General features: G+C 37.0%; 1 protein-coding gene across 1 annotated transcript; it reads right to left on the minus strand.

Moving 5' to 3' along the window:
* Positions 1-18133: 18133 nt before the first annotated feature.
* Positions 18134-55868, minus strand: KCNMB2 (potassium calcium-activated channel subfamily M regulatory beta subunit 2; the record flags this gene model as incomplete). The annotated part of the gene is made up of 4 exons (XM_084231738.1): positions 18134-18418; positions 35234-35429; positions 40032-40202; positions 55813-55868. The coding sequence occupies 4 exons, from the start codon at positions 55866-55868 to the stop codon at positions 18134-18136; spliced, it is 708 nt and encodes a 235-aa protein (XP_084087864.1).
* Between the last annotated feature and the right edge of the window lie 16221 nt (positions 55869-72089).

Here is a 72089-nt window from a genome sequence, read left to right on the forward strand (position 1 = left end):
GTGGCATTGCTGATATGCCCTTCTTTCTGGGGTTCCAGATTTGAGACTTAGCAGTTTATACTTGCTTGCTACAAACTTGCTTTACAAGCTCAGTACCAGCCCTTAGGATTTGGAGAGACAGTGCATTCTAGAGCATCTTCTCTGTTCTTTTCCTTATCAGGGACTTGGCCTGTGTAGAGTATCCCAGCTCCTCCACAGGGATTTCCTCTTATTCAAGGTGTATGCTTCTAGACCTTTCTCATTCTGCCTCCTGAGGCTCCTGGCTCAGCCAGTGGCCCTGCCATCTCTGTCCCCCATCCCAGATCACAGTCTCCAGATGTTTTTTTCCCACCCACCTCCTGTTAAATGAAGCATGATTCTCCTCTGCTGCAGTCTGTGCCTATCTCTGGTGTGCAAGGGGTATTTTAGCCTCATCTTAAGTTGGAGGACTCTTGTGGAGTAGTGTCCCTCTGGTTAATTGGTAACCCAGGGTGGGGACACATGCCTCTGATACTACCTGATATGAGGCGAGCACAGTGACTATGGAGGGTGGGATTTGACCTTAGACTCCAAGGCTGGCCCACCCCAAACCAGCACAACTCTTTTTTTTTTAAAGGGTTATTTATTTATGTGTACAAGAGCTGGGGTACAGGCCAAAGGTGAGATGGGTGGTGGTGGTGGTGAGAAGATTCACCAGAGACAGAGTGGGGAGCAGAACAGGCAAATCTACTGAAATACACTGCGGAGGGGAGCAGTAGGCGACACAGGAGAGGTCTGCTGGGTCATGTGGGTAGCTCCCTGGCTGCCCAGGGATCGAACTCCTGCTGCAGATGCTGGGGATTGCTTCACAGTGCTGTGCTTAACCCTTTGTGCCACCAGGGAGGCCCACCGGCTCAACTTTTGACTTCAGATTTTTCCCTTGTTTTATTTGGTCTCACTAACTTGACTAAAAATTCATTCTTTCTCTTTTTTCTCCCATTTTCTTAACTGTTACTTTTTCCTTTCCTTCTGTTATTAATAAGAAGTCACTATCTTGGGTCCTCTCCACTCTTGCTCTACTCACCACTACTTTGTTATAGTTTACAAACTCCTGGAGTTTCCTGAAGTTTTGGAATGACACTAGAAGCCATGTAAATTGATGGTGATGATGCACTGACCAGGACAAACATGTACCTCAATTTTTAAAACCACTGCATAGATGTTTAAAGTATGGATCTACCATAACATAGCATATGTATTACTTTCCTTAATGATTAATTTTTTAAAACTATTAATGACACGAGAACAGTGTCAGTCCTGAATAATATCTTTTTATATCTCTAAGAAATATCCTTAGAAGTGAAACTGCTGTGTCAAATGAAATTCACAATTTAAAAATGCATAGGTCCTAATTGGCCTCAGTAAAAACTATATTAATTTATACTCACACACAAAATTGAGTAACTGTTTTTATATAGTCATTATTCTGAGAATCATAGTTTTAATCATTTACAACCTGATTAAGAGAAAGTGACATATCATTGTTGATCTATTAATTTACTTTGAATTGATTATGAGTTTGATTAAACATCTTTTCAAACATGGTCATTTTTCTTTTCCTGTCAATGAATAATCTATGCTATGTTTTATTTTATCATATGTTGCCAAGTCTTTTTTTTGATTTTTAGACGTACTTATGAGATGTATAGTTAATTTGTTGATTACATTAATTACAAATATTTTACCTATGCCTTTCACTTACTTCTGAACTTTGTTTTTGTTTTATATTGTGGGTATTTTTTATATGTCAATATTTTCATATAGTTGAAGTTGTCTGTATTTTCCTCTAGAACTGCTTGGTTTTATACTTTGTTCAGGAAAGCCTTACCTACTTTCTATTAGACAGTGAGTAGAAAATGTCCTGATTTTGTATTTTTTGCAGAGTTTATATGTGATTGCCACAGTGCTAGTAAACCCGGCTAATTGTACAGTGGCTGATAGTTGGCTACAGTTACAATAATTTTCCAGGGACTATAATTCCAAGGACATTGACAGAGGAGCTCTCAATAGCTTTGTTTTGGAATAAATTTTCCTGTAATTATTAGTTCTGCTGTTATTTTAATATTTTGTTTTCCTGGAAGAAACAGAGGCTAGTTTATTCAATTCCTGTTTCCTGCTATGTAATTAAAAGATAAAACATTTTTTGCTTACAACAAAATCCATGACAAAGAAAGCAAGAGGCAGGTGGATAAACTCACAGTATGACATTCAGGATCATATTAGCATGAGCCTGTTTCTTAATCTCTCTCTGTAACATTTGTATGTTGGCCTTTTATTCCCTGTCATTTTACTGATGAAGAGTTATTCCCTATAGTTATATCTGTCATAGTAAGGATCCAAATTGGAGATGGTGTCTGATGGAAATTGTGTGTTTTTTATATAACAACATCTGCACTACAAAAAGCTATTCCTGATCAATGCGTCATCATCAAGTTTTACGGCTTCAAATGTCATTTCAAAGTCCCAGGAAACTCTAAATATGAATGACTATCCTGTAACATAGTGTAATGGGGCTTCCTATTGGGCTGCAATTGAGAGCTCACCTGCTTCACTGATGTTTTCTACATTTCAAAGTGAATTTCAGCAATAGTTTTATACACTACACTAAAACAACTAGCAAATTCTCCCTATAGATTTTTTTTTTTAATGAATTCCCTCATACTGCTTGTAGCCTCAAAGTTTGGTGAGTATAGACTTTCTTGAGCAATTTCAAAGTCTTTTAAAGTTATGTTTTCTGTTAAACATTTCAAGATATGGGTAGTTTCTAAGGGGTCATATTTTTAAAGTTGTACATTTAAAAGTATGTCTTAGGTCAATCTATCTAGATGGACATAGATAAAAACTGGATATATGCATTAGGGGAGAGAAAAATCCTGACAATTATATTATTCTTTTTTTTTTTAAAGATTTATTTATTTATACAAGAGCTGGGGTACAGGCCAGAGATGTGGGAGGGTGAGAGGATTCACCAAAGACAGAGTGGGGAGTAGAACAGGTGGATTGACTGAAATACACTGCTGAGGGGAGCAGAGGGCGAGACAGGAGAGGTCTGCTGAGCCATGTGTGTATCTCCTTGGCAGGCCAGGAATTGAACCCGCACTGCAGAGGCTGCGGATAGCTTCCTAGCACTTTGCTCAACCCAGTGCACCACAGGGGAGGCCCAGATTATTCTATCAAGGAGTTATATCTCTTTAAAAAAATCTTTAAAAATAGATATAATATTCAAATAGTTCAAAGTTATTTGTGAGTATACAGTGAAAATCTCTCTCTTCTATCTTCCGGCCACCAAGCTCCCTCAGTCCCCAGAAGAATAACAATACCAGGTTCTTGTTCATTTTGCAAAGATAGCCATTTGTATTAAGATTGTTCTATCTAAATATAAAAATAAAAAAATTAAAAAAATAAAAATTCTTAAAAAAAACTTAAAAAAAAAGATTGTTCTATCTATCTATCTATCTATCTATCTATCGATCAATCAATCATCTATCTGCCTACCTATCTACCTATCTATTTGCCTACCTAATCTATTGGTCAGGTTGTCAGTAAGGGTTAGCTTGACCTTTTGGGCATGAACTGAGGTTGTAGGCTAAAGGCAGAATTTTTTTCATTTTTAGGGATACCTCAGGTCAGTTCTTAAGGTCATTCAACTGATAGAATCAGGGCCACCTACTCCCTTACTTAGAGTCAACAAATTAGAATTTAATCACCTCCATTGCAATATCTAGTTTAGTGTTTGATTGAATAACCGGAACGACATCTTAGCTGAGTTGACTATCATCATGCGAACTTGTCAACAGCCCACGTCTTGTCAACTTGGCACCAATACACATCTCCTTAAGTCATACTTAATTATAAATAAAGATAATAACAAAATCATACATCCACATTACAGGATTTAGCTATCCTCTATACTGTGAAAACATGCTGACACTTTCCCAGAAGAAGATGCAAGATCCTTGGTAGATATCATTCTTATCTCATATTTTATAACTTAATTACTGTGATAGAAAGTCAGCTATTATTAATACATCTCATATTAAATGGTAAAGGGTTGAGAGGGAAGAAAACACATTTGCTTAAAACATATGAGCACATGTTCATAACAAAATAAGAAAGAAGTACTCATAACTGTTATGAGTCCAGCCTCTGTGGAAAAGAATATGGAGTCCCTCAAAATACTAAAATATAGAATTACCATATGATCCAGCACTCCTAATTTTGATTATATATATCCAAAGAATATGTGTGTGTGAATATGTATACACATGCACATAGACACATTACCAAGACAGTTATGTGTTTGTGTGTGTGTGTGTGTGTGAGAAAGAGAGAGAGAGAGAGTGTATGTGTAATTTAGCCATGAGAAAGAAGGAAATCCTGTCATTTATGACTGTATGCATGGAGCTCGAGGGCATAAAGCTAAGTGAAAACAGAGACAGAGAAAGATCAACACAGTATTACATCGCTTGCATGTGGAATATAAAAAAGTTGAACTTGTAGAAGTGAAGTTGAATGGTGGCTGCCAGGAGGTAGATGTGGGGTAAATGGGGAGATTTAGTGAAAGGGCATAAGCTTTCAGGTATAAAATATATCAGTTCTGGAGATCTAATGTATAGCATGATGACTATACTGTTTTATATATTTGAAAGTTGCTAAGACATACATCTTAAATGTCCTCACTATTAACACATACATGAATAATTATATGAGGTGATGAGAATGTGGTAATCATTCTATAATATGTCAGTATCAAGTCATCACATTGTATACTTTAAACTTAACACCATGTTATATATGTCAATAAACCTGGAAAAAAGAACTGTGTATTAATAACCCAGGAACCTTATCTCTTAGTTGGATGTCTGAGAGTTATTTACTAGTTCTCAGAATTTCTCTTTGGGTAAAAAGCCAGTCATCCACAGAGGTAGCTAGCTTGATATCATTCTCTTTATTGGGCAGGTTTTTCTTCCCTTACTTTTCCAACCTTCCCTCTGGCATTTTCTGAACCTCCAAATAAACTGCTGGCACTTGAATCTGTCTCAAGGTCTGCTTGTGGTGAACCCCAATAAAGAAAAGTAACATGCCTGAGTAGGGTGATGACTTGAACCCAGGCGTTCTGCCTCTAGTCTGAGCTTTAACCAATCCTTCTACTGACACTAGGGGGCAGGATAGGAAGGGAACAGGATGAATAGTGAGAGGCTTGAGAAAACCTTGTGGGTTTGAAGAAATAGTTTAGTATGGCTAGAAGTGAATGGCGACGTGGATGGGGGGAGATGAGACCTCTCTACCTGAGGTGAATTAATGAAATACTTGTAAGTCAAGTTGAGACATTTGAGATTTATCATAAAGGCAATAGGATGTTATTATACATAATCAGATATCCATTTGTAAAATTTTATTCTGGTGTAAAGTATGAATTAGGGTGGGGGTGATGGAGAAATTGGAGATAGGAAGACAGGTTCAGAGGTTACAGCTACTAGGAGAGGGACAGTATGGATAGAGAAGAAGGGACTGGCCTGACAGAGGCTTAGGGCATAGGGTCAATGCAACGTGGTGATGGATATGCTGGGTGCATGTGTAGAGGAGCACAAGAGGTGGGGTGCGAGTGTCAGGGAGGAGTGGTTCATGTGTGATTGTGAGTGTGTAGGTTTAGAAAGAGGACCATGTCAACTGGACACATTGAGTTGTAGGTTCCTAAAGACAGCCCAGGTATCCAGAGGCAGATAAAGATAGTTCTGAGCTTTATGAAAGCCCACAACTAGGTAACAAATTTTGAAATCAAATGATATTTGAAGATCTTAAAGCCCTGACTATGGATGGAATTCCTTGGGAAAAGGAAAAAAGACTATGAAAATGAAATAAAATATGTCACACTCATTGCCTCATTCGATTTTTGTAATAATTATCTAAAGCAGGGAGGAAAGATACTATTTGTACAATCATCTTATCAGGGCACCATCAGGGCACAGGGAAAGGTTAGATGGTTTCTCCCTTAGCTGGAAAGAGAAAGATTTGAGGTAACGGAATATGTCTAGTCGCTACATATCTGTCACACATGTCTACAGGGAGTGATGGCGAGCTCTTCTGGGAAAAAAATATTTAGAGGGGGGTATCATATCTTTCCCTGATAATACTTGTCTCTGTTATATCATAGAGACTTGGCATATGTCAAATCATGATGTATAATGTTCTTTTCAGTAATTTTACTTGTTTACTGATAATTGGATAGTCTTTTAACATGATTGGATATTGGCACAGGTGACACCCGGTCCTATTTTTTTTTTAACACAGTGCATCTTTGCAGATGAATTCTCAGAAGCTCAGTCAACTGCTGGTCATTTTTCTTGGTCCATTCATTTCTGCACCACTTGTCACCATGTGCTAAACATCCAACTTTATAGAATTAGGTTTTAGATGGTAATAATTCATATTTATTCAGAATATATCCTAAATGACTACAGCAAATCTTCCTGAGGTTTTTCTCTTCCTCCTTTTATTCTCAGGGAAAAACACTCCCCAAACTACTATAAATCATGTGAGGAGAGAACTCTGACATTGAGCCATCTCTGAATACAGAGAATGTAATCAGTTTTGGTCCAGTTAAAAAAAAAAAACCCTATTTCCCTCACTTATTTGCCAGCGAGATGACATGGGCATCTGGAAAATGCTGCAGAAGAGGTCTTACATATGACAAAATGTGACATCTTTTATTTCATGATTTGTGGCACATTTTATCTGTTTGGGGAGAATCCCAACAATGTCAACACATATAAGCAAGTCAAAACTTCATAACACCCCCGGGGCAGTCACAGTCAGAGCTCTGTCGAACAGACTGAAGAGGCAGCTCATGTATTCAGAAAGCAGGGAGGGGGAGCCTGTCATCATCTGCTGTGATTGGAAATTTGCTTTTCCACCTCTTTTAACATATGGTAAGTGATGGTGGGAAAAAAATGATCCCCGATTATGGCAGGGCACCCCCTGTGTTGTACTTTTCAGCTTTCTGCTGTTTTCACTAATTTCCAGTCAATTACATGGATGCCTGGGTATATTAGTGATTTTGTTTTAGGCAGACAAACATCACCATCCTGATCCTTTCCTTTGGTCACCAGAGTTTGCTTGTTCTGCTTTATTTGTGATACAAATTGGGTTCTGACTCATTGGTGTGAAGGGACAGTTTCTGGAATTTCTTGCTTTCTCCCTTTAATATGTCTAGAACAGAGCCCCTACATGTGTCCTACCTGATGAAAAACTTGTATAAGCTATTTCCCCCAGAAGAGCTGTGTGTGTGTGTGTGTGTGTGTGTGTGTGCAGCTTAATCACTGTGCCCTTTTCCCATGACACAATTCATCTTGAGTATCCAAATTATTTTTGAGAAGGCTGGAAGTATTCCACCTCTAGTTATCCTTTCCTTTTTGTGAAAATAAAAATGTGATATTTGATGAAATGGTAGGTCTTTTTCTTACCCTTTCCAGTTTTCTAGAAGTTGGAAACAGAAAATAGAGGATCAACAACATTTTTACTTGTTGATTTGCTAGTTCATGTTTGCGTCCTTAGTCTCAAGGTTAAAGTAAGTCTTGGGTAATCCTTTTAAAAAGCAAATACACCTGGATAAGTTGTGTGTCCAGTCAGAGATCAGTTTCTTGGGTTCTTTTCTAGATATTTTTCAGTTTCTTGACTCTTTTCTAGGAAGAACCAGGAACTTGGATCCTGTCTCTGAAACACTGGATGTTCATGGCTCTGGTTTAAGTGTATAGTTTTACTTTCTCATGTGTGTGTGTCTCTCGACCCCTCATTTCCTTTATAAGTGGTTCTCTGGAGACTTTAAATTCAGGTGTTTATTCATTCAGCCTATACACTTCTTTTTTAAAAAAGATTTATTAATTTATGCATACAAGAACTGGGGTATAGGCCAGAGGTGCAGTGGGGTGAGAGGATTCACCAGAGACAGAGAAGGGAGCAGAACAGGCAGACTGACTGAAATACACTGCTGAGAGGAGCAGCAGGTGAGGCAGGAGAGGTATGCTGTGCCTGGCAGGCCAGGATATAACTTGTGCTGCAGAGGCTGCGGATAGCTTCATAATGCTGTACTTTTAACTCCTTGCACCACCAGGGAGGCCCTCTATACTTCTATTTTTAAAGGGGTTTCTGGGATTTCAGGCAGTGGCTAGATGAGTTTCAACAGAAGGACTGAATCTCTTCTCTCACCACTTGGAGGTGAATGGAAAGCCTGTTCAGAGGATTTTCCTTCCAAGAAACTCGGGAACATGTGATATGGAATATCTCAACCCAGTCTCTTGATTCTCTATGCACATTATTTGGTTGACAGGGGTGTTATGATGTTATTAATCTCCTTGGAAATGACCTTAGTCATGGGATTTCATTTTTCAGTGCTAAAGCTGGGGCTAGTGTCAGAAAAAATTATAGGAGAGATGAAGCTTAAGAATTTTTTATTGACCATGCCATATTCACCTTTCTACCGTTTTTCTAAACCCTTAGTGTTCAATGCTAACAAATTAGTTTGTGCCTTTTTTATTACTTATAAGATAAAATATTTGCTGTCACTTCATGAATGGTTATTACATGCCACACATTTTGCTAAGCATTTTCTATATCATCCCATTTAAATTTATGATTTGGATATTAGTGCTGCACCTCCCCCTGCAGTGACCTTTAGGGCTAACCAGCCCTAGGTCCGGCTGGGCAACCAGAGTGCAGGGGAAGAACAGCAAAACCCTACCTGCTGCACCTCCCCCTGCAGTGATCTTTAGGAATGGCTTTTGCCATGGTCCCTAGATCAGGCTGGGCAACCAGCGTGGGGGGGGGGGGGAAACAGACTGAAGCAGAGGAAGTGCAGCGAAGTTCCCTGAAAAGGCAGAAGCTTATCAAAAGAACCACTACAAGAATGCTAAAAATCTTATCCCCTCTTTCTAGAACTACAAACTTTAATCCCTTATCTGTCTTTCTAAACTTCCTCCTTTCTTCTATAATGGTCATTGTTTGTTATGTAGATCACCTCCCTGATGGTGATAGACTGAGCCCATGAGCAAGCTAATTTCTTTGATATTCATTCCTGTGCTTTTGGAAAACATATATATACTGGTCACAGACTCAAAGAAAATTACACTCAGATTTTCACTCTTGAAGTGTGTCTGTTTGTCATTTCTTTCACGACGCCCTGACCACCCTGCACGCTTCTCTCAACCCTGAGGTGGCCTCATCGTCTACTGCTGTGCTGGTCCGCGGCATATTAGTATCCCCATTTTCCAGATGAAGAAACTGGTGCACAACAACGTATTTCCTTAAATCTTACAGTTAATGAGTGTAGAACCCAGATTCAAACTCAAAGCCAAATAAGTCCAAAGTCTGTGTGCTTATCGCTGAGTTAGACTACCTTCCTCTTCTTGGGCATTGTCCTATAAGTTTAAGACTCCCGTGAGAACTTATGTTGTATGTTCCCCTGAAGTCCTGCTCTTAAGTTTCTAGACTGATGGATGGCTCTAGGATGCATCAGCATGCTGAGGTACTGTTGTTTGAGAAAGACAGCATTGGTCATCTGCGGCTTTAATGTCAGGCCACGAGAATTTATAGTAGAAATGAACAGATTGCTAATGATGTCTTTTAAGATATTTTTGTCATTTAGGAAGATCTTTAGGTCACAATACAGGGAAAGTTACTTCATTTGTCATTTTTATTACTAATTCAATAATTCATTTGTTCATTTAGGTAACATTTATTGAGCCTCTCCCTTGTGCCAGGAATTGTATTAAACTAGGGATGAGAATATACAAACAAAATAGATGAAGAGGAATAAAAAACCCCCATGTTTTCAAGAATATTATAGGAATGCCAGAGAAATAACCCAAGACAATAATAAGGAATGAGAAATGTTTTCTTGGCAGGATGAAGTGGGGTTTTATTGAAGCATAAAAGATAGGCATCTAGCTTGAACATGTAGTGCTCAGGAATGACCTGGTGCAGACAAAGTTTCTCTAAAAGGATGGATGTGAGCTATCAGGTGTATAGAGGGGAGCTCAAAGAAGCGAGTTGAAGGCAAAAGACAATATGCAAATTCCCAAAGTTGTGAAAGAATTTGAAATGTTGGGATTGGCTGGTTGGATGGCTGAAGTGGAAGAGGTGTGAAGATAATGGTAGAAAGAATCTTGAGGGGCCATTTCATTCATGACCCCAGTCACTGGTAGCAGCAAGATGTTACTAGTTATTGGGGTATAATCCTTCCTAAACAAAGGCAGACTGTCATACTGTCATACTATAGTCCATTATTGAATGAAAGCCTCATCTTTTTTGCAGGTGTTGATTCCTCAATGGACCAGCTTGGGCTGGGCTTCACAGTTTTGTACAAAACAGAAGTGCAAATGGGGGCAAAGCCACATGAAGTTAGAAGACTTGCTATTATCTCAGGGGCTGCTGTTCAGGGATCACAGACTACATTGATATCAGAGGTAAAACAAACTTCTAGCTCTACCTTGTCTTCCAAGAGCTCCTTTGTGCATCCATAGGTTTTTTTTCTTAAATTAAGTTTAGTGGTAAATGCTGGCATTCTCTGAGGACACTCAACCATTAAAATATTACATTTTTTTTTTGTATTTTCAGACTTTTTAAAAAAGATTTATTTTTATTTATTGATGTAGACAAGAACCAGGGTGTAGGCCAGAGGAGCAGGGGGTGAGAGGATTCACCAGAGACAGTGGGGAGCAGAACAGGTGCATCTACTGAAATATACTGCTGTGGGGAGCAGTGGGCTAGACAGGAGAGTCTGCTGCACCATGTGGGTTGCTCCCTGGCTGGGGATAGAACTCATACCATAGTGGCTGTCAATAGTTTGATAGCACTGAGACTTTGACCCCTGCACCACCAGGGAGGCCCTATTTTCAGACTCTTTAATTCAAAGACTCATTCAATTTTTTCCCTTATTTACTTCTTCTTTTTTTTTTAAATTGAAGTGCCATTGTTTTACATCTTTGTTAGTGTTTTGACAGTATAGGGTTTCCCCCTAAGGGGTAGTCACTGTAGGGCACCCACCACTGTAGCACCTATAGTTTTTCCACCTTCCTTTCTCCCTGGTGTTTTCTCCCTACCATGTTCTCACTTTTCCTCTCCTCCCCCTCTGCATGGTGCTTCAGTGTGGAATATAGAGAAACCAAACAAAGGGGCAGATGAAGACAATCTCCAAAATGTTCCATTCTGAAAACGTGACAGTTGCTATTTCCACTCTTTCGTGATTTGGACTTGTATCTTCTCAAACATTCAGAGTGGAATCTTCCAATAAGCTTTGGATGTTTTCCAGGATAACTTGAGTGTTCTTGGTATTCAAAAGGTTATTTATTTAGCCAGATAGTGTGACATTTTCAAAGAAGCTTAGAGTTGAAAATCCAGCTTGCTGCGAATGGCCTTGACTGGCTGAATTGAACCTGCTTCTGGGATTTCCACTACAGATGCCTGCACTGTACTTAGGCACTTTCATTTTCTAGGAAAGCTGATATTTCCTGATACTTCAATAAAGCTGATTATGACTTTCTAGAAATGGACATAACTGTAGCATTGGCACAAAATTCTGTAATTGTTATACTTCTTGGATAAAAAGAGATGTAGTTTACATGCAGTGTGAGTCCCCAGTATGACCTCTGTGCTTACTTCTCAGTATTTGTAGATGTTAGTGCCAGCAGCTGAGTGCTTTTGATTAGAGACAGACACTGTTAATTGTTCCAAAATGATACTTCTGTCATGTTCAAGGACAGTGCAGGGATGACCTGCCGTGTTTGCTCACCACAGGAAGAAGCTAAGTGTCAGGGTTTGTAGCTGCTGGAATTTTAATGCAGCAAATGAAAGGGCTGAACTTGATGACTCTCCAACTAGAGGAGGCTGATGAGTTTGGGCAGACCTTAGTGGAGGGTATTATATAGAAGCTGAAATGTTGAAATCACGATATTGTTGCAGATGGTGGGTGAGATTGCAGAGGGTGAGGTTGCTCCTCTTGACTTCCTTGTGACAAGATCTCTCACTGCATGGCATGAGAAGATGTCATTTCCTTAAATGTTATTTTATGTGAGAAACCTAAGGAGTAGGGAGAGCCCACCCCTTCATCTCTTCACATGCTCCTTAAATGAATTTACTCCAAAATAAGTGGTAAATGAGGCAGTTGATTCTGTGCAAGGCCAAATCCGTATTCATCAATCCCAAAAGAGAAGGCTTTTAAGAAAAACACAAATTCTTTAATATCTGATGGGTAGTCATAGTTGCTTAAATAAGATTTTCTAATTCCTATTCTTTTCCCCTATATTATCATTCCTCTCTTTCCTTTTGAAGTAGGTCTGTTTGCTATCAACTCTCTTATTGCATTATCTTCTACCTCTAAGGGAACTTTTCTCCTGTTGAAACTAAAATATTTCTGCATCTCTCTCATTAAGTGAAACATCAATTTTTTTTCATTTACATTTGATGAGATAACTAGGGGAGTCAGAAAAATTGCGAAGTAAATTCTGAGTGCTGTTTCTTATTCTGTTACCCTCTCAGTAACACATACTTTTTCTCCTTCAATCAAAAATGTGCTGAAGGAATTTGATATGAGTTTGTCTCAGTTGTCTGTGGCAGGCATCAGTTGATCTTATTTGTCTAGCAGCACTTCCTCTCTTTTTTATCATATACCAGTTTCCTTTGGGAATTTTTGACCGCCTGCCTAATGTGGCTGCAAATAACATGCCTTGACCCTATCGTTACAGGGGTGGGCCTGGTGGTGGACAAGAGACACAAAGAAAATGGCATTTGTGAGGACTAATAAATGCTGGGTTTTCTCCTTTTGTGATTAATCATAGATACAAGGCATGAGAAGAAGGCATTTCCTTAAATGTTATTTTATATGAGAAACCTAAAGAGTAGGGAGAGCCTACCCCTTCATCTCTTCACATGCTCCTTAAATGAATTTAATTCATTTAATGTTCCTTAAATGTGAATTTGTTGATTTGGGGGACCATCTTTGCTGTTGTATGAAGATTAAGAATATAACCAAGAGAAGAAAGAGAACTAAGAGAGATCGAGAGTGAGCGAGAGAGATTTATGAAAGGAAGTTGTGTCTTCTAGCTAAAGAAATTTCTGGTACTGCTAATGGTACTAGTAGATGGTGAGATTGTATAGGGGACAATGAAGGCTTCTCCATGACCCAATATCATACTGTGTTGGTAATGAATCACATTACAAGTTACAAGTACTTGGGGAATGGATTTGTTTTAGAAAACTAGGCTAAAGAACAGTTCTGGAATTCCTAATTAAATGGTTATATTGTTTGCGAGAACAACTCCTATTTATACTTATATGAAATACTTGTTCAAAAGTGACTACTAGAATTCACAGATGGACATTTCCTTCTACTCCTTTGGCATTGCACAGGTGAATGGCACCTAAACCATGATAAAATTATGGCCTAATTATAGCAACATTTTGTTAGGAACGTATCTTGCTTCTAAGTATTCTGGTTACTTAGTCATATGACTTAGTCTGGTTTTCATACATTTGAATATGAAAATTATGTAGAATTTCAGACAGTGTTAGCTTTCAAAAAGCCAAATCATGGGCAAGAGTGTGCAGGACTAAAATTCAAAAGGACAACAGAAGGGTCAGCTAGCTCATTAATTTTGTTCATCCACGAATGTTTAGTCTCTAATGGGTATTTACTTAACCCTTTAAATTGGTGTCATGTTTGCTACACTAATAAATTTCCCTCTCTGTTATAATTCTGGCTGAATGAGTTCTTTTCTTTCCACGGTCTTATGTGAAAAAATGGAAGTTTACTCTACTCTCATTCCTTTCTCTATTTTATTTTTTAAAAAATTTCAAAAGATTTATTTATGCATACAGAGCTGGGGCCAGAAGTGTGTGTGGGGGTGTGTGAGAGGATTCACCAGAGACAGAGTGGGGAGCAGAACAGGTGGATTGACTGAAATACACTGCTGAGGGGAGCAGCGGGCGAGACAGGAGAGTTCTGCTGCATCTTGTGTGTTGCTCCCTGGCTGGGGATGGAACTCGTGCCGCCATAGTTGCAGATTGCTTTATAGTGTTGATGCTTAACCCCTTGCACCACCAGGGAGGCCCCACTTTCTCCATTTTTGCATAAAACTACAGTAATAGATTAAGTCAATGACAGGAATATTGCTCTGATTTTGTGTGAGTTCAATGAGTAAATATTACAGGGAGGCAGATTTCATGTTATTATTAGGAAAACTGCCTAGAATTGTGGAAGGGTTCAAATAGTAAATATCCCCAACACTAGAGGATTCCTGTCAAGGATGCTGTAGAAGGATATATGCACTGGTGTGAGTTTTGAGTGAAACAGCTATCCCCGAGAGACTATATTCTACTAGAGGTTATAGCAATACTCTTACTATTTTACTATTAATAATAATAGTTACCATTTGATAAACATCTATTATATGTTATACACACTCTTAGGCGTTTTGCAGATGCATCCTGGGAAGTCAAGGAACAACATTCTGTAGATATTATCCCCACTCTAGGGCATTAGAGACCTAACTGTTCTTGATTTTTTTTTGTGTGTGCTATCTCAAACATTCTAGTAGATTACAAACTCATTCTTAAAAGAATAGGCAATGTTGGATACTTGTATTATTCCTTACAGTTCCTGCAAAAGTGGGAGGGTGGTGCAAATTCAACTTAAAATTTGTCTGGCCAGTCTGCTGTGTATCCTGTTGACACCTTTTCAAGAGTCCCAAAACTGTTCTTTGAATCACGTGGTACAAACATTGGAGTTGTTGCTGCATAAGTGCTAGATTGTCCTTACATGAGGAAAAGAGAGAAAAATAGAAACTGAGAAAAGGAAAAATGTCCTATCTTTAATCGTCTCCTCTACCCCACTAGGACAATAAGAACTACCTTACTTGCTAAAACATTGTTCATGTCCACATCATGCTGGTGGTGGTGATGCAGAAATTTAATTATGCAAGTGATATAGCAAATGCCTTCTTAAAATTGTTGTATTAACTCACTTTAATTTATTGCTCATATTATTTTGGTGTCCAACTGTTGCCTCTGGTAATGTCAGAGAAATTATTACAGTGTCGAGATGTTTTACTCACAGGAATGTGTAAAATGTTTCTGGCTAGACATACTGAAAATAATATCTGTTATATAAATATTTGTATAATAACTTTTTGGGTCATTCATAGAAATGAGAAAAGAGTAATTTTCTGGTTCCCTAAGTGTCATGTGGTCTACATAAGAGGTATTTTGTTTTGCCTGCACCATCTTTACTATCAGCCAGTGTTTCACCAATTTTTTATTATAGCTATTTGGAAGCAGTCATTGATGTGTCTACTGTTTTCTGGGTTTTAATATAATTCCAACTCAGGGAATCTGAAATCACTAAAGTTTTAGATGGGATGTGCCAATTTGATAATGAAAGTGATTTTGAAGCACAGAAAACCAGTGGGGGAACTTATCCTTGTTGAATAATATGGAAACTCAGAGCTCTGCTTCAGGCAGGTGTAAAGAAAACTCGGGGCCCTAATGAAGAGGCAATGGCTTATGGGAATATCAGTAGGGGTGCTGTTTTTAATCCATGGACTGATACGTGTAGATTCTACCTGAAAACCTATATGCAGAAAGTTGGAGATAGTTGTCATTCCTCTTTCTATATTCCTAGCATATAATGTTAGTGTTAAGAGGGACCTTACTGGTTAGCTGGCCTCACATCCTAATTTGGAAGTTAACATATTCAAGAGACTAATTGGGAAACCTAAAGTCACCCAGTTACCATGTCTTGAATAAATTTTTTGACTTTAATGCTCTTTCTTCTTCATCCTTATAATCCCTTCCAAACCTCAGCATCCCTCTGTGTTGACCCCCACCCACCAGCAGTATAACTGATTATTTTAACAGGAAGCTGGAATCGGAGCATTTTCTCAGCTCTCTACCATCTTAAGATCTGTGTAACCAGGGGAAGTAACAGCTCTGAACCTCAACTTTCTTATCTGTAAAATAGAATGATGATAGTATTTTCTCCAATAGGGTTATATAAAGAGTAAATTAAATAACACATGCAAAGAATTTAAAGCATTATTATTAATCTCAGTTCTTTTCCCTTTAATGATGAGCATTTACTTGTATATACATTGATCTTGCTTAAAAGAGGTGCTGCTTTTTTGGGATTCGAAGAGGCACTAATTTTTTTTTTTGGTGTCATTTTGAGATTTCTATATTTTTATCTGCAACATCAGTTGGGAATTTAAAATTATAAATCCAGAGGGGATGGGAAACTCATCTAATAATTTCACTTGAATATATTTTACCTTGATTCATTTAAAGCAAAATCCAGGAATATTAGAGATTATGCAATTTCAGCTCCATAACCACAAGAGTTTCTATTTTTAAAGATTTTAAGTTAGTGCAGGCATAGAGTTTTCCATATTTCTCAAATATTCTTAATGTGTATGTATATTCTTAACATGTATTTATTCCTAACAGGTAGTGAAAAAGGAACTTTATAGTATCTTTTAATACCAATGTACTGAATCATATTTATGGACTACATGGCTTTGTCAGGTTAGAATATAAGAGGCATTCAAACCTTGTTGATTTAATGGATTTTTAAAAATTTTAATTACACATTTGAAGTCCTAATTACACCCTAGGGATTTATTTGCTTATGAAAAGTCAAACTATGAATTACAATATCACAGAATACTTTCCACTTCATCAGATTAGTTTCACCATTCATTCTACAAGTATGATTTGTAAAATTTTGCAATACTTAGAAAACTTTGATACTACATTACAAAAGATACTGAAATATAGATGAGAAAGATACATGTTTGTCTTCTCCTTTTGCTACTGATATTAAATAAAAGATGGAATGTTTTTGTTTAAAACAAGTCCCTCATCCCCCACCCCTCCCAACACAATAAATAAATGGCCATGTGACCTTAGGCTTCCTTTAAATCTGATATTCAGTGTCAGTGTGTGTTAGGAAAAAAAGATCTATTCTGTGTATAAAATGTAGCAACAAAAACAAAGGGAATTGTAAATAGAAAAATAAAACATGTAGAGGAGTTACATACTCTGTGCACAAAGCTTTAAAACCCTGATAGGGAACACTTATCAGAAAGAGACTACACACGTAGGAAAAAACATAAATTCCCAAAGAGCAATATTATAACACGTTCATTTATCACAATAGATTTACTCATTGAAATCATTCAACTAGTCTCGACCAGCAAGTAGGATCTTAATTTTACCATCCTAATAGTTCAGTTGAAATGGAATAAAGACTTTCACACACTATTTTAGCGACAAACTTTCCTGCAATTATTAAGGAATATCTAGTCAACATTCAGTCAGTTCATTGGAAATGAAACTCCTTGTAAATGTCATCTCCTCACACAGTAGCAGGGTCTTGAATGGAAAAGGGCTCTATTCATTCTGTATTTAAATCACAGGAAGAGATTATAGAATTAGTTAACAAAACAGCTTTTTTTTTTTTGAAATCAGTTAGAAAAGTTTAAATTATAAATTAACTGTAACGAAAGAAAAATAGCTGGCTGGATTTTCCCTCTTCTTTACAGTGATATGGTAGAAATATAAGGAAAATGCATAATTTCCTCTAGTTAGGAAACCTAAATAAATCCCTTCACCTGCTACAGGGCTCAGCTTTGAATAAGAAAAGAAAAAAAAATATTTTTGGCTGCAGCTTTAGTGAACAATGAATGATGAAAAATATTGCAGGAATATCTTGTAGAGATCTGACAACTCAGAACCTGGACCCGATCATAATGATACTGTCTACATCCTTCCACAAAGCGTGGCAAATGAATAACTGAGCCCTATTTTGGCAGAAGGAGGGAAGGAAGTACTAGTTCCAGCATCAAAACAAGAATATGGAAACAACCAACTAACACAAAAGAGTTATTTCTTCTCCTGAATAACAGAGACATATTTGCATATAAGACAGCTTTTGCATTATTGCTCTACATATAAGAATATATTACGGAACTCATAACAGACTGCACATTACAAACTTAAGGTTCTTTGGTGAAGAATGAAAGAAAACAGTATTTGAGATTTAAAGAAAATATTCTCATCCACTTTTGCTTTATCTATTGATCCTCTGGATCCTCTCACAGAGCAGGGAGAGGTACTGTGTCAGTTTCACCATGGCAACAATCACCACACCCCCAGCCATCATACATGTTGGCCAGAAGAGTGAATGGAACAGCACGTTGGAACTGTAGAGTTTGGTCAGGATGACACTCCTCTGGTTTCCTTCTGGATCAGAATAGCAGGAAAAGTGTTGGTACTTCCTGAAGTTTTCCATGACAACATTCACCAGAGACATGGATTCTTCAAAGTTTTTCCCACACTTTGGGATATAGGAGCACTGTGGAAAATGAGATAAATTGTCACCAGAGATAATCTGTGTGTGTGTGTGTGTGTGTGTGTGTGTGTGGTACTAGGTGGGGGTATTGAGGCAACCTAGTGATCCATGAAATAACCATGATGATTATTCATTTCATATTCAGAGCAGTGCCTCCAGAAACCCTAACACTCACACATTGATTATAGCAATGTATTCCAGCATCTAGACAAGAGGTGCCTTAATAGTACACCACATATTATTTAATTATTGATTAAAATCTAATAACTAATGGATTATTTTTGCCACAATTAAGCATGGTAGCTTTCACTTATTCCTCATTGAATGTGTTTTTTCATATTGTGATACCGACACAATCAGTGTCAACCTTTTTGCACAATCAGTGTCAACCTTTTTGTCTTTTGTCTGTCCACAATTGCTCATATAATCGGCACTGAAAGCTACCAGTTCTGTCAGGAAAACTAGTTTACTCTTTTCTTGTTGCCTTGGTTTAACTTATTGAACCAAGTCACCTGGATCTCTCCGCTTCTATGGTCAAGAAAATAGCTATACCTCTGCAAGTTGCTGAAAAAAGAATCTGGGAAAGTATCAAGATACTGGATAGAGAGATCTGATAAATGGTTCATGCTCAGCTAGCATGCTAAAATAACTTTCTATAAGTGGAGAGTAAGTAACAGAATTAAATCAGTTTACTCTTCAACAAGCAGGTATCTGATGACTTACAATATCTTTCCTTTGATCTTTTCAACTGTTATTATTTTTTCGTTATCTCTCCTCAACACATCTCTCCTTCATTTTTATGCATACACTTATATCATTTGGTTTCTTTGTGTCTTTCTTTTCCTTCCCAGTCTCCATCCCCACACCTCAGGCTTGCTTTGTATTTTTCCCTCTACTTCATGCTCTGTTCTTCCTTTTCCATCTTTTCTGTCTTCTCTGTATACAGATGGAATGAAAGGACTTCTTTGCAGCTTTTATTTTTGCTACTTATTGGATTTACTTTTTATTTTTAAAGATTTATTTATTTATACAAGCACTGGGTACAGTTAGACACGCAGGAGGGTGAGAGAATCACCAGAGCCAGAATGGGGAGCAAAGCAGGCAGAAGGACCAAAGTACACTGCTGAGGGGAGCAGCGGGTGGCAGGAGAGGTCTGCGTGCCATGTGGGACCCTCCTCTGGTGGCCAGGGAGCAGCTGGGGATCGAACTGGCGCTGCAGAGGCTGCGGGCAGCTTCGCAACCCAGCGCTCAACCGCTGCGCCACCGGGGAGGCCCAACTTATTGGATATACTTTTGAATATGTTTTCCTAACTTAAAAAGCAGCCTCTGAGGAGATAGTCTCTCCAACCCTCTCTCCTCAGTTTGTAAACGGGTAGTAATAAATAGAAAAAAAAGTGATTTAAGTCACTTGTCTGGGAGGTGTCTGATCCTTGGTTACTTCGTTCCTTTTTCTATGGCCAGTTCTCCCAATGGGAAAAACAAATATCTCTACACCTTCTTTTCCACATTAGTTAAATTTTACATACTAATTTAATGGATTTATTAGAATTGAATTCTGTTGTGACAAGATCACTTATATATAGTGTTTTAGTGTGAATTAAAAAAAACTATGCCTCTGCTCTAAAATGCCATGGTTTTTTCTTGAAAGATTGTCCAAATACATTGATTTCATAGAAAAACCCTACACATTCCCCGCCCCCCAGGAGGAGACCAGCACCAGCACACAGCCCCGGCCGCCCGGTAAGCTTACGCGGAAAGCAGAGCGCGGAAAAAGCAGACGCGGATCCGGATCGGATCGCAGCTGCCCAGGTCCCCGCGCCTTCGACCTAGGCTTGTGGGGAGACCGCGCGGAGGCCCTCCCTGAGTGAGCAGGAACAAGGCGCCCAGGCAGGGAAGCGGGATTCAAAAGGCGCCATTCCCGCGCCACTGATCTGGGCTACAGCCCGCGTCCTGGAACTGAGGGCTTTGGAACTGAGACCCGGGGCACGAAATTAGGGGCGTGGGTTCCCCACGATGGTGGGGCACAAGGCAGACACAGCACCCCAAAGCCGTTGAGGTGTACCCTACCATCCCCGCTCTGCTCCCTGTCCCATGGGGTGGAAAATCAGCTCCCCAAGGGCTCTAGGAGAGATCTCTGGCGCCACCGAGCGACTTGAAGCCAGCACAGGCTCCTGAAGGAGCTAGTGGCCAGCTGGGGAGTTAGCCCACACCGGGCCCCTTCCGAACAAGTAGTCTGAACCCACAGGGAGAGCGAGCACCCACAGCCGGGGCAGACCAGGCACGCAGAAGAGTGTGCCTGAGACCAGACGCGCAGGGAGTGTGTCCCACATCACCATTTTAGAACAGGGACATTTCTTCAGTAAAGACTACCTGCAGAAGGCTTCCTCAGGAGCCAGAGGTGAGCGGGGGAAGTTTGCCCACGCCAGACCCCCTCTGGCCTGCAGTCCAAGCCCAGAGGGGAGCAGGAACCCACCACCGGGGCAGACCAGGCGCACAGGGGAGTGTGTCACCACATCGGCATTTTAGAACAGGGACCTTTCTCCAGTAAAGACTGCTTGAAACTGACAGATGACTCCTGGAGGAACCAGAGGGGAACAGAGAAGCCCACCCAAGATGCCGGCCAGTCCCAACAACATAGTGTCCCAACGCATACGGCAAATTAGAAAACAGACAGTAGGGAGGAGAAGAACCACACGCAACCTAGCAACTCTCCAGAGAAAAAGCACACCACAAAAAGAAAACCAGCCCCCAGATTGCAACGACAATAACTTGGAAGAATTTCTGAGCCTTCCAGAAAGAGAATTTAAAATTGCCGTGATTAAAAAACTGACAGAAGTCATAAAGGAAAACAATGATAAGGGAAAAATAATCAACGATCAGAAGAATGCAATTGAGTCCCTAGAGAGTGAAAACAATGGTCAGAAGAAAGAAATTGAGTCCCTAAAGAGGGAAGTAAAAGAAATGCAGGAGATCAAAGAATTAATGGAAGAACTAAAGAATTCTGGGAAAAGCAATGAAAGCAGAATAGATGAAATGGAAGAACGAATAAGTAATCTTGAAGACACAGAAATAAAAAGAACCAAAACAGAAAAGGAAAGAGAAGTACGAAGGAAAAAGAACGAGGAAAGACTTCGGGAACTATCTGACTCCATGAGGAAAGGAAATATAAGAGTTATAGGAATATCAGAAGGAAAGGAGAGAGATGTAGGAACAGAGAAAATATTCAAAGAGATAATTGAAGAGAACTTCCCAAATGTGAAGAAGGAGCTGAAAATTGATATACAAGAAGCAAGAAGAACACCAAACTTCCACGACGAAAGGAAAAATACAGCAAGACACATAATAGTAAAGCTCCCAAGAATCCAGGACAAGGAAAAAATAATGAAGCTGGCAAGAGGGAAGAAACAGATAACATTCAAAGGAAAACCAATCAGGCTGACATCAGACTTCTCCGAAGAAACACTACGGGCAAGGAGAGAGTGGAGGGACATAGTCAACAGACTCCAAGAAAACAGATGCCAACCAAGAATACTCTATCCCGCAAAGCTCTCCTTCCTCTTTGAAGAAAGAATATGGACCTTCCCAGACAAACAGAATCTCCGGAATTTCATTGCAACTAAACCCCCACTCCAAAAAATACTACAAGGAGTCCTAAAGCCAGAACCTCAGAGGGACGAATAACAATGAAAGAAGGCCAAAAAAAAAAAAGTTATTAAAAGAATAAATAAATAAAATCAAAGGAAAGACAAACACAATGGCAAATACAGATGTTAACATATCAATATTAACTCTAAATGTAAATGGACTAAACTCTTCAATAAAAAGACACAGAGTTGCAGCCTGGATTAAGAAACAAAACCCAACCTTTTGCTGTCTCCAGGAAACACATTTAGCTACAAAAGATAAAAATAGGCTCAAAGTTAAAGGATGGAAAACAATCCTACAAGCAAATGGACCAAAAAAGAAAGCAGGAACAGCTATACTTATATCAGATAAAACAGATTTCAAACTCAAAAAGATAAAAAGAGACCCCAATGGTCACTACATTATGATCAAGGGGACAATACTTCAAGAAGAAATAACACTCATTAACATATACTCACCAAACGAAGGAGCACCAAAATATATCAGACAACTGTTGTCCTCTCTGAAAACAGACATCAGAGAAAACACATACGTAGTGGGAGACTTCAACACACCACTATCAACAATGGATAGATCAACAAGACAAAAAATAAGTAAAGAAACCAAAGCTCTAAATAAGGACCTAGAGCAATTGGGCTTAACAGATATCTATAGAACACTAAACCCCAAAAAAACGGAGTACACATTTTTCTCAAGCGCACACGGATCATTCTCCAGGATCGATCACATACTGGGGCACAAGACAAACATCAACAGATACACCAAGATTGAAATCATATCAACCATCTTTTCTGACCATGAAGGCATCAAACTAGAAATAAACCATAAAAAGAAGGCAAGGAACTTTCCTACCTCATGGAGATTAAAAACCACACTACTGGAAGACCACTGGACTAATGAGGAGATCAAAGAAGAGATTAAAAAATTTTTTGAATTGAACGACAAGGAGGACACCAATATCCTAAATGTATGGGATGCAGCAAAAGGAGTAATAAGAGGAAAATATATAGCAATAGAAGCTCACATCAAGAAACAAGAAAGAACTCAAAGAAACAACCTAATCTCGAAGCTCAAAGATCTAGAAAAAGAACAACAAAAAAACCCCAAAACCAGTAGAAGAAAAGAAATAATAAAAACCAAAGCAGAAATAAATGAAATTGAAACTAAAAAAACAATCCAAAAGATCAATGAAACCAAGAGCTGGTTATTTGAAAAAATCAATAAAATAGACAAACCCCTAGCCAGGCTCACAAAGGAAAAAAGGGAGAAAGCACAAATAAACAGGATCATCAATGAAAGAGGAGAAATCACAACGGACACAGCAGAAATCAAAAGAATAATCAGTAACTACTATGAACAGTTATATGGAAACAAGTTTAACAATCTAGAGGAGACGGACAAATTCCTACAACTCTACAATCACCCAAAGCTAGATAAAGAAGAAATAGAACACCTAAACAGACCAATTACAATTAGCGAAATTGAAATGGTAATCAAAAACCTCCCCATAAACAAAAGCCCAGGACCTGATGGATTTACAAATGAATTCTACCAAACATTCAGAGACGAATTAGTGCCTATCCTTCACAAACTCTTCCAAAAAATTGAGAAGGAAGGGACAATACCAAACACGTTCTATGAAGCCAACATTACACTAATACCAAAACCGAACAAGGACAACACAAAAAAGGAAAACTACAGGCCAATCTCCCTAATGAACACTGATGCAAAAATCCTCAATAAAATTTTAGCTATCAGAATCCAACAATGTATCCATAAGATAATTCACCATGACCAAGTAGGATTCATTCCAGGGACACAAGGATGGTTTAACATCCGAAAATCAATCAACGTTATCCAACACATCAACAAAAAGAAATATAAAAACCATATGATAATATCAATAGATGCCGAGAAAGCTTTCGACAAAGTGCAACACCCATTCATGATAAAAGCCCTTGAAATTCTTGGGATACAAGGAACATACCTCAACATCATAAAGGCCATCTATGACAAGCCAACAGCCAGTATCATTCTCAATGGTGAAAAGCTGAAAGCAATTCCATTAAGATCTGGAACAAGACAAGGATGTCCACTCTCACCACTGCTTTTCAATATAATACTGGAAGTCCTAGCCAGGGCAATAAGACAAGAGAAAGACATCCAAGGAATCCAAATAGGAAAAGAAGAAGTCAAACTATCACTATTTGCAGACGATATGATATTATACATAGAGAACCCCAAAAACTCCACAGAAAAGCTAATTCAACTCATCAATCAGTTCAGTAAAGTGGCAGGATACAAAATCAACACGCAAAAGTCAGTAGCCTTCCTATACACAAACAATAAATCTGAAGAAGAAGAAATCAAAAAAACCATCCCTTTTGTTATTGAAACAAAAAAAATCAAATATTTGGGAATAAATCTAACAAAAGAGGTAAAGGACCTATACAAAGAAAACTATAAAACACTGATAAAAGAAATAGAAGAAGACACAAAGAAATGGAGAGACATCCCCTGCTCATGGATTGGAAGAATAAACATTATTAAAATGGCCATCCTTCCAAAAGCAATATACAGATTAAATGCTATTCCAATCAAAATTTCAATGTCATTCTTCAAAGAAATAGAACAATTATTGATGAAATTCATATGGAATCACAAAAAACCCCGAATAGCCAAAGCTCTCCTGAAAAAAAAAAGAAGGGAATGGAGGCATCACACTCCCAGACTTCAAACTCTACTACAAAGCCATAATCATCAAAACTGCATGGTATTGGAACAAGAACAGACATACAGACCAATGGAATCGAATAGAAAATCCAGAAATAAACCCACAGATTTATGGTCAACTAATCTTTGACAAAGGAGCAAAGACTATGCATTGGAGCAAAGAAAGTTTGTTCAATAAATGGTGCTGGGAAAACTGGGTCGCTACATGCAAAAGAATGAAGCTTGACCACTACCTCACACCATACACAAAAATCAACTCAAAATGGATTAAACAACTAGACATAAGACCTGAAAACATAAAATATATAGAAGGAAATATAGGCGAAACACTACGTGATTTGCACATCAAAGACATCTTTACAGACACATCACCCAAAGCAGTGATAGTGAAGGCAAAGATAAACAGCTGGGACTACATCAAATTAAAGAGCTTTTGCACAGCAAAAGAGACAATAACAAAAACAAAGAGAAACCCCACCAACTGGGAGAACATTTTTGCACCCAACACTAATGATAAAGGACTGATCACAAAAATCTGCAAAGAGCTGATGAGACTCAACAACAACAAAGAAAATAATCCAGTCAAAAAATGGGCAGAAGAGCTAAAAAGAAACTTCTCTGAAGAGGAAATGCAAATGGCCAACAGGCATATGAAAAAATGTTCAACATCACTTGTCATCAGGGAAATGCAAATCAAAACTACCATGAGATACCATCTTACACCAGTGAGAATGGCACATATTAAAAAAACTAGCAACAACAAATGTTGGCGAGGGTGTGGAGAAAAAGGAACTCTTCTGCACTGTTGGTGGGAGTGCAAACTGGTCCAACCACTATGGAGAGCTGTGTGGAGATTTCTGGACCTACTAAACATAGAGCTTCCATATGATCCAGCAATTCCACTCCTAGGTATTTACCCAAAGGACACAGAAACATCAATTCCAAAGAGCACCTGCACCCCTATGTTTATAGCAGCACTGTTTACAATAGCTAAGCTTTGGAAACAACCCAAATGCCCAAAAATAGATGACTGGATCAAGAAGATGTGGTACATATATACCATGGAATATTACTCAGCATTCAAAAAAGATAAACATATGCAATTTGCAGCAACATGGATGGAGCTGGAAGGGATCATGCTCAGCGAAATAAGCCAAAAAGAAAAAGAAAAATACCGGATGGTCTCACTCATAGCAGGAATCTAGAAAACTTAAATAAGGGACCAGGAAAATGAATAACTATAAGAAAGTGAAAATCAAAATCAACAAAAAACTATGAACCAGAGACACTTTTGGGGGGGCGGGGGTGGGAGGGGAGGGATTGGGGTCAGAATGGGGGGGCTGCAATTGTATGGGGAATATAACAATAAAATTTATAAAAAAAATAAAAAAAAAAAAAAAGAAAAAAAAAAAAAAAAAGAAAAACCCTACACATTTCATGCTAATATCAATTTATAAATTGTGATGATAAATATTCACTTTCATCACTTGTATAATGCAATTGGGTTGTGCAGTGCACAACCCATACAACTGTATGCCTCTAGAGATGCAGCAGAGGTGGGTTGTTGGTGAACTCTGAGTACACTGATGGGGTTGGATCCTGGAATTTCAGAACAATGTAGATCTGCAGATTTTGCAAAAAGAAAATATAGAAGAAATGAAATGAGTTTTGCTTATGGTGTGTATTTGGATTACTCTTTCTCCAGATCTTATTAGTGGGCATACAGGTGTCTTGCTTTGTTTGCTATGTTGTAGTCATGGGATTATTTGACTATAAATAGTTGGATAATTTTTTGATTAGTTATGAATGAATGATGAATCTACTGGCACTTATCATAAAACAAGCTTTAGGTAATGTTTTCACACCAAGGACTGCTTGATATCTTCAGATTTAATCAGCTAAGAATAAATGTGAGTACACTCATAAGTATAGGAGAGAGCTGGTACTAGTTCAACAACATTAAGAGTCTGAAAGTATCTCCAAGAAAGCAGATTTCTTTCAGCAAGTTGTGATTTAGTATGAAAATTGGCTATGACTGACATGAAACAAATTTTCTGTCAGTTGGATGCTTTCTGGATCAAAAGGGTTTAATGCAGTATGAGGATACCTTTATTTTTTCCTTCTTCAAAGCTGCCCAGATCAGGTCTTCAGAATTGTAAAAAAATGTGTCTTGAAACAAAACATTAAAAAAAATCACAGACAAGTCATTTGTGGTTGAATTCAGACAGAACCAATTTAGATTACGATGCATTAGGCTTCTGCATATTTTGTGCCAAGATAGTTTATGGTAGTACTTTCAGTAGCTAACAGTACTAAGTTATTGAAATGATCTCAATAAAAATGGCATTCCATTAAAAATGGAGTTTTTTTCATTTCATATGCTCCTGTGAATTGATTTGGTTTTAAAAAATACTTTTTTGAAGAAACATTAATCAGCCAAATGACAATAATTCCGTCAGTAGGTAAGATTCTTCCAAATAAAATGAGATATAAATTGCTTTTGAGACTGTCTAGCAAGTTTGTAACAGGAGTTGCTTATTAATGTTTATAGCCATTAGGATCTCAATGAACCTATTGGGTTAGCCCAGTGAGGCGTGTTCCACACATGCTCTCACTTGGCTCCTCAGGTTCAGTGACATATGGAAGTGCAGCTCCCCATTGCTGGTGGAGAAGACTTCTCTGCCCTTTGTTTTAAGCCTGTCCTAATCTTGCTACTTTCTACCTCTCAGTGCATATAAACTGACTCCCCTAGACTATTGCTAACCCCTGAAACTCTATCATTTGCTATACATTTATTTTGATTGATGGATCCTTCTTTTGTGATAATGAACATAAAAGGTAGTTTGGCAAGTTTCTGATTTGTGTTCAGATCAGTTACTGTATTATTGTGTTTCTATAGGCAAGTTACTTGACCTCTCAGAATTAATTTTTTTTAATATGATTGAATTTATAGAGTCTTTTTGATAGGGTTTATATGAAGATTAAGTAACACAGATGCATAAAGCCTAAGTAAGTTTTCAATAATAAATTTTCTATTAGAAATAAAACAACAAAACTGGCAGGCAACCATAAATAAGGGACATTCTGTGAGGGAGTGGGGATAGGGATCAAAACAGGGGAAAGAAGAACACAAGGGATTATGGTAAATGTTCATGGATGCTCTGGTGGTAGAAATTTTACAGGGAATACACAATGATGTAAAAGATATAAATATGGGGCCTCCCCAGTGGCGCAGGCAGTTGTGCACAGCACTGTGAAGCTGCCCGCAGCCTCTGCAGTGCTGGTTCAATCCTTGCCTGCCTTGGAGCAACCCACATGGCGAGCAGACCTCTCCTGTCTCACCTGCTGCTCCCCTCAGCAGTGTATTTCATCAGTCTGCCTGTTCTGTTTCCCTCTCTGTCTCTGGTAAATCCTCTCACCCTCCCGCTCATCTGGCCTGTACTCCGGTTCTTGTATAGATAAAATAAATCTTTAAAAAAAAAGATATAAATAAAATTAAAAAAATTAAAAAACTGGATAATTAATGTTAGACTCTGTAATGAATGGGAAAAGAAAATTAACAAAATTAAACCTAACCAAAAAGAACAAGAAAAATAAAATTTCTATTAGAATATCACATTTGTTCACATCATCTTTTCTAATGTCTTTACCCAAATGCTACATACTAAATTATGAAGTCTTTAAGGAAGGCAAAATTACTGGTTATATTGTTTTCCTGGGGTGGGGGGTAGTCCTAGTTATTGTCTCCTATCTCATATTCCTTGCTTTTTTGTATTAGGAAATTAGACATATTACTGAATCCTATATTAGGATTCTACATTTCTGTTTCTGTGTCTCAAACTATAGCCATGAGTATGTTCCTGAGGTTAGTATGAATTTGGGGGTAAATATCTTTTGTGATTTATGATTTCATCACAGGTGTACAGGATACTTTTATGTGATTGGATTAAAATGCTTAGAACACATTTCAACAAATAGAAACTTTACTAAGTCATCTACACTGTGTCATAGATGGAAAGATAAAAATCCCCACAAGTTTAGATAATTCTTTTTCTAGCAGGAAATATGAGATAGAGTGATTTAACTTTTAGACTGCGGGATATATAACACAAAGGAACATCTGAATCATTTTATATGTATAAGAAATTTAAATGTTAATCCAAATTGGTAACATTTTTTTTAACCAAGGCTATATAGGCCATTCCTTCTTTTGTGCCTTAATATCTGAATATATAAGCCAGAAAACATATGAGACTACTATTCAGTGAAAGATTTAGACCCACTTCTCTCTTCTTAGCCCTGAGTTTTGTTAATAAACATGTCTAATTTCTCAGATCCCTTAATTTCTTGTTAATATTGAAAACCACAGAGACATTCCCATGTACATGACTGTTCCTCTCCCAGATGAAGATACCTGGATCCTGGGGACTTTTTATTTTATTTTATTTTATTTTTTTTATTTTTATTTATTTTTTTTTAAATAAATTTTATTTTTATATTCCCCATACAATTGCAGCCCCCCATTCTGACCCCAATCCCTCCCCTCCCGCCCCCCTAAAAGTGTCTCTGGTTCATAGCTTTTTGTTGATTTTGATTTTCACTTTCTTATAGTTATTCATTTTCCTGGTCCCTTATTTAAGTTTTCTAGATTCCTGCTATGAGTGAGACCATCCGGTATTTTTCTTTTTCTTTTTGGCTTATTTCGCTGAGCATGATCCCTTCCAGCGCCATCCATGTTGCTGCAAATTGCATATGTTTATCTTTTTTGAATGCTGAGTAATATTCCATGGTATATATGTACCACATCTTCTTGATCCAGTCATCTATTTTTGGGCATTTGGGTTGTTTCCAAAGCTTAGCTATTGTAAACAGTGCTGCTATAAACATAGGGGTGCAGGTGTTCTTTGGAATTGATGTTTCTGTGTCCTTTGGGTAAATACCTAGGAGTGGGATTGCTGGATCATATGGAAGCTCTATGTTTAGTAGGTCCAGAAATCTCCACACAGCTCTCCATAGTGGTTGGACCAGTTTGCACTCCCACCAACAGTGCAGAAGAGTTCCTTTTTTCTCCACATCCTCGCCAACATTTGTTGTTGCTAGTTTTTTTAATATGTGCCTTTCTCACCGGTGTAAGATGGTATCTCATGGTAGTTTTGATTTGCATTTCCCTGATGACAAGTGATGTTGAACATTTTTTCATATGCCTGTTGATCCTGGGGACTTTTCCAACCATCCTTTACCATATATGGCACCCAAGATCTAGCAACTAGGTCTTATTCCAAGTCTTTGGAAAATGACTGGGATTTTTTTTTTCATAGTCTCACTTCCAGAATTCTTTACACCGGTAGAACTACTTTTATTCTCACGGTAGACAGAAGTGTTGAGAAATTACCTGTTGGTCTTTGCTTAAACATGGTTCACTAGACATGTGCGAAATAAAACACAACAGACATTCACCCCCAAAATACTTAGGAGGTGTGGGGGCAATGGGAAAGTGTGTTTGATGAATAATCTCACTGGTCAGTCTCTTTTCCTCATGAAAGAGAAGGGAGCTATCAATTCTCAGCATCACCTCAGTGGAAGGGTTATTTTTCATTTGTTGTTTTATAAAGGGGAAGTGCCCTTATTTTAGTAAGGAGTTAGAAGTTTAATAAAATCCAATAAATTTTTATTGAGTGTCTCTTGTTTGCTAGACATAGGTGTCAAAAATGTAAACATATAAGGTAGATCATTAGGGAAAGATAGGAATAGAACACAAAACAAGGAGTGGGGTGGTGAAATGGGACCAGGAATGAGGATTTTAGTAAATCTATACCCTTTATGGAGGGGGGGGGGTCCCAAATTTGCTCTCAGAACTTTTTAGTAGCCAGGGCATCCTGCTTCAAAATGACTATAACATTAAAGCAAAAATAAAAACATTGGTCATATGAAATGTAAATATTCTTTGTTTCAAAGTCAGATGCAACCATGTGTATTGTACTCAAACAATTACTATTGTGGATATGTTTATTAAGCATGTTTGATGTGCCAGGCTTTATTTCTATGCTAGAGAAAAAGACACAATTCCTATGTTCAAAGAAAATAATCATCACCAACTGGTAGTCTTGAGTTATTCTAGTATGCAGATTTTGTGTGTGTGTGTATGTGTGTTTGTGTGTGTGTGTAAAACTTTGGAGTTCTTTGAATATTTGTGGTGGACAAATGGATGGACCAGGTTATAAGGTGAAATAGGGTGTTATTTTTTTCTCTTTTGAATCTTCCTGTTCCTTACCATTGCTTAAAAAAAAACAAAACAAAAATGAATCCCATAAAATTTAGTTTAGACATGCTTAGTTTGCACTTCTAGTGTCTGCTTGATTATGGCAAGTGGGGCTGTTTGAAATGCTTGGTAGGAAAGAAAAATAGTAATCACATTCTGCTACACATAGTGGTTTCCTTCAGTGCCAAGACAGGTTCCTCCAGAACGAGGTTGTCCTTTCCTGTGTTTCCTGCAACTTCCATATTTGTTATGGAAATTCTGCTTGATTTTGAGCAGAGAAGAATCCTCAAAGACTTAGGAAAACCACTGAGGTAATAGAAACATCTAGAGCCTTGGGATTAGTCAATAACCAGAAGAGACAAAACCATCGTGCTCCTGGGTTCCAGGATGTTTCAAATTAGGTGGGCAGTAAGTTGGATATCTCCTCTGGCCTTGTCCATGGCCATGGTCTTCTCTCTTCTTGTTGCTCTTATGCTCAGTCTAAGTTCTTTGGGAGCACATTGTTCCTTCTATTTCCATACAGATGTACTCTTAGCCGTCCCACAATTCACTTTTAGTGAGTATAGTCTAAACTTTGTTAGTCACAAAAACATTTTTGACTCTCTGGTCCATAGGCAGTTTCATTACATGTTTAACAAAAGTCCCTAAATTTAAGGTACTAATTATGAGGATGTTATATATCAAATTCTGGGCATGTTGTCTTCTCCCTCTTCAGGGAGTGCATCTATCTGTTTAATTCTACTTTGTCTGATTACAATGCACCTTTCCCTCTGGGTCACAGATATGCTGTTCTTTTCTCATGGTCTTTTACTTGATTCAGAGCACCCTTTGGAAGATGATGGAATGGCATGGGTTCTCACCTGTACACTAGAATATGACATCCGAGGATATATATTTTATAGAATTCAAATTTTTTTAGAACTCTTTACTTCTTAAGAGGATGTTCTAATATTTTCTTCTCTAAGAGGTAAAATGATGGGGTAGAGACTTCAATCTTTATTCAGATCTAATTAGTGAATATATGACATTAGGAAAATTATTTAATTTTCTAAGCTCAGCTTCATTATTGTAAATTGGAGGTAATAGCGCAGATACATGGAATTGCTGCTGTAATTAAATGAATGAGTTTGTGTAAAATATTTAGTAATTTTCACTGCCTGGCATACTGTAAGCTCATGATAAAAATTGGCTACTATTATTTTAGAAGTAGAGCTTTAGTCAGGAGTAAATGAGGCAGATTTTATAAAGTTGTTAGCATAGTGTTGGGTACATAGTACATAGCAGACAATAACTATTGGGTCTCTCCTTTCTCATTTAGATTTGAGTATTTTCTCCCATCCTCCCACCCCTTAGTCTACTAAGTCTATGTGGAACAACTCAATGCTTGAAAGATTTGCTTGGAATTCCGGGATCACACAACATCCAAGCTCAAAGCTTAATAACATCCATAACAGAGATTCTACCACTATCTGGAGACAATTTTAATTGTCACAACTGGAAGGAGGAGGGTGCTAAGTTTATAGTGGTAGAGATACCTAGGATGCTGAATCTCTTATAAAGTACAAGGTAGGGCTTCATCTTGCCATCATAAACAACAAAGAAATGTTTCACCCAAAATATCAGTACTGCCAAGGATGAAAAACCCTGACCCATAGAAAAATTATATGTATGTATGTATATATATATATATATGTGTGTGTGTGTGTGTATATATATATATATGTGTGTGTGTATATATATATATATATATATATATCCTATGGATTTAAGGGAATATGAATTCTTCAGAAAAGGTGACAAAATAGGGCCTGATTCTGAGTTTGAGTTGCAAATAAATGGCTACTTTATTATACTGATTGTCAATCCCAAATACTTGTCTTCTCATCATAACTGTATATAAGATACCATATATGTAGTACTATGCCATGTAAAAAAAGAATATGAGGAAGAAATAGCTATAAAACTTTAGTACTTGCAGGGTTGGTAGGTAAATAAATTGGTACAGGCACTTCAGAAAACCATGTGATATTACCATTAAATGTTAGAATGTGTATGCCCTATGATCTAAATATTACATTCCCAGTTTTATTCCTGACAAAATGTTTGTGCTTATACACCAAGAGATATATACTAAGAATATAAAGACTATTTATGGTCGGATTATTTGTATTTGCCCCAACCTATAGAAAATTTAAAAATGTCCATTAACAGTAGAAAGAATAAATAAATTGGTATATTCCTACAACAAGATATGGCAAAGAAATAAAAATGAATGAACTACCACTAAATGGAATGAGTCTAGCAGCATGTTGGAAAATGTTCTGAATGATTCCATTTATATAATTTTAAAAACCAGGAAAACCAAAAATATGGTGTTTTAAGGATTTATGCCTAGGGGATGAAATAATAAAGAATATTAAGAAAGTAATTATTGTAATAGTTAGGATGATTTGCTCCTTGGCAGGAGGCAGAGTCTGTAATTATTGGAAAGGAGGCATGAAGGATGTTTTTGAGGTACAGGAAATATTTAATTTCTTTTTACCCTTGGTGTGGCTACAGGCAGGTCTCTGTAATAAATGCTTGAGCTATACACTTCACTTCTTGCATGTGTGTTATAATTCACAGTTAAAAACAAGGTAATGGGACAAATAAGCAAACAATGGCCCAGTATCATGTTGACAGCAGACAAGATATTGGTGCTAAATTTTTGATTGTGACTGTCTATGGTAGGTTCCCTTTGTGTTTAAAACCTAAATAATGCATTCCTAGGGCTATGGTAATAAAATGCCAGGATGAGGAAATGGAAACATGTCTCACTTTTTGGTGCCTATTCAACTTTGGCTGATTTCCAATCCCATTGAGACTTGAGAGTTTTATAGATATTTATCATGACAGCATTGATTTAAAAATCTGACTTGAGGGAATATATTGAACAACAAACACTTTGTGGGAGAGCTAAGCTTTATATTTTTCAGAGCAGTGTTAGAACTGGTATTATTTGTGGTCCACAAATACAAGGAAATCAGAGAAGATATTTTAAAATGACATTCTCTGAAATCTTCATTAAGTTGATCCTTCAGTGATATTTGCAGGAATATTTTTAAGTTACTGTAACCAAGATCTAACATGGGTTTCCTTAGTTTGGTTTAATATGTTGCAAGACAAATCCCAATTTCTAGGATCAAACTTCAAGACTGAATTTTTTTTTTCAAGGACATGTAATCTATGTCATTTATGTGCTGATAATTGTAATGAAATGCTTTTACAAAAAGGATTAACGTTCATGAGGGTTGCACCCTGTTGATGAGGGTCAGTTGTCTTATTGGAGGGGGTCACCAGGTTGTGTTGATGCATGAGAACACATTGATCACTTAAATTGCCACCAAAATTCCATACACAAAATATTTAACTTAAAATTGATAATGGCAGGTTGTTTCTGCTGAGACTTGCTTGGTTACTCCAAACCTTAAAAATGCAAATTTTAGGTGCAGCTTTAAGAAAAATACACATTTGTTGAATATTCACCATGTGGACTTAAATATATTGGTTTTGGAAAATTCAGTCTCTATAAACATAAAGTATATGAAGAAAGACACACCAACAAGTCCCGTGATCAATGACTGAAGGTCTCTCTTGTGCTAGACACCATGCTCTGCTTAGCATTTTATGAATTCTGCCCTAATTCTTGCAATGGTCTTTATAATTACCCTTTTAGAGAAAAAAAGCTGAGCTTCACTGAGATTAAGTTATATCCCTAGAGTATAGAACTAAGTGACAATGACCATGAGAAATCAAAATACAGTTACTGCGTGATTCCCGTGATATGACAAATACCTGATTATGTGGCTTGTATAACTCTGACTAAGCTGCACATTTGCTTTGAAAGACTTGGTCCACTTGTGTATAAATAAGGATTTGATATTTACCCTTTGGGATGGAAGTAAAGGCTAAATCTGCACTGTCATAAAATGGGCCAATAGTTTGTCCACAATAAGCACAGAAGATAAATGTTTTCCAAGTAAGAGTCAATAGTGAGTTCTGTGAGTGTATGAGGCAGGGCCTACTTTTTAGTGACATTTTCTTTTGAAATACTGACACAGGGGAACTGCAGAGAGTCTGAGCTGCCTCTGGGAGCACTGCAGTGGTGACCAAAACCCATTGTCTGGGTGCCAAGCTCTTACCTTTGGATTGATTTTCATTGTCTCTTCAGTGTGGTAGAGAAGGAACTTTTCTCCGGAAGAAGTCAGGTTAACATACACCTGGAGGCAGGGATATTGAGAGAGTTTCCAGCAGTCTGGACCACAGCTGAAGGAACAATTAAATGTTTCTGTGATGGTTGCATTCAGCAAGGTGCATTGAGATTCCTCGGTCCAAACACTGCAGAGAAAGAGGGAGAGTAAACACAGGCCTGATGCTAATGGCTAGGAAGACATAATCAAAGGGAATCAGAGGTCAACTCCTTAATCTGAAGAACCTTTTTAAATCTACAATACATTCTATCTGTTAAAGTTTATGCCTTTGAATTAGAGGTTCAGGCAAACTAAAATATAAATATAGGTAGACTTTGCCTGGTACCTGAGATTTTTCAATGAGTTCCTTTGGATGTAGTATAATGTTCTCTAATGTTTCATTTAAGATACATTTTTCCCTTATTAAATTCACTGACAGAAGAACTAAATAGGTACTTCTTCAAAGGAGATATACATATGGCCAACAGGCATATGAAAAAATGGTCATCATCACTTACTGTCAGAGAAATGCAAATTAAAATCACAATTAGATACCTTATCACACCTGGGAGAATGGCCCATATCAAAAGGACCAGAAACAATAGATGCTGGTGAGGATGTGTAGAAAAAAGATCCCTCCTACACTGTTGGTGAGAAGGTAAACTCATCCAACCCTTGTGGAAAACAGCATGGAGTTTTCTTAAAGGACTTCAAATGGATCTGCCATATGACCCAGCAATTCTAGTCCTTGATATTTATGCAAAGAACATAAAAATACTAATTTTAAAGGAAACACGCTCTCCCATGTTGACTGAAGCATGGTTTACAATTGACTGGATATGGAAACAGCCTAAATGCCCCAAACAGATGAACAGATTATGAAGAGGTGGTATATATATCCACTGGGATGTGACACAGTTATCAAAAAAGATAAACTTATGTCTCCTCTAGCAACACAAATGGAGTTGGAAGAGATAATGCTAAGTGAAGTATGTCAGAAGGAGAAAGATAAATACCAGATGGTGTCACTATTAAGTGGAATATAGAGAAACTAAACCAAGAACCAGAGAAAGACAACCTTAAAAGCTAAGCCTTGAAAACTCACTACAGAACAACAAGGAAGCACAATGGACTATGGTGATGGACTATGGGTGATTTGGTGTCAGGTACTCTATGGTGATGATACCTGATAGAATCCTAATGTTACCACAATAAAAAGAATGAAACAAATTCAATGATGGGCAAAAATATAAGTACTCACTCTATATTTCTAATTGTAAGCAGTTTCCTACCAGGCTCTTACCAGGCAATGTTTAACAGTTTATAAGCAAAGTAGGTGTAAGGGAGAAGGGATGAGAAGATGGCTAAGACATGGAGGGGCTAGCGATCCAAACTGACAGATGAAAGGACAGTGATATATTGATATTTCTTTAAGGTCTTTCTAATAAGGGAGAAAGGATACTATTTGGTTATACCAAGGGCAATCATTTGTTTCATCCCTCTTCACTCTAATTGGTACTCTACATGCATTCTCTTCTTTAGTCCTCCCAGCAACCTTATAAGTTGAGTATTAATTCTTTATAAAGGTGAATGAAATGAAGGGTCAGAGAAATTAAGTAACATGCAAATAAATGCAACTAGTAAGTGATGGGATCCATCCAATCCTGTGTTTTTTTAAGGCCCAGACTCACTCCATGATGTTGAGCTGTCTCCCCATGAACACAAAGGACACACCTGAAACTGTATATTGTTATAATGCACTATTATAATGCAATTTCAATGAAAAAAAATAGTTTGGATAATTATAAGGTCCTGTTTGAGTCAGAATTTGTTGTATATTTTAAGGCAAGCCTGGGAATATAAGAGCAGACAGAGGCATAATTAAATTGAGAAATTTCACAATGAGATTCACACTCACTTATTTTATTTATTCTTGTTCTGGACACCCATGGAGCAATATTTCTATACTGTTAGACATACTAGTATTTGAAAGCAGACTTTAGGTTTTTGGATTCAAATCCTAGTTCTTTCATTTTTGAGCTTTGTGACGTAGGTCAATTTACTTATATCTGGAGGTAGTCATAGTAAATATGCTACTGTGAGGATTAAATGTGATGATGTAAAGTTCTTGTGACAGGGCCTAATAAAAATTTATTTCCTAAAAAGGAAAAGAAGGGAAAAGAAAAGAGGCCCTTCTGTGCAGACTAATGATTCCCTGGGTCCTCTCACTTAGGAAGATTATAAAAAACACACACAGGACTCCAGCTGCCCATTGGTGAGGTTTACATGTTAAAACACTTAGAATTTCATGATCAAGGGCAACATTTGTGACTAGGAAGTAACACACCAGCAGTCAGTGTTTGCTTCTGGGTATAAGCTGGTTACCATGGTGATCAGAAGCCATTATGTTTTTCTTTGCAGATTAGTTTCTCTTCCTTTTGCTGGACATGCATTGACAGGGCTCATTTCAAGAATAGTTTTAAGCCACAGCCAGGATACTAGCTTGTTTGCCCTGGTGTGGCAAATTGTATTTTCATGAGACAAAGATGGTCAGATTTTGCTTATTGAAGGAGGAAAAAAAAAGCGTTAGATGGTTCTAAGCAGATGTGAGGATCTGAAAGCCATTTTGGAATCAGTGAGCACTGGGGCGAGGCATCAACGTTCATTGAGAAGGAGCACAGCTGAAAGCATCAAGAAACAGTGTAGAGCAGCCACAAATGGGAAAGATGATGCTTTAATTTTAGCAAATTACTGTACTTCAGTGAGATTTTGCTTCTAAAATGAAAGCATTAATTTAGGTGGAGAAGTGAATGTCACAAAATGGTTCAATTCTCTTTTGGATTGAAACCTCAATTTTTCATTTGACAGGGCCTCATTTCTTTAAGCCGAGTCACTGCAAGACTTTCCCCATTAGTTACAGTGGGGCTGGGCTCTCCTCTGCTCCCAGTGTCCAATTTATGGGCAACAGTTGGCTAGAGATGCAGTGGGGATTTATCACATGGTTTACTCAGGGGAGAATACACTTGCTATCTCAGGATTTAATAGCCTCCCTAGCTATTCAGTAAACCCAGGGCAAACATTAAAAGAGTTTAAAATCTGTTATTTTTAATAAAGTTGATACACAGCAGTGTCTCTCAGCCTGGACAGCATGATAGAATCATCTGGGGAAGAGTAAAAGCTACTGGTCGCTGGGCCCCAGTCGACACCAATTAAATGTGACCAGTGATGATGGTAGGGCCTGGACATTGATATTTTTTATTTTTTAGGAAAAAAAGCAAAAATAAACATGGGACTATATCAAACTAAAAAGCTTTATACCTTAAAAGGAAACACCACAAAATAAAAAGTGTAAACTACAGACTAGGAGAAGATATTTGCATATCACACAAGGGGTTCATTTCCAAAATATGTAGGAACTCATGCAAGTCAACAACAATAAAACAATAAAAATGGACAAAGGACCTAAACAGCCATTTCTTCAAAGAAAACCTTCAGCTAGCCTTCAGGCACATGGAAAATGCTCAACATCCCTTACTATAAGGGAAACAGAAATCAAAACCACAATGAGATATCACCTCACCCCTGTGAGAATGACCTAAATCAAAAAGAATGGACACAGCAAATATTGGCCAGGATGTGGAAAACAGTTACCCGCTGCTGGGAATTTAATTTGGCACAGTCTTTATGAAAGTGATTTGGAGATTACTTAAAGAAACAAAAGTGGGAATCCCATATGATCCAACAATATCACTATTAGACATTTACCCAATGAATATGGAAACAAGTATGACAAGATTTATGCACTCCTATGTTCATTACAGCATTATTCACAATAGCCAAGACATCGATCCTAATTAAATGCCAGTGAACAGATGACTAGATAAAGAAATTGTGGAAGATACACTCAATAGAACACTAAGCTATTTCACAAGATGAAATAGTGCCTTTTGGAGCAAAATGGATAGACCTTGATGTGATTATGCTGCGAGATTGGTCAGAGTGTAAGACAGCTACTGGATGCCTTCACACATTTGTGGACTATAACCAAAGAAAAGAAACTGGCAAAGCACAGAATTAATAATTCATAGACTCTGTGAAAAGTATACTGCTTACTGGAGGGAATAGGGGTGAAAGAGGAGGAGATAGGGGAAGGATGGGGATCGGACATCAGCATTGGGGTTTGGTGGGGGTGAGTGACTCGCACATATGTGGGGTGAAGTTGTCTTCCCTAAATTATATAGTTCCATAAATGGCTGATGATTAATAAAATTTGGGAAAAAAAGTGCTGTTGAGAACAACTGACGTGTGATGATGGAAAAGTAGGCAGAGTGGGAAAGGAATGAGCATAGAAAATGGACTGAAGTCTGAGAGACAAAACAGATTCTGGAGTTGATGGGATGTGGGTTTAAATCTTAGCCTTGCTCTCTGCTAGAGTTTTGTGACTTTGAGCAAATTATCTCTCTTGTGAACATCATTTTTGCCATTTCTACAGAGTATATGCATACTTACCTTCCACAGACGTTATAAAAATTAAGTAATGTAGGTGAAGTCCCTGACACATAGTAGGCATTTTATATATAAAGTTACTCTTATCATAGTTATTAGATAACATCATTGAAAAATATGATATGCCAGGCTGCTCAAAGTTCTCATTAGGGAGGAGGAGGCAGAAGAGTGCCTCAGGTACGATAAGCTGTGGGGGTGGAGGAAGAAGGACAGATGACAGTCCCCGACCACGCAGTGACATTACCTCTGCATGTATGAGCGCAGGAGCGTGATTCCCAGCAGGAAGTACATCATGATGGAGCACACCATCATGGCCAGTCCCAGGAGAATGGCACGGTCCTCTCCTGCCTTCAGTGCCGTGACAGTTTTCCTTTTGTCCAGGAGGTCATGGTCCCTGATTTTTTGGTAAATATTTCTGAGGTTGAAAATAATACAGTCTTACATGAAGTTCACAGTTAGTCAGCATGCCCCCAGAGTGTGGATAGGTTTCTGCCCATGCCCCGCAATGGCAGAGTAGCTTAGGGGAGCCCTCCAGCTGTCTGAATGCAATTGGAACTGGATTGTGACCATTTGCCCCCTCTGCGCCCCCACACACTAGTGCATGTGAGCACTCACATGTGCTCCAACCTGAGGAGAAACAAGCCCCCCTTTTTACGTGGGACCAATGTCCAACTGCAAATGTCTTCCCCTTCTAATGAAAGAAAGAAATTTCCTCAACCCTTAAAATAATGCTTTGGGTTTGTTGTCTTTGCCATTTAACCCCCATATGACTTGATTTTTTCATACTCTCTGAATACATAATACATTTATTCAAATAAATGGCAACATACATTAAGAATCTATCAATATAATGCCTTCTTTTCCTGCAGTAGTAATTGACAGAACTTATTTCTGTTAACATTTTCTTCAAGCTGAAGGTTGCTTAGAGCTCTGTTGACTTGAGATTTATAAGTAAACTATTTTTTTAAGTAAAGTATTTGTAAGTAAAGATTTATAAGTAACATATTTTTTCCTTCAATATGTAAACAAAAGGGAGTTTGGAAAACTATTAGTCCAATCAGTGTGCCAAAACTTTGGATGATTTTATTCAAATCTTTGGTTTTTATATCAGAGCTGCAACAATGGGTAAGAAAGTACATGAGACTGTGGTTAAGCTGTCTCCTAAGATCAGAACTTGATGACTGCTTAGTTGCTGTGTGATCAGTATGCAGCAACTCAGCCTTTTTTATTCCCAATTTCTTATAAAGTGGAAAATTTTCCTATAAATGGCTTAATAATTGTTAATGAAATGAAATCGTAAATTATCAAAGAGAATCACTACCATGAATCAAGTATTTACTAAATGTTCCCATTGAAAAATGGGGTGGGAGCCACAACTCGATGACATCAACACACCCAAGAAGGGTTATATTCTTTAAAGAATTTCTAAAGGAGATAATGGCAAGGAAATGTATAACATATAAAGCTTGTGACTGGGGGATTGGAGTTGAAGCAAGTTTTGAGGGAGAAGGCAATAAAGAAGCTGGGAGTGTTGGACGCTTGGAGAGATCCTTCAGAAGCATGGAAAGAAAGATAATACTCAGGAATTCTAGCAGGTCAGGCAACCAAGGAGCAGCTGGGGAATGTCCTTCAGTTTCTGTTGTGAGAAAGGAGCTTTGAACTGTGGAGCTGTAAGAGAAGGGGAATTGTCACCTCTTGGGATTGGGAACAGAGAGGAGGACAAGGAGAAGGTTGAAAAATGGAGAATGAAGCTCTTATGCCATTTTTAAAACTTTCAGCACAAAGTCAATATACAAAAGCATAACTCCCAATGATCCTCTAAAATTTTCATCACTAATCTTATTGCTTAGAAAAGAAACCAGAGTAGTCTCTAGTGTGGAAATTTGCAGGGGAAGAAAGAGATCCTTGTTATTTGTACAGTTGTGTGAATATCAAGGATTTCTAAATCACTTTGTGCTCCAAGATGGCTTTACTGGGGTTTATGATTGACATTTGTCCTGGTTCACTGGTTCATTCTGAGCAGGATACTAAATATTTTGATTTCCTATAGAGGTAGGAAAGCATGTATGTCTTTAATATATTTCCAAAAGATTTTATGGTAGAGAATTAATCTACTTACTGGAGTATAAAATTAACCAATTGCCTTACTATATTAAAGTTCTCTTCATGAGGCAATTATGCATTTCTTACTCATACTATTTCCTTGAAGCTTAGCCTCATAGTGGGAGAATCATAACTGAATAGATATTCCTTATCTTTTAATGACCCTGTCCTTCTTGACTGCTACCCACCCTAATCCACTCTTGGTTTCCCATTATTCTCATTGCCAGAAACCCCAAGAATCCAGATCTTTCATTATTGTCTAACTCCCAAGTTCAGTTCCCCTGGACTAGCTGGCCTGCCCTACTTTTGACTATCATTGGCTGGTCACCACCCACTTTCTAAATTCCCCTATTCTTTTTTGAGATTATCTTTGGGAAATGTTGGATTTATATCAAAGCCCTTTAAACTTGACCCTGAATGGAAAAAAAAAAAAAAAAAGCAGTGTCCATTAGCAGCTAAAGTTAGTGGGCAGGAAGAATTGTGAAGAAGATAAGACAGGTTGAGTGTTACATAACTTCAAAGACCTTTTGTAAAATAGTAAAGTTATGTTACTTTGATATTATTTATTAAAATATATTTAATTCTGAAGGTGTCCATTGAGATTTACATTCCCTTCCAATGGAAGTCAGCAAGGAGCAAGCAATAGTCTCCAAGTTCAAGATTATAAGGCTGCCACAAAGTGTCACTTAGGTCAATCTACCCCATAAAAGAGAAGTGGCATAATCAGTCAGTTATGTCACCAGAAAAAGAAGCATATAAAAATGATTCAAATGGGTAATTTAAAAACAAATCACAATTTGGAAATGGTTAGCAAATGCTTTTCATATGCTCTGGAATATGGCTAGAGGGGGGAAAATGATTGGTTTCCACATAAGCCAAGGGCATCTGGGAAACTAGAGTATTATCAAACAAAATATAAGTGGGTGAATGGGGGTGGGACCTACCCCCAAAAAGTTCACCAGTAAATGACTACTGAATTAATGGATAAGTTAATGACTGAATCCATGGTTTAGAATAGCAGAGGTCAGTTTAGGTTGACAACTTATCTTGAATGTTGGTAACTGTAGTTATTAGGATATGGCTGCCTGTCTGATAGGAAGACACACATCTAACACAAAGACTCAAAGATGGAGCTAATCATAGAGTGATTACAGAAGAAGAATAATCTCTTAAACCTATGGGAGCAGGGCAGTGTACAAGAAAGCTTGAGGTTAGGGAAGGTTTCCTGGAAGAAAAATGTTTTAAACAGAATTTTCAAAGTTGAGATAGAGTTAACCAAATGAGACAGGGAGTTAATCACATGAAGAAAGGGATGGAGACTTGCAACTGCATGGTGACTGTCAGAAATGACAAGTATTTAATATTACTGGAATGAACGTAGAACAGGGAAAAAGGGGCAGATGAGTTTGGAAAGGTAGTAGGCTTATAAGGGATTCTGTAAGTCAGTCTAAGGAGCTTGGCCTTTATCCTCTACTTAATAGGAAGCTGTCAGAAGATGACAATCAGAATTGAATTTCAGAATTATCACTCTGGCTGCAAGTGCAGAGATTAGATTAGAAATAGAACAAGACTTTAATCAGAAGGAGTTAGGAGATTGCTACCATAGTGTTGGCAAAGGATGAAGGTTAGATCTGGGATCCAGTGGACATAGATGATGAGAAAGAGTGTGTGGAGAAATATGTAAGATATAAAACTTCAGGACTTGGTGATTGATAGAATATAGAGAATGATAAGGAAGTGAGGACAAAGATGTAGTTCAAATCTGTGAACAAGTAATTGGCTTGGATGACTAGAACATGGCAGAGTGTTAAAACAGGGATCCTTATTTCTCCATTCTACAGGGTTCCAAAGAGGTGACTTTTGTTGCCCTGGATGAGAAAGTGCATTTATTGATTCTCCCTCCAAGAGCATAGTGTCCTGAGTTCAGGTGGAGGAATGACTCATCTGCCTGGTTGGATAGACCAGGTTCTGAGTCAGAAGTCAGATCTATCTTTTTTGGGTGACTTTGAAGATTCATGTGTAATACATTTTTTTCCCATCTTTTTGGACTTGGCTTTGTTTTGGCTTGGTGTACCTTGGCCTTCAGATCTCTAGATGGTAAGTCCCTTCCTGAATAGAATGTCCACAGCCTGAGACTAAGAGGGTAAATTAGGTGGTTCCTCCTGTGCCAAGTTGTCTTCAATGCTAGGGGGCAGGAGCATGATGCTATATTTTGGATTCCAGGATTAAAATCCTCTTTTATTCTGGGAAATCCAGAATTCTTTCTGAGATGACGGTGCAAATACCAACGAAGCTGATACTTTATCTCTTTAACTCTTTGTGTCTCTTCTCTATGAATTCACAGAAAAGGAAGCAGGGAAATAAGGAATTGAAGGCCAGTCTAGTTCCCTGAGGTCAAGATTTTTCAAGAGGAAGAATAAGTCTGGGGAGTAACTACAGATCTAGTTTTGAATATGGGGAGGTCCAACAGTATAGAGCAGAAAATGGATTTACATGTTTGAAGCAGATTTAGCCATGGCATATCCTGCCAAGGTGGTATGTTTTAGCTTTGTGGGGCAATCTTGACTAACCATGGGTTGTGGATACAAAGAAAAACTTCTACATGGTAACAATAATAAGTAGTGGCTACAGACAGTCTTTACTACACATACAGGGAATATTCTGCCCAATCCTTTCTGTGAATGCAACTTATTAAATAAATCTACAAGGCAAATTCAAGTATAACAAAATCTCTTGCATAAAAAGAATTTGAATTGCCCAATAAAGCTTCAATTTTAACTTAAATAGTCAACCTAATATAATTTTTTCTCAAGCTCCATATTTGAGTAGTTTCTTAAAGCTTGATATTAGCCTTATGGGTTGTAAGCAAATTATTTATGAGGCTATGTATATACAAACATTGATATCAAGTGTAAAATGTGCAAGAAAGGTTGTTTTTTTTTTTTCTGTGGCCTTCACTCATTTAGATTCAGTTTCCTTGGTATTTAGCCTGCAGACAGAAACATATTTGGGGTAGGGCAGAGTAAAGGTCTTTTACAAATTCATTTGTTTAGTTATCTGTCTACATTTTAAAGTTTTCAGAAGATGAAACATACTGTGCAAAGTTCTGGGGGTACAAAGTGAAAAAGACATGGCATCCTGAAGGAGCTGGGTGAAATATCAATCATCTTGTTGCATTACTGTGTGACTGATTAGAAAAGAATAAAAAAAAGAAACAATTCAGTATGTGTGGGTAAGTTACAGAATGGCTAAGGCACCAAGAACCAACTTACTGAATGATCACTTTGTTAAATGAATAATTGCCCACTTTATCATCTTTACAGATTTAACAAAGACTTATTTTAAGGAGTATTGTTTTAAGTGTATTAAATGAATATGAATACATTTTTCTTATGAATATTTTAGAAGTAAGATCATAAAGTATATTCTTTTCTTTTAGCAATATTTTAAGACCTTTGATATTTGATATTTTTTAAAAGCTAAGTATCTAGGGAGATTTAATCTCCTTATAAATATATTCTCATGAATATATTCATAGGTATACTTTTCTTGACTGTGTGAATATATTCTTCTAATAGATGTTACAGAAATTTAGCATTTCTTATGGGAAACTTTTAGCTTATACTGATCTTTTTTAAGTCCTTTTTAGAATCTTCCTGTTTTGCTCACACTTTAGCATCACTGAGATTCTTGTGGGAAATCTCACATTGTGAGTACTTTGATAGATTTGGCTACTTTATCAGTTGACCAAAATTTGTTTCTTTTAAATATTCATAAATTTACTGTAATTGATTTTGGACAGGAATTTTTAACAGCTTCTGAAGATTCTGTAAGCTTTTGTTTTTACAGTTTTTATTTTATCCTTATCATTTCAACATGTTTAATTTTTTTTTATTCTGTTTCCATTATTGTAACAGGAGGGATCGGGGTTAGGATGTGGACCTTCTTCTGGGGGGAAATTGAAGAGGAGAATTAGCATAATGTAGTATGACAGCCCTGCCAATGCACAGAAGTATAGAGAGTTACAATGATAAAAAGCTTTTGGAACATAAATTTGATAAACTCATCAAAATGATTGACTAGCAAATGGATTTTTTGGAATATTGCCTTCAGGTAAATTGGCTATCACTGGATTGGCCATTCTCTCAATTGGACATTCAGTAGATTGGTAGGTGATGCATTGACCCAGGATGATGATGTACAAGTAGAAAGCTGGTTTAGAAAACTGTCATCTGGAGGTCCTAACTTGGTTTCAGCAGTGATGTTTGAGAATCTCATAACTGTCTGAATTGAGTCTCCAAGAGCAAACAACTGAGAACGGGAAGAGTATCCATGTGGGGGCCTCCCCGGTGGCGCAGCGGTTGAGCGCTGGGCTGTGAAGCTGCCCGTAACCTCCTCAGCCCTGGTTCGATCCCCGGCCACTGGGTGAGGGTCCCACATGGCGTGCAGACCTCTCTTGCCACCCGCTGCTCCCCTCAGCAGTGTACCTCGTCAGTCTGCCTGCTCTGCTCTCCACTTTGGCTTTTATGAATTCTCTCACCCTCCAGCGCTTCTGACTGTACCCGGTGCTTGTATAAATAAATAAATCTTTTTTTAAAAAAAAAGATTATCCACGTGGAATGTGAGAGAACAGCAGCAGCAGAGTGGCTGGATCCCAGCAGTTATTAGGTGGGGGACAGCCTGCATGGGCTGGGTTAGATAGGGGCCAGAAATAAAGACTCTTGTATGTGTTATAAAGTTAGAGAAGGCATTAAAAGAATGAAAGTAAGGAAGAGTACTCAATTTAGTGTGGTTGGTTGTTTAGAAAGATTTATATCTAGAAACAAAGAGAATGATGCAGAAATTCTCCTGGCATTTTAGTGTTAGATAAAGAGGGACTAAGGAAAAAGCAGTAGCAAAAAGATGAAGATTTTTTTTTAAATTTTTTTAAATTTAAATTTTATTTTTATATTCCCCATACAATTGCAACCCCCCCATTCTGACCCCAGTCCCTCCCCTCCTGCCCCCCACCCCCCCAAAAGTGTCTCTGGTTCATAGTTTTTTGTTGATTTTGATTTTCACTTTCTTACAGTTATTCATTTTCCTGGTCCCTTATTTAAGTTTTCTAGATTCCTGCTATGAGTGAGACCATCCGGTATTTTTCTTTTTCTTTCTGGCTTATTTCGCTGAGCATGATCCCTTCCAGCTCTATCCATGTTGCTGCAAATTGCATGCGTTTATCTTTTTTTTATATTGGACATCATTTGTGTTCAGAAATAACAATGGACAGTGAGTGCAGGAGGACAGAAAAGTCTGCAAAAAGTCCTGGAGTTGTCAGAGAGGTGAGGGGGCCTTGGAGGGCATGTGAAAAAGGTAGGGAAGATATAAATTATCAGTGAAGAAATATGTATATCTGAAATCACTATGTGGATATGTGTTAGGAACTTATAAATAGTACTTAACATACTGAATAGCTATATTTATGCCTCTCTGGTCAAAAGAATACTGAGCTGTTGAAAAGTTAGAGCCAGACCACATTCATCTTTGTAAGCTCAGTTTCTTGCATTTATTAGGCTCTCAAATATGTTTCTTTTATGTGGGATAGACATGGTTGCAATATATTTAGGTTGCAAGGTATCCAGCATAGGGAGGCTAACTGGCCAACTGAAATAATACTAAAGGAACCATGGTTAGAACAACTCCCTGGCTTCTCTTTTCCAACTAATGCCCTTTGGCCTCTTAATACCAACAAATTTTGTATTCCTTCTAGAAAAACTTCAAACTTTCTATATACTGAGAGCTCTAGTTTCCAGACTTCAAGGAAAAGTGTGCTTCAGTTAGAAACTGTGAGGATGGTTGTGTGAGGCGATGGATTGATTACTGCCAACTGTGCTGAAACGAGCTGAGTTGCTATACATTGCTGCCACAGACATTCAAGTTGTTTTATGCTATGTGGCAGAGCTGGGAGTAATATTGATCAAAACAGTCATTGTTCTGCTTTTTGTGCAGCTAAGCCTTCTACATTTTTGAGATATGTTGTTTCATGTATATCTTCATCTTTGATTAGTTCCAGATGTCAGAATTTTTCCATGAACTAGTAGGTACATATATAATATTTATATAGGCATAATTTGATTAGTCAAATTATTATTTCATTTTAATTCTTTAAAAGCCTATGTTCCATTGGGAGAAATGTGGAAACAAAGCTAATGTTATTATATTATTGTCAATTTATAAATCCACAATAAATCTTGTAATATTATTTTATGGATAAGACACTAAAGATGAGAACAAAACTATGGGGACAAAGGTAGGAGTTATTTTATTTTTTGGTCTTGTCTTTAACTGAACAGATAACATGATTTCACAATCATTATATCTTATTTTGTATCATTACATCTTAAATTCTAATTCTTATTTATTTTTACCAAATTTATTAGCATATTACATTTGATAAAAGTTTTTAGTGAAAATTCAAAGAGAAATAGGAAATTATGTGAATCATTCAGATAATTTAGTGTCTCCTTGTAACCTAAAGAGCTTTTGAGAAGTATTGCCTTTATATTAACTACATCATTTGACTTTAGTGCAACGGTGGTAGAAATAAATAACAAAAATAACTAGAATGGTCTAATATGAAATTGAGACTTGAATATTCAGAACTGATTGATAAGAAAAACTCTATAGAATGACTAGTGGGAAGCAGCTCAAGCAAAATATACAGAAGATCATATAATCTTACATGCTTTTGTAAGAAGAAAGCCTAAAACAGAAAGTGCTAGGCATCCAACTTAAGGAGTTACAGGAGGATTATAAAATATGATAAAGGAAAGGATAGAGAAGGAAATAATAAAAATGAACAGAAATAAATAGAAGAGAGGTTATATTTTATATGTAAGAATCAATGAATTCAAGGGTGAATTTTTTAAAAAGATTAATGAAACCACAAAATTTTGATTAATACTGAGAATACAGAGAAAAGGCCCATATACTTATCAGGAATTATAAAAGCATAAGTACAGATATAGCATAGATTAGAAAACTAATAGAAGATACTTAAAAAAAACTTTGTAGCAAAACATTCAAAAACTTTGAAATATATAACTTACCAAAATATACAGGAAATTCTTAGAAATACTCAACCTACTGAAATTGATTCAGAAGTAACTAGAAAATCTAAATAGTTTGAATCATAAATTTAAAATATGCTCATGGTGAAAATACCTGACTCTAGTGATTTATAGGTGACATCTACCTATATTATACAAGTCATTCCAGAAAAAGATGGAATGTAACCCAACTACTTATGACGTTAGTAAATTTTAATAAAGAAAATCAAATCAGATAATACAAAAAGGAAAATTATAGTCCATTTGTAAACATAAATGTAAAAACAAGTTAGTTCACTAAATCCAGCAATATATGAAAGTAAAAAAAAAAATCACGACCTAGTTGGGTTATCTCAGGAATATAATAATAAACATATTAAGAGGCTGTAGTCACATGGCAATAAGGCACAAGAGAGAAACATAGTTAATAAAATTTAATACCCATTCATTATAAAACTATTTAAGGTAGAAATAAATAGACAGGAACATCCTTCATGTAATAAATGGTTTAGTGGAAATACCTATGGAAAACTTGATACTTAAAATTTAAGGAATCCACTTAATGTTTAAGGAAAACAACAAAGATGTTCACTATCACCTGTTTTATTCATGGTTTACTATCTAGTATAATAAGGGAAAACAATAAATGTATAGCACATATACTAATAAAGAAGAAACCAAAATGTATTAGTTACCAATGAAGAAAAAACAAAAGAATATGTAGATAAATTATTGAAAATAATAAGAAAATTTAGCATAGTTGAAACAAAAGTTGACACTTCATTTACCTTTCCATCTACCTGCACCAGTAGAAACTTGATTAAAGCATTTAAAAAGTACTTAGGAATAAATTTAATGAGCTATGTGCAAGTTCTCTTTAAAGAAATTTATTAAACCTTATTGAGAGATATGAGGGAAAACAAATCAATGTAGAGATGAATCATTTTCATTCAGTAAAGACTTAGTAAAATAATGATATAAATTTACTGTAAGTAGATTTCATAAATTCTAATAAAAATTCCCATTTTGGGGTGTGTGACTTGACGAGCTGATTCTGAAATTTATATGGAAGAGCAAATCTCTAGGGACAGCAAATGCAATTCTGATTACAAAGGATTACTGGATGATTTCTCTCCCATGTGAAATAAAGAGAAACTAAATGAAGGGACACACAAAATCAAACCCAAATGAACCCAGAAATCTGGTTGCAGAACTGGGGTTACCAGAAGGCGAGTTCGGGGGGACAGGCAGCAAAGAGTGGAGGGGGTCCAATGGTCTATGTTGGCCTATATGTGCTTTGGTGGTAGGTGGAGTGTGATAATGTACATCTGAAAAGATGTGAACCTATACCTCTGATTCATATTTGGTGTTGAATACCAGTGTTACCTTAGAAAAAAATCCTATTAAAAAAGACAGAACAAGTTGGGTCAGATATATTATAATGCTAAAGATGTTTATAAGCTAATGTGTGGCATTTGCTTGAGGTAGACAAAATTCACCAGTGGGACAGAAAAAAGAAATTCCATGCATATTGGAAACACAATGAATGATACATGTATGCTTTTAGACCACTGGGGAAAGGGTAAACTACTCAATAAGAAGTTTCTGGAGCAATTGATTATCCATAAAGAAAAAAAAATCGGATGCCTACTTCACACCACGCACACAAAATCAATGCCAAATGATGAACAACTTAACTGTGAAAGGCAAAGCTACATGTTAATAAAGTGTACAAGAGCATATTCTTTTGAAGTTGGAGAAGGAAGGGATTTTAGAATGTTTAAAAAATTGCTAACTTAGAGTATATTAAAATTGAGGACATATGTTCATGAAGAAACATCATAAAGAAAGTGAGAACACAAGTAATAAACATAATGGAGAAGTTATTTGCACAAAGTGTTAACATAGGATTTTATTATAAAGAATTCTAACAAATCAATAGGAAAAGGACAAATGATCCAGGAGTAAAATGGACTAAATATTTGAATAGGCACTTCAAAGAAAAGGATTAGGGAAATAGGCTACATCTTATTACTAATATGAGAAATGGGAATTGAAATCACAATATCCCCTGGATTGTAGAAAATTAAAAATCTGAAACTTCCTGGCAAGGAAGTAGCATGATGGGAATCACATCTATGACTACTTTGGAAAACAATGCTATTACCTGGTAAAGTGGAAGCTTTTGAACCAACCATTCTTAAGTTAGCTATTTATCCTAATAAGTATCTGTACATGTGTATATCAATAAGAATTAGAGTAATATTGTTGGTAATGACAAAGAGAACTGGAAATAATGCAAATGTTTATTAGCATTAAAGTGGGTGAAAATGTGTATTTATATACTGGGGTACTATCCAGCAAAGAAAATGAACTATTCACATTAGCATTGTTAAATCATAAGCACATAATACTTGGTAAAAAAGTTGTCGAACAAGTCATATGGCATGGTTTCATTTACATAAAATCTCTAAACATTCAGAAGTGAAATATATATTGTTTAATTAATAATTGTTTAAGGTTTCAAATGTGCTAGATTTATGGAGAAATAAAATTAAGGAAATAAAGAGCAAAATATTCAGCAATCTCTGGGTGGAGATTGGGAAAAAGAAGGTTCTTAAGCTTAATGACGTATACTCAAATGTTTATTATAGCATTCTTTATATGTTAAAATATGATAAATAATTATTTATATTAGTTCATTAGTTAGTAAAATGATCCAAAGAATATTAAATAAACAGTTTCAATGTACTTATGTTACAGGGCAAACCCAATGTGAAATGGGTTTGCCTGACTATGGTCCTCACCCGCATGCTTAAAAGGAGTTATAATGAGACTCAACTGTAGACACACACAGAAAGGTTAATAAGGGGTTTATTTACAAAAGGGGGGAATGAAGAAAAGAATAACTTAGGGAGAAAGAGAGAGAGATAAATTGGTGAATACGTCCTACCAGTTCCTCTGAGCTGGAACCCCAATAGCATGCTGAAAGCTGGCTAAAAAAACCAAAGACTCCCCCACCTCCAACCAGGCCCACAGAGTCTGATTATGTACCAAGCCTGGCTACTTAACTCTACCCTTAGTTTTCAGCAATTCTCCCTTCAGTGGTGATGACATTATGGGAAATGTAGTCCTTGGTGCCTGAATCTCTTTGGTCTGGGGTGGGGGTAGAGTCCATAAAACCTGTGTTTGTTGTTTTCATTTAGGACATCCTTTCCCCACAAACACTTAGACTATATGTTCTCTCTTTTTTAATTTCTAAATTAGTTAGTACTAACTGGTATTTTATTTCACCACCTGCAATTTAGGGATTAAAGTAAACTCACCTAACAAAAACGATTTTCAGAGAGGAAAAGGTGTTCCTTCATATTTCTGGGTTTATAGAATGGAACTAAGGATAGAAACCAGTGTTTTGCATACAATAGCTGATAAGAAAAAGGACTGGCTTTGCTAAAATAACAAAAGAAATGTAAAATTCACTTTAATTTCTTTTGAACCTATAACCTTCGGTTTCAGAAATTTCAGTGGCCTTTTCTTTCTACTCAGTGTCTCTGCCTTGTACTTGAGCTGATTTCCTGAGGTTTTCCCCTTTGAGAACTCACAGAGAAGGCAATATTCTGACAAGTTTGGCTCTTGTCTTAGAAGATAATGGTGTGGAGAGGATTTTGGCTGCTCAGCCTCAGGATTCGCTGTGGATGACAGCTGGAGAAACAGAACACACAGCCCAGGTTTGCAGGATGAAAACAAAATAAGGGTGGGACAATTACCTGTGTTATGGGCAGTGCTGTTTACAGCCTGGTTAATTTATTTCCAAATAATTAACTCAAGGACTTTAATTATCTAGATTCATTATCAGCCATCATCACCTTCATTATCACCAGGAATACTGCCACCGAGACTATCATAAGCAGAGCAATAGATGCTGTTCAAAGTCAGTTTTAAAATCTGAGTCTTATTCTATTAGAGTCTGAATCATATTGTGAAGATGAAGTTGAAGTCAAGAAGGAGGCACAAAGGAACCAACATCCGACTAAGAATACTGACTTAGTGGCAGTCTATTGTATTTATTGACTAACTTTTTCCATTTGTCTGTAACTCTGTAGATCAAAGCTGTGAAGACTGATTTTCTAAGCTTTGACATACCCCTGCTTTAACTAAAGCTAGCTGAAAGTGATTTACTTATTGTCAAAATTTTAATTATTTTCCATTTCATAGTTATTGAAATTATACCTTCAAATGCAAAAATGAAAGTAGTAATTTGAGAGTTTCATAGAATTTTATTGGTGTAGAATATGAAACTAATTATTTGTTCCTCTTAAATATACAAATAACACCAGTAAATCATATTTGCATCTTTATTATCAGCTTTAATATACAATTTTCAGTCTATTTTAACACAGTTTTCCCCTTGTGAATTTGCTCTTCACTGCTGCCCCAACTATCTCATATATTTGATAAGAGCCCTTGTAAGCCATGGGGTACAGGGGAGAGAGTGTGACTTGGGTTCAAATTCTGGCTGATTGTTGGATACTTGGAAGTTATTTAAAATCTCTGAGCCCCAGTTTCCCATTCTGTAAAAGGGGCATAAAAATTCCTATCTTGTAAATGAAAAGAACAATTTATAAATAAATTTATGAATTTAAACATTTTATAAATGAAACATTTATAAAAATTCATTTATAAACATTGCTAAAAATTCAATGTCTTTAAGTAGCACAGTAGTTGCTATTTAAATGTTAATCCATTTATTTGTATATACTTATCTGTATCTATCTTTCTAGTAGCTTTAATTACTCAATGAAAATCAATCAGATGTAAAATAAATACATCATATTTCACCATATATACCATCTCTGGTGAAGCCTTCAAATCTTAAAAGGGCTGGCCATTACCAGTCACAATATTCCTGTAGGGCATAAAAGCTCTGCTATTCTGCACATCACTAGTAGAGAACTTTTTTTAAAGAAAATGAGTCAATTACAAACAAATAACCAATTTTGAAATGACATGAAATTTTAGTCTGTAAAACAGACCTTGCTGGATGATTCTACTTAGTTGGTTTGAAAGCAAATGAAAAATAACTTCATTACGTATTGAGAAAAAGCATGTATATAACTAGAGATGAACAAAAAAAGTAAAATTTCAGTCAATCTTTTATCATGATGAGCACTGGGACTTTGTTCAAATACTAGTTGTCTTCTAGACTGTAATTTCACTTAAACACTGTTTTTTCATAATCACATTATACAATATATAACAAAACATTTGGAAAACAGAGAAGTAAAAACATACTTTTCTTTCCAGCTTTTTCCTCTGTATATATTTTTTGTGGCTGCAATCTTAGTTTGCATAAAATTTTTCAACTAGATTTTTCTGTTAATACTATGTCAAAGTACTTCTGACTGTCAAATGATATATTACACTTCATGATTTATTTAACAATTTTTCTATTGTGAACACTAGTGTTTTTTCCAAATCTTTGCTGTAATATCAATATTGCAATTATTTTCCTTTGAGAATTTTTCAAAGGATTTTATCTGTAGGGAAATACAGATTTTAAAAACAAAAATAAAAGCACTAGCTTTCAAAACTAGGTTCAAGTAAGTAACCCTATGTCCTTTTTCTTGTGCTTAGCGCCATTTATCAATTGTGATGTCTTTCAGATTCTGTAGGCAGATAAGTCTGATTAAGTTGCAATATACTGGTATAGGCAATTGTGTTTTAGCTTTATCAAGTCCAAATAACAGTTCACAGTCCTTGAGAAGGAGGAATAGAAGAAGAAAGTTAATGGAATGAAACAAAATATTTAAAAATGTCTGGGAAATTTTATGAATGCATTTACTCCCTAAACCCAAGTGGGAAGGTAGGAGTGAGCTGTGTAATTGTCATTTTGTCTTTCATTAACCCTGTCTTTGACCTTTCATCTTTCCTCTTGATGCTCCCATTTCCCCCTACCCCAGACTATTCTTCCAATGACTTTGGGGCTCCATGGACTAGTTCATTCTTTTTTCATCCTCACATAGTTTCTGGTTTCCTTCCTTGCCATATGTTGAGTGCCTTGGTATGCAATTTTCACTATGTCTGTTCAGTATTTATTGAGCATTTACCATGTGCCAGATACAATGGTAGGTGCTAAAAATTCAATGGAGAGTTAAATACCAAGTCTGTGCTAGTGGAGAGGGTGGGGGAGGTTCTAATTGATTGTATAGCTTAAGGCAGAGTTGGAGTTAGCTATGCAGCAAGGGGGCAGGTGCACATTTTTAATTTTTTATATATTTTTAAAAGATTTATTTGTTTATACAAAGACTGGGGTACAGTCAGAGGCATGGGAAGGTGAGAGAATTCACCAGAGATAGAGCGTGGAGCAGAACAGGCAGACAGACTGAAATGAGGGGAGCAGCGGTTGAGGCAGGAGAGGTCTGCTGAGCCATGCGGGTTTCTCCCTGGCTGCTGGGAATTGAACCTGCACTGCAGAGGCTGCGGACAGCTTCATAGCACAGCGCTCAACCCCCTGCACCACCAGGGAGGCCCTGCACATTTTTAAAAATTATTATTTTATTTTATTTTACATCATTTTTCATTTTTGTACATTTGGTTTGAAGGGTCTTCTGATAGGGAGCATTCTTCAAAATTATGTTGTGGGAGTTAGCATGGGGCATACAAGGAAGAGGAAGGCAAAAAGTGCCTGAAGTCCTATCCCCTCAATGTAGAGCCCAGCCTGCATTACTGTTTGCAAAAACATAAAGCTCAGTTGCCTAATGCTTTCCATGGGCATTCTGTCTGAGCTAGTAAGTTAAATGTTTCTGAAAGGCCCCCAGAGTCTCAGTAATTTACCTTTTCTCATCGTGTCTGTAAGATGAAGAGGTCCGGCCACTGGTCCATATAAACATCTTAGAGGGTGTTGGTCCAGGGGATCCTTTCCTTTTGGTGGAAGTCCTGGAGGAATGGCAAAAAGACCTGGAAGAGGTACACAAACGAAGTTAAGACCAGTCCTTTAAGTTCTGGGAATTGTGTATCAACAGTAACCAATAGTGCTCAGTGGACTGACTCTCAAATAAGACCAGTCTTCTGCTGCCACAGGGGGATGGTTCTGAACCCCAGCTGTGCATTGAAATCAATTGAGACTCTTTTAAAAGACATGGAAGCCTGGGTCCCTGCCTCAGAAATGCACATTCAATTTCTTTTTAAGCCTCTTGGTTGTTTCTAACCCTCAGCTAGGGTTTGGAGCCATTATCTTTGGGAAACATGGTATTCTTGTTGATGTTTATATCGCATGCTCTCCAAAATATAATTTCAGTATGGCTTCATACTCCACATTACACGTTTTTTTTTTTTTCCTTCAAAAATTTGGTTCAGTTGGGATACTGAAATTTTATTTCTCTTTTCCTTGTCAAATTGTTTTCCTTGATGCTGACAGATGTGGATAGGTTGGTGATGAAATGTCATCTTTTAAATGTGTTCTACTGTTGCCAAAGCTGTGGACTCATCTTGTGGTGGCTGAATCCAGAAAAATCACAGCCGATCCCCTGGCTCCTAGAAGTCAGGTTTATGGGATTTGAAGTCAAGATTTTAGAGAATTTTGTGCTTTTTGCTATGACTTGCCTTAGGGATTATGACTTATGTTTTCATCTCCAACCACTATACTAATATAGTTAGCTGTTCTTATTTATTTTCTACATGATAAAATCATTTTCTAGGGAGTTAGAAATATAAAATAACATAAAGATCTTAATCACATATCAAAGTTAAAATGGCATTTAACAAATAGAACAAGAAAGGAAAGTCATTCCTCCATGGATACATAGTCACTCATTACTTTCCTTTTGGTTGAGCAAAATGTTAATGGTGAGCAAGAGGCTGGAATTAATATTAGCTACATATACTATAGTCATTACTGCCTAAAGCACTCTGCAAATATGAAATATGTATGTATATATGCATGCATATATCATGAAATGCATAGTGCTATTATTTCCAGATGACAAATGAGATAAAATTGAGATCAATTTGAGATAATTGCTCACATTTAGAAAAGTGGAGTCATACTTCAAACCAATGTCTGTTTGCCTCCATTTTCTCTCTTTCTCTGGAGAAAGACACATTACGGTTTATCAGAGGGATCCTCAAGCTATAATATACAAATGATATACCAGGGGAACTTGTAGCAATAGATCAGATTCAATGAGTCTGGGAAGGGGGCTGAGACTCTGTGTTCCTTACCAGTCCTCTAGTGATGCTGATATTGCTGGTTGGCAGACAATAGTGAACAGAAGGATTCAGAGCATGTAGATCAACAAGGATTCAGTCAGTGCTTGGTTATAGGTCCCAAGTTTTCACTAACTAGCTGTGTGGCTTTGAGTGTGTGACTCAACTTTCAAATTACTTAGTTGTTTTAAATCTGTAACACGGAGAGTTTGAAACAGGTAACATCTAAGATCTGTCTTAGTTCAAAAATTTTATGATTTAAAACACTGGAGAATGAATCTAAGCATATTTAAAGTCCTTGAATACTGACATTCTGGGAATCAATCTTCTGTAACCCTTGGGTTTCCATAAGAGATACAAGGAACAGAGGTCCTGGGAGCAAGTAGGGGGTTGATAACCAGCATAGATGTGTGATATCATATTTCCACCTTAGGTCTATAGGACAAATGGCAGGAATGGAAGTCTACACTGGAATGGATACCGTAAATAGTTTTAGAAAGATTTAGAAGTTGAATCTGTTAGGTCTTTAAATGACTTGGCCTGAGATAGTTAAGGTTCTTTTTTGATAAGATTTATTTATTAATGCATACAAGAACTGGCATACAGGCCAGATGTGCAGGAGGGTGAGATGATTCACCAGAGACAGAGCAGGGAACAGAACAGGCAGACTGACTGAAATACACTACTGAGGGGAGCAGCAGGTGAGACAGGAGAGGTCTCCTGCGCCATGTGGGTATGTCCCCGGATGGCTGGGATTGAACCCGCTCTGCAGAGGCTGCAGACAGCTTCACAGCGCTGCTCTCAACCACCTGCACCAACAGAGAGGCCATATTTAAGGTTATTTACACTTCTTTTTGAATAACTTTAAAACTCAACTGGCTGAGATAATAAATCCATTATTAAAATCAGTCTCTAGGAAATACAAATGATTTTAATGTAAGCTGAATGAACTACTTTATAAGAATGTGAATTGGTTTAAGCTTTTAGAAAGTTATTTCAACATTGACCATGGTGGAGACTTTAATCACTTTTGTCACCCCAGAAAGATTTGGAGACATAAAGTAGACAAAATGGCACAATTTGAGTCTAGGTAAAGCAGTAAATTACTGAGCTCCTCCCCTGTTACTGGTTGTTAGCCAGCATTTAGTGGATGCACCGAACATAATAAAAATACTTCTGAAAGGGGATGCAGTGATTTTCATATATTTTGGATACTTTTCAGACTGTGTCATCATTCTAGTGCCCTTGCCCAGTTGTTTTAAGATGGTACATAAAGAGGGAGATGAAAGATATATTGAATATTTGTCCTAATTTACTGTTTAAATTTTATTGAAAAGGACTTAATGATTCCTCAGATTATTTTAATAAGTGGATTTTTCCACCCCAGTTTTCCTTCATAAAGATAAATTGCTATTATGGTGAAAAGCTGAAAGAATTTCCATTAAGATCTGAATAAGACAAGGATGTCCACTCTCACCACTGCTTTTCAATATAATACTGGAAGTCCTAGCCAGAGCAATAAGACAAGAGAAAGACAGACAAGGAATCCAAATAGGAAAAGAAGAAGTCAAACTATCACTATTTGCAGATGATATGATAATATACATAGAGAACCCCAAAAACTCCACAGAAAAACTAATTCAACTCATTAATCAGTTCAGTAAAGTGGCAGGATACAAAATCAACACGCAAAAGTCATTAGCCTTCCTATACACAAACAATAAATCTGAAGAAGAAGAAATAAAAAAACCCATCCCTTTTATTATCAAAACAAAAAAAACCAAATACTTGGGAATAAATCTAACAAAAGAGGTAAAGGACCTATACAAAGAAAACTATAAAACACTGTTAAAAGAAATAGAAGACACAAAGAAATGGAAAGACATCCCCTGCTCAAGGATTGGAAGAATAAACATTATTAAAATGGCCATCCTACCAAAAGCAATTTGCAGATTCAGTGCTATTCCAATAAAAATTTCAATGTCATTCTTCAAAGAAATAGAACAATTATTGATGAAATTCATATGGAATCACCAAAAACCTCGAATAGCCTAAGCTCTCCTGAAAAAAAAAAAAGAAGGGATGGAGGCATCACTTCCCTGACTTCAAACTATTCTACAAAGCCATAATCATCAAAACTGCATGGTATTGGAACAAGACCAGACACACAGACCAATGGAATCAAACAGAAAATCCAGAAATAAATCCACAGATTTATGGTCAACTAATCTTTGACAAAGGAGCAAAGACTATACATTGGAGCAAAGAAAGTTTGTTCAATAAATGGTGCTGGGAAAACTGGGTCGCTACATGCAAAAGAATGAAGCTTGACCACTACCTCACACCATACACAAAAATCAACTCAAAATGGATTAAAGAACTAGACATAAGACCTGAAACCATAAAATACATAGAAGGAAATATAGGCGAAACACTACATGATTTGCACATCAAAGGCATCTTTACAGACACATCACCCAAAGCAGTGATAGTGAAGACAAAGATAAACAGCTGGGACTACATCAAATTAAAGAGCTTCTGCACAGCAAAAGAGACAATAACAAAAACAAAGAGAAACCCACCAACTGGGAGAACATTTTTGCACCCAACACTAATGATTAAGGACTGATCACAAAAATCTGCAAAGAGCTGATGAGACTCAGCAACAACAACAAAAAATAATCCTGTCAAAAATGGACAGAAGAGCTAAAAAGAAACTTCTCTGAAGAGGAAATGCAAATGGCCAACAGGCATATGAAAAAATGTTCAACATCACTTGTCATCAGGGAAATGTAAATCAAAACTACCATGAGATACCATCTGACACCAGTGAGAATGGCACATATTAAAAAACTAGCAACAACAAATGTTGGTGAGGGTGTGGAGAAAAAGGAACTCTCCTGCACTGCTGGTGGGAGTGCAAACTGGTCCAACCACTATGGAGAGCTGTGTGGAGATTTCTGGACCTACTAAACATAGAGCTTCCATATGATCCAGCAATTCCACTCCTAGGTATTTACCCAAAGGACACAGAAATATCAATTCCAAAGAGCACCTGCACCCCTATGTTTATAGCAGCACTATTTACAATAGCTAAGCTTTGGAAACAACACAAATGCCCAATGGATCAAGAAGATGTGGTACATATACACCATGGAATATTACTCAGCATTCAAAAAAGATAAACACATGCAATTTGCAGCAACATGGATGGAGCTGGAAGGGATCATGCTCAGCAAAATAAGCCAGAATGAAAAAGAAAAATACCAATGGTCTCACTCATAGCAGGAATCTAGAAAACTTAAATAAGGGACCAGGAAAAAGAATAACTATAAGAAAGAAAATACCAAAATCAACAAACAACTATGAACCAGAGACACTCTATGGAGGTGGGGGGTGGGGAAAGGAGGAATTGGGGTCAAAGTAAGGGGGTTGTAACTGTATGGGGAATATAAAAATAAAATTTAAATTAAAAATAAAATAAAAAAGAAAATTGCTATTTAAAAACTGCTAAGTTTATTGATAATTATAATGAAAGAGTAGCTGCTTTAAGAACAACAGTATAAAGGTTCTGCGGAGGTTGAAAAAAATTTTCAGGCTTCAAAGAAATACCCAGAATATGTTAATGGAAGTTGGCTTAGAGGTTCACTCTTAGCCCAAAGTCAGCCCTCCTGAACTCCTTAATTAATTAACTCAAGTCTGCTCACTTTATAAGACAAAGAACATTTCATTTGAATTGTGATTAGAAAAGTGATAGACCAAAAAAAAAAAACCACTTTATAAAACTTTGTGCTTAATAATTCTAGCATGAAACAGAGATCTGTGTTAGTGGCTTCATAGGATTGAGGGCAGGGAGAGGGAATCTGGATCTCATTTCATGATTAAATGACCTGGGAGCTGGAGTCAACCTGGCAGAGCCATGTCAATTCTATGATAGTGGGTGAGTGTGGCTGGAAAATCAGAAGTCCTGACAGATATGTCAGCCTTGAATGAAAGCAGGAGTCAGTGAGAATGTCACAATTTCTCTGTTTCAGGAATTCATAAAGAGCCCCTTTCTATACCTTAAGAATGCGTTTCCCTGGGTTCTACCTTCCTGACTCAGTACACTCTTTGTGTCTGCCTCCCTTCCCTGCCCAGTGAATGAGTTCCTGTCTATCCAAGTCACCTCAGACTCTTCTTTGATGCCATCTCTGACCCACTTGAGCAGCTTGCTCAGATTTGCTTCTGTAATTGGGACTCACTTTGGTTTGAGCAAGGCACAGTTTATTCTGGATCTTTCTGCCTCTCCTCCTCAACTGTGGACATTCCTAAGGTAGGGCTGTCTTTGTGCACACTAGGTGCACAAAATGTGGGGGTCTTGGAACAATGCAGATCTGATTCAGTGAGCCTGGGTGGGGCTCAAGATTCTGTATTCCTAACATGCTTTCTGATGCTGCTGATCCTGCTGGTCTACAGTAACATTGAAGTGTAGGAGCTCAGGGTATGAAGGCAGAGTCAGTGCTTGCTTCTAGACAGCTTCTATCCTGGCCATCTATGTATCTATTGGTAAAAAGTGAAAGTTTTATATGGTCTGAAGAGAAATCAGAGTATCTAATCTAAGTATCTGTAGGAAAACATGACCATTGCTGCTGACTTTAGCCTCCTGTACTGAGGCTTGAGACTGCTGTGTGCACTGGATGTCTCCTTCCTGGTCCTCCCTTAGTTTTTGATATCTTCCCTTGCTCCTATTAACATCTCCTCTCTTTCCTTTTCTTGATTGTTTTGCTCCCTTGGTCTCTTTCATTGATTGGGACATAAAGTTTCTATTGCTTCCTGAACTGTCATTCAGTAAGGTTTTTCTTTTAAAAGGACAGCATGATTCAGCAAAAAGGCAAACAAGAGAGCCAGATGGGGCCGCTTTGTTCGCCTCCTGGCATCACCACCTAACACCCGTGTGATTTTGGACAAGTCAGCTTAACTTCTCTGTGTCTTAGTTTTTTGAGTTATAAAAATGGGAATATTAATGTTTGCCTTTCTGGGTGGCTTAGAAGACTATGTGAGATAATAGATCCAAAAGTACCTAAAGTCAATCAAGACAGGAGGCAAATGCCAAACACTAGATTACTTTTTCCTTCCTTCCACCCCACTATTAATTTTAAAAGCAAATGGATTGGTTTTTATCTTTTTGTTAAAAAAATTCAATTAAGTTGCTTTGTACTTATACATTGGGACTATTGATTTTTTTTTCCCTATGGGTCAGTGGCATTCAATAGAGGAAAAACAGTTTCTAAGGATATTGAGATAATAAATTCTGAAGCACTTTTTCATTCACACTAAATTGATAATCATCCCGAGTAAAAGGAACATAAAGATGTTGCCTGTGAGTCCTGGCTTTACATTAGTCATCTGGGGAAACTGATGGCAAATCTGGGTGCCTGACCCAAGCCAGACTAATGAGAACTTCTAGGGGAGGGTCTTAGATGTTGACATTTAAAAAAAAACTTCCTAGGTGACTCTGATGTGCTGCCTAGGTGGGAAACACTGTCACAAGCTCTCAGATTCTTGTCTAAGTTGAATTCTTTACAGAGAATGCCCTTGGGTCTAGAAGCTTCATCTGGAGAATGAGAGTTCTGCAAGTATTGAGTGCCATGGCGTCTTCCTAGCAGTGAGGCAGCCTCCAGGTGACAGCTGCAAGGACAAGTGGGATATGAAGCAGGGAAAGAGCAAAGTGGATGCAGTTTCTAGTGTCAGTGGCCTTGAGCTACGCATATGGGATGCTCTTAATGCACTTTGCTTTATTAGACAGGGAGCAGGAGCCAATGGAACTATTTAACACATAATTACATGCCTAATCTTGTGTAAAATTGTTACACTAATGACATCACAGTGGCAACTTAAAAGGTCACTCTAAGCACAGAAATTTAGGAATGCTTCTAATATGTGACTTTATCTTTGCAGACAGCAAATTATATGTTCACCATAGGAATCAAGTTGTTTTAGTTACAAGGCCTCTGGGGGAATAAGCCAAATGTATGGTGATAATTTTAAACCTAGCAAGTTAATTTAGAAAACATTGGTACTCCTTATTAAGCAGTTTTAAATGCCTTTGGGATGTGTTCTTCCAAAAGTAACTTCTATGCCTTGTTTTCATTCATTCATTGGGCATCCATTTGACAAAATTTATTAGGTGCTTCTCTGTGCCAGACTCTGTGTGTGTGCTTCTGGCTCCAGGCTACCCATGTCTACTTCTAAGGAGTATGTGGTCCATGAAGGAGTGAGAATAACCAGTGGATATTTGTACTACTGCTCTTTTTAAGGATGCTGTCACATCCCACTGGGTATAGCCAATAGTTTCTTATTCCTCCACATTTTATTTAATTTCATTTCTGGCTGATTATGATATTGCAGATCATTTTCTTCTAAATATACTTTACACCCTTGACTCATATGACAATGATTTCTTACTGTTCCTTCCTTTTCTGAGTATCCGTTTCTTCATTCACTTCTTAAATGTTGTTATGTTAGCAAGTACTGTTGAACAGTCATTTGACAATGCCCGATAATAAGAATGAAAAAGACCTTTCTTCCCCAATTTGATCCCTGGAAGACTGAATAGCTCTCCTTGTTATCTACTTGTCCAGGTAAAGAATACCATGGCTATTTTTAGAAGAATCAAATAAGGGAGAATGAATTCTAAGAAATTTTATTGCAAGTTGCTTTTTGATAACACCCTGTGGACTCCTCCAGCTGGAGATGGGAGTCACTTGTGACCTCCATCGTGTGTGGATCCACTTTTTTAAAAAAGATTTATTTATACATACAAGAACTGGAATTAGGCCAGAGGGGTGTGTGTGTGTGTGTGTGTGTGTGTGTGTGTGAGAGAGAGAGAGAGAGAGACAGAGAGAGAGAGAGAGAGAGAGAGAGAGAGAGAGAGAGAGAGAGAGAGGATTCACTAGAGACAGAGTGGGGAACAGAACAGGCAGACTGACTGAAATACACTGCTGAGGGGAGCAGCGGGCGAGACAGGAAATGTTTGCTGCATGTGTGGTTAACTCCCTGGACTGGGATGGACCTCGTGCTGCAGTGGCTGCAGATGGCTTCATAGTGCTGCGACTTAACCCCTTGGCACCACCAGAGAGGCCCCTGGATCCACTCTTTTCATGTAGTTGTGATGTGTTTGATTTCCATTTCAGGAGGACACAGTTCAAGTTAAATAATATACCTGTCCTTAGTTGGCTGATGACTTGACTTGAGTGCAGCAATTTACACTTCTGGACTTCTAATCTTTGTCACCGAGTAATTGTATAACTGAGAGAAAAATGCTCCCCTTTTTCTTAATAAAGGGATGAATATGTAGCTGAACTCTATTCTTTAGTTGATTCAGTAGCTCTTTCTTCATCAAACACATTTTTATTGAAGTTTAACTATGTGAAAGGCACTAGGCTGGGTGTTGGGGATAAATTGGAATCACAAGCAGGTAGGACAAACCCTTTTCTGAAGAAGCTTATGGTCTAGAAGAGGAGACCGATGGGTCAGGTTAGTGTGGACAGCTTCTTAAATATGAGATTGCTATGCTTGTGTATACAATAAAATAAATTTTCCCTGACATTTATAGTCCTAACAGCTATAAGAAATGATTCTCTTAGGGTTTATTGAAAGAATATTGAAATTAGTTTCAGGTTGAAATCCCAGTTCTACAACATAGTCATTATGTAAACTAAATACATGTTAAGTCTCCCCAAGTCTCATTTTCCTATTCAAGAAAACCATAATAATAACAAATCAAAGGATTACAATGAAAGGGTGTTTTGAAAAGTATGGTATTGAGTAGGTACTCAGTGTTACTGTTTTTTTTTTCAATTTGGAGGAAATAGCAGATTCTCCCTGTTACCCCAAATTAGCCATACCAATATATTAAACCCTTCTGTTTGATTTAAAAAAAAATAGTTCTATGAAGAAATAGAAAACACATTTCTACATGATCTTAATTAGTCCACTATTCCATAATTCATTACTTTCTTTTTTTAATGATTTGCTTATTTATTTATACAAGCACTGGGTACAGTCAGAAGCCCGGCAGGGTGAGAGGATTCACCAGAGCCAGAGCGGGGAGTAGAACAGGCAGACCGAAGAAATACACTGCTGATGGGAGCAGTGGGGTGGGGGGGCAGGAGAGGTCTGCATGCCATGTGGGACCCTCACCAGCAGCCGGGGATCGAACCGGTGCTGCAGAGGCTGTGGGCAGCTTCGCAACCCAGCGCTCAACCGCTGCGCCACCGGGATGGCCCATAATTCATTTCTTAATGAGCTTTTCAAGCGGATAATCACAACTGATGTTCAGTTTGATTCCTTCCATGCTACATAGTTAAAACCAGTTCAATTCTTAAACATTCACTCTCTCTTGGGCATTACACACACACAGCTGGTGTGAGAAAACATGTTCATCTCTCTCGTGTGCCTCAGAGATTGGTACAAATGATAGATTTATCCTGAAACCCTTGATCTCATCTCTGTGAGTGCAGTTTAATTTTTGCTTCTATATCAGCTGAAGATCAAGGAAGGTAAACAATAAGAAGAGCTTTTTATAGAGAAGAACTAGTGATATAAATAAACAATAAACATAAAGGTTTTAGATATGCCTATACAAATAGTACATTTATGCACATTGTTTCTCTTAATTCTGACATAAATTATATGAGAGAGCTCTCTACTTACCAGAAAAGGAAACTGATATTCAGAATAATTAGCAAGTTGTTTCAGGTCACATAACTACTAAATAGTGAAGTCTGAATTCCAGTCCAATCCTATTCAACTCTAAATCCCATGTTCTCTCAACCTATACAGCTTTTTTTTTTTTTTTGCTAGGCAAACCAGGTACCAAAATCCACATGAATGAAATAATGGGTGATAATGATGTGGCAACACTCAATTTGTGTCTTCCACATTCTGCACATCAAAGCTAGAGAGGAAAATGAGGGATGAGAGAAGAACATGGCAGGAGTGAGAGAAAGGCAAGAAAGTCAAGCATGGTGGTAAGAATATGGATGTGTGGGTCCAATTCAGGCTTTACTTGTTATTATCCCTGTGATCTTGGGGGAGTTTCTAATACTTTAACCTCTTTTTTTTTCTTCCATAAAATGAGGGTAAGGAAAATAATATATTCTTCATAGAGTGTTTATGCAGATTGGGTTAATATGTGATGTGCTTTGTGATATTATAATAATGTCACATATATATCATTTCATAAAGTATTGCATAACTATATACAAGTCAATGTATGCCTCTATGTTAATATATAATTTATTTGACATTGGATACAGTACATGACAGGTACAATATGGGAGGAAACAAGCATATGGGAATAGGTTAAACATATATTAGATTTGGAAGATATTGAAGTTTGTCTAAAAGTTCACACAGTTAAATGTATTCAGTAGATATTTGTAATTGCGATATTTAATTTTTCATGGAGAGAAGAATAAATAGTAAACCATGGAAGTCACACTAGCTCTCGCATTGATTTAGCTTGTAATTGGGGCTCTTTGGCCTTCTGGTCTTTTATTCCCCATGTGTAATATGAAAGAATTAAAGAGATGAATCTAAGGTTGCTTTTATCTTAAAATTTTTATTTCATTCAGTTTTGGAAAATTACAATCAAAGTCTGTTTCTATGACTTATTTGACTTTTAATTTGTCTTTGGTTAGATATAATTTCTTTATATCTTACATTCTGTAACTTTCTTAAATGAAGCCCTCAGGAATGCTCATGGGAAAGAATAGGCACCATATGGGAAATCAAAATGAGACCTGTCAGCTATTCTTGAAAAGGATTTCTGTAGATCTAGGTATTCCTACAGAGTTGGACAACTGGGCATAAATCTTTTTTTTTCCCCCTCAAATTTTGTTAATTTGTTAGTCATTTGTATAGTCATTTATGTAATTTTGGGGGGATATATCTTCACACCTCCATATGTTTGATTGTTAGGATTCCAACCTGGCTCTTCTACTGTACTTCTCCAACTCCCTATTTTCACTTCCTACAGTGGCCCAAATCTAGCTTAATTGTTAAACCACTGCTGTAATACAGGGGCATGATGAGGTAGTAGAAATTTTAGGGATTACATTTTAAACAGATTGGTGAGGGAAATATTTTTGTGCAAGAAAATATGGTTTATAGGTCCTGCTCTGTCCAATTGGGGGGTCATTGGGTGAACTATAATAAAGTTTGTTGATGAGCTCTCCTATTAGGGTTTTCTAAACTACTGATAATATGTGAAAGATTCTACTTCAGCATTCTGAACTCGGTATTCATAGCCTCAAATTGAGAAGTCTAGTCCTTTCTTTTTGCCAGTGGAACAAGAAGTCCTGTGATTGAGCCACATTTATTGTCAAATAGACTAGTGGTAAGAAATCAGGAGCTCTGAAGGCTGAGCAGATCGAGTTCAGGCTTCTTTTCTGCCTTTTTGCTATCAATATTACACTCGTTACAAGTTAATTAACTACTCTGAGTCTTAATCTCTTTAGAAAGTGGAAATATTGATACAACCTTCAAAATTTGTTGTGAGGATTAATTGAAATAATGAACCCAACATTATTACTATTCATTTATACATAGCTATTTATTTATATGTATATAATAAATTTAATCATAAAATTTTATTCTAATATACCCAATATGCCAAATTAAGTTTGAAGTGGCTATTTTTGAGAGAGAATTCAGACAGATATCATTGAGTACTAGTATTTTAAAGCTGTGAGAGATATCAGAGGTATTCTAGGTCATATGCTAACACTGAGACTTGGTGTCTTGGCTTATGTGCATAGGTAAAATGCAAGTGGATCTCTTTGTGAAACTGAAATGCAACAGGCACTAAGCAAGCAAAGAAAAATCCCATATGTGATGATATGTTGCTGAGGAAACCCCATAAATAATAGAAATACCCTGGAATAGTTTGCTTAAAGAGCTCACAATTCATACCTTTTGTAGCATATAGAATCTTGGGTTCTGTAGTAAAGACTAATAATTCTAGGGACTAAGAGAAACAACTTAAAGAGGACTGAAAGAATATGAAATTCTATTCTGCAATTCACATGTCTGCTGCTAAATGACCACTGAATTTGGAAAGAGGCATCATGGACCAAGGAGGCAGATAGGATTACTTTTTTATCTCACTTGCATTCCTTTCTTGATCTGTGACATGGGATAAGTTAATTAAACTCAATTTCCTTATCTGTAAAAGTGAAGAGGTAAAATACACCTTCAACAGTTGATTTAGCATTATGAGAAGGCATATTAATGTCTGCGACATGAGAGGGTCTCAACAATATGAAACTCTACTTAAAAGGTACTGATTTGGCTACTTTGTCCAACATCTGCTGCTAAGATCCAGAAAAATGACCAATTTCTCCAGTAGAAAAAAGTAGCCAATACATATATTTATTTTTATAAAATTGGACCCAATCCATTAAGAGGCATTTATTAAAAAAATTATAGGAAAGAATGAAAGAAGTGAATCTCCCTGTTCCTCATACCTTATCCTCTCAGTCATCAATCCTTGTATAAAACATATTCTCACTCTCTGCAGAACCACTATCCAACAGAAATATTTTGTGAAACACAAATATAATTTTAAATTTTCTAGTAGGTAGTCACATTTAAAAGATTAAAAATAAGCAAGTGAGATTAATTATAGTAACATTTTATTTAACCTAGTATACCAATGGTGATATCATTTCAACATGTGAAACTAATTACTAATGATATAATTTATGTTATTTTTTAAAAACCAAGACTTGGAAATTCAGTGCTCCTTTTTATACTTATAATGCACAGTACAGCAGACTAATCACATCTGAAGTGCTCAATAGTCACATATGCCTCTGTGGCCAATGTTTTGAACTGTTCCAAAGCATAGCCTCTGTTAGTATATCAATATTTGCAACAATGGTGAGCTATCAAATATAATCATAATTTTTATTTATTATTTGCCATGTGATGGGTCCTGTGTTTTACATACATTACACTGACAACACTGACAAGTAGGTGTTAATACTGTACCATATTATAAATGAGGAAGGTGAGACTTAGGGAGGTTAAATAATTTTCCCAAGGTCATGCAACTTTTAAATGGCAGGTCTAGGATTCAAATCTAGTCAGTTTGATTCCATTGCCTATCAGGTTGTTCATTCTCAATTACTCAAATAGTAAAAGGTTTGGCTTATGTGCAGCAGGTAAGCTGCAAGGTAAAATTAAAGATTAAAAATAGCCACTTCAAACTATAATACTATTATATTGTGGTTATTACCAAGTAATTGCTGTCATCGACATCTTTGACCTTCAGTCATTTTTGAGCCTAAGCACACTGTCATCATATTTATGAGGTTCATCCAATTTCTCATTCTATCCTTGAGTTATTTTAGAGCTAGAGGGGTGGGGTCATGTGCAGGGATTCAGCATGGATCAAGATTGCTGGTGAGAATAATAGTATTGTCTCTGAAAGGAATGAAGATTCTTTAGGGGAAAGTTTGTTTCCAGATCTGGGCAGGAAATATACAAGCTGAATCATACCACATGGCAGGGCATCTATCAAAGATGATTACAATCATTTCAAAAGGATTCAGAGGCTGACTTGAAGATGCTACAAATATAGAATAATCTAAGTGTCAATCAGTATAATAACTAAAATGAATGGAAATAGAACAAATATGTCTAACTTACAATTTCCCAGTATCTTAAAAAAAACACAACAAATTGATCACCATTAGAAGGTGTTAAGGAACCAATATTTTTCACTGAAAATTAGTAAGTATAGGAAAGGGATGCATCATTTATCCTGAATTTTCTATATTAACTAAAGCACTGGGAAACCAACATACTAGGGGAAGTAAAGTTTCTCTTTATAGAATTATTTCACTAAAATAGTAAGGATGAGCAATTAAAATTAAACTGTCATAACTTTTCAACTCTTAGGAAACTAATGTACCTAGACCTTGATCATCAGTGATTGTTGTCAACAAAACATTGTGACAATCACAATATCAGTTCTGAATTAACCTTGCCAAGAAATTCCAACCTGAATCTGATCAATTCCTGGGAGCAAGTAATAATTTATAGACAATAAAAAGATTAGAAGACCATGATGTAATTACTATGGAGATGCAATCAGCAAAACTGTAAGTTAGGGTAGGTCTGCAGGACAGGCAACCTGGAGTATTTAATAAACATTTGCTTAGATAAGATAGAGTAGGAATCTAAAGATTGAAAGAGACTTAAAATACATTACTGATTAATTTCAAGGTTTAAATTTTATTTGGATTCTGATTTATAGACTGTCATGTTTTCTCTTGTTTTTAATCCTTATTCTAGTATTATTCTTCCAAAGTTACTTTTTCTAAAGCCTACATTCATTCAATTTATTTCCTGCATCTCTCAATGGTTTTCTGTTACCTGTAGGTAAACTAAAAAAAACATTTCACAGGATCCAAGTGCTCTACTTCATGGAGTGTGAAATAAATGTGAACTCTACGGAAGACACCCTGATGTAGGTAGAAACTGATAAGCAGAGAAGATGAAATATTAAAAAGACTTTCGGAAAGGACAATGCAACATGGGATGTCAGATGTGTGCCAGCTCTAAGGGTGTGCCCTTCATAACCAATCACAGCACAGTGTGTCTTGTTATCCCAGCTGAAAATTAATGATTAAATTATAGCATTCTGTTCTTGATGGTGGTGGTGGGAACAAGTACAGTAGCAGGTGCTAAGAATTAGGGCTACAGGAAGTTACATTCTAACTGGCTAGTCCAGAATTAAAAAATGCAGTTCAAAGAGTAAAGTGCAAGTGCAAACTCTAACATCAGGGATTATTTACAGATTCAAAAACTAGTTTCAGTGTGTTTCCAAGGACGAAAGTAGGCTTCCTCTACTTTCCTTGTTTGACATAAGCTTAGCTCTATGCTGGGAGTGAGACTCAAACAGGTGAGAAGGGGTTGTGGGACAGCTGGGACAGGTTTGCAGGCTGTAGATTCCATCTGTATTGGTCAATGTGGGGTAACTCTCTGGTTTCCCCCTTATTGACCTTGAGGCTTTGAGTTATCAATTTCACATATGTTACACTGATTCCTTATTTTTTAAGTGGAATTATCACTAGTACATAGAAGGAACTTAAGAGAGCAGCTCTTAGTGGATTTATCTCAAAGTTCAGTTGTGTCAAGGTCAAAAATGATCATTTGCTTCTGAACTTTCTCATCTTATTTAAACTGATGCATAAATTCAAAACAATGCTCTTATCAAATTCATTTTTTCATATTGCTTTCAAAACATGTCAGTGAATGAAAATAAGCACTGTTGTCAGATTTTAGAGGAGTTAAATGGCTATTGTTTCCTCCAAGGAACTTCTATAAGAAACAAAAGGAAATACTGCTGCAATAGACAGGAATAGCTGTAACTTGAGGACATTTGATTAGAATTTCCATCATAAATCATGGGGCTTGGGAGATTCTTTCAGATGCTATGGTGTATCCAAAACAGAGTTCACACAGCACTGACTAAACAGGTTTATTGAGCAAAACTAGAAGACAAATGAACCTTAGTTGTTGTCAGCTAATGACAAAAATATTCATGCTTTATAGAATTTACTTAAAGAATCAATTACCATAAATACCTATTTACTATTAACTGATAGGTTAAGCCCTTTGTCATCTGAAGTTACTCTTCTCCTTTATATATGATATGTCAATCCCTTTAGAATACTCAAAACAAGGAGTTATCCAGCAATTGATAAAACAATTCTGATGATCAACAATTCCCTTTTCCTGGAGACAACCCCTTCCATTACTGGACATAGCTACTTGATGAAAAGTTTTCCACAGTTTTCCAAAGTTTAAATGGAATATGTCTTCGGCCGTTGTTCTTCTGCATTCTAGATTTC

This window comes from Talpa europaea (assembly GCF_964194135.1).
Source record: "Talpa europaea genome assembly, chromosome: 4".
Lineage (NCBI taxonomy): Eukaryota > Metazoa > Chordata > Mammalia > Eulipotyphla > Talpidae > Talpa > Talpa europaea.